This window comes from Somniosus microcephalus, chromosome 17, assembly GCF_052327205.1.
Source record: "Somniosus microcephalus isolate GS21.2 chromosome 17, FLI_Smic_1.0, whole genome shotgun sequence".
Classification (NCBI taxonomy): domain Eukaryota; kingdom Metazoa; phylum Chordata; class Chondrichthyes; order Squaliformes; family Somniosidae; genus Somniosus; species Somniosus microcephalus.
In genome coordinates this window covers 3,575,776-3,638,847 of record NC_141003.1, presented here as the reverse complement: position 1 = coordinate 3,638,847, position 63,072 = coordinate 3,575,776, and the positions used below count along the sequence as shown (strand labels likewise).

The window sequence follows — 63,072 nt, the reverse complement described above, 5'->3', positions numbered from 1 at the left end:
TCCCCCCCGTCTCTCTCTTCCCCCCGTCTCTCTCTTCCCCCTCGTCTCTCTCTTCCCCCACGTCTCTCTCTTCCCCCTCGTCTCTCTCTTCCCCCACGTCTCTCTCTCTCCCCCACGTCTCTCTTCCCCCACGTCTCTCCCTTCCCCCACGGCTCTCTCTCTCTCTTCCCCCACGGCTTTCTCTCTCTCTTCCCCCCGTCTCTCTCTCTCTCTTCCCCCCGTCTCTCTCTCTCTCTTCCCCCCGTCTCTCTCTCTCTCTTCCCCCCGTCTCTCTCTCTCTCTTCCCCCCGTCTCTCTCTCTCTCTTCCCCCCATCTCTCTCTCTTTCTTCCCCCCGTCTCTCTCTCTCTCTCTTCCCCGTCTCTCTCTCTCTCTTCCCCCTGTCTCTCTCTCTCTCTTCCCCGTCTCTCTCTCTCTCTTCCCCCGTCTCTCTCTCTCTCTTCCCCCATCTCTCTCTCTCTCTTCCCCGTCTCTCTCTCTCTCTTCCCCGTCTCTCTCTCTCTCTTCCGCCGTCTCTCTCTCTCTCTTCCCCCCGTCTCTCTCTCTCTCTTCCCCCCGTCTCTCTCTCCCTCTTCCCCCCGTCTCTCTCTCTCTCTTCCCCCGTCTCTCTCTCTCTCTTCCCCCCGTCTCTCTCTCTCTCTTCCCCCGTCTCTCTCTCTCTCTTCCCCCGTCTCTCTCTCTTCCTCTCCCGTCTCTCTCTCCCCCCACGTCTCTCTCTTCCCCCACGTCCCTCTCTTCCCCCACGTCCCTCTCTTCCCCCACGTCTCTCTCTTCCCCCACGTCTCTCTCTTCCCCACGTCTCTCTCTCTCTTCCCCCTAGTCGCTCTCTCTTCCCCCAGTCGCTCTCTCTCTTCCCCCCAGTCGCTCTCTCTCTTCCCCCCAGTTGCTCTCTCTCTTCCCCCCAGACGCTCTCTCTCTTCCCCCCAGTCGCTCTCTCTCTTCCCCCCACTCGCTCTCTCTCTTCCCCCCCAGTCGCTCTCTCTCTTCCCCCAACTCTCTCTCTCTCTTCCCCCAACTCGCTCTCTCTCTTCCCCCAACTCGCTCTCTCTCTTCCCCCAACTCGCTCTCTCTCTTCCCCCAACTCGCTCTCTCTCTTCCCCCAACTCGCTCTCTCGCTTCCCCAACTCGCTCTCTCTCTTCCCCCAACTCGCTCTCTCTTCCCCCAACTCGCTCTCTCTCTTCCCCCAACTCGCTCTCTCTCTTCCCCCAACTCGCTCTCTCTCTTTCCCCCAACTCGCTCTCTCTCTTCCCCCCACTCGCTCTCTCTCTTCCCCCCACTCGCTCTCTCTCTTCCCCCAACTCGCTCTCTCTTCCCCAACTCGCTCTCTCTCTTCCCCCCCACTCGCTCTCTCCCTTCCCCCAACTCGCTCTCTCTCTTCCCCCAACTCGCTCTCTCTCTTCCCACAACTCGCTCTCTCTCTTCCCCCAACTCGCTCTCTCTCTTCCCCCAACTCGCTCTCTCTCTTCCCCCAACTCGCTCTCTCTCTTCCCCCCAACTCGCTCTCTCTCTTCCCCCCAACTCGCTCTCTCTCTTCCCCCCAACTCGCTCTCTCTCTTCCCCCCAACTCGCTCTCTCTCTTCCCCCCAACTCGCTCTCTCTCTTCCCCCAACTCGCTCTCTCTCTTCCCCCCAACTCGCTCTCTCTCTTCCCCCCCAACTCGCTCTCTCTCTTCCCCCCAACTCGCTCTCTCTCTCTTCCCCCCAACTCGCTCTCTCTCTTCCCCCCAACTCGCTCTCTCTCTTCCCCCCAACTCGCTCTCTCTCTTCCCCCAACTCGCTCTCTCTCTTCCCCCCAACTCGCTCTCTCTCTTCCCCCCAACTCGCTCTCTCTCTTCCCCCCAACTCGCTCTCTCTCTTCCCCCCAACTCGCTCTCTCTCTTCCCCCCAACTCGCTCTCTCTCTTCCCCCCAATTCGCTCTCTCTCTTCCCCCCAACTCGCTCTCTCTCTTCCCCCAACTCGCTCTCTCTCTTCCCCCAACTCGCTCTCTCTCTTCCCCCAACTCGCTCTCTCTCTTCCCCCAACTCGCTCTCTCTCTTCCCCCAACTCGCTCTCTCTCTTCCCCCAACTCGCTCTCTCTCTTCCCCCAACTCGCTCTCTCTCTTCCCCCAACTCGCTCTCTCTCTTCCCCCAACTCGCTCTCTCTCTGCCCCCCAACTCGCTCTCTCTCTTCCCCAACTCGCTCTCTCTCTTCCCCCCAACCCCCACCTCGCTCTCTCTCTTCCCCCCAACTCGCTCTCTCTCTTCCCCCCAACTCGCTCTCTCTCTTCCCCCCCAACTCGCTCTCTCTCTTCCCCCAACTCACTCTCTCTCTTCCCCCAACTCGCTCTCTTCCCCCCAACTCGCTCTCTCTCTTCCCCCCAACTCACTCCCTTCCCTCCAACTCACTCACTCTCTTCCCCCCAACTCACTCTCTCTCTTCCCCCCAACTCACTCTCTCTCTCTTCCAACAACAACATGCCCTCAAAAAAGCCTCGGCACCGCCGGGCACCCCCAGCTAGTTATATATATATCCAGTCCTGCCGTGTCACTTAATACGTGGCACTGGCTGCACTTGGTCACTGATCTGCAGGAAAACTGACCTAACCAGATTGTGTCTGAGACCCAGTCCAATTGTTTGGAGGCCAGAAGAGATGCCCCTCTCCACCCTGGCCCCCTAAGCCTGTAGGCAGCAGTCTAAGTAGCCATGAGAATGCAGCGACTGCCCTTAGAACCTTTCTCACAGGGTCTCTGCTGCAGCTGTCCCTGAGCTGCCACCCACTCCATGGGTTGCCCAGGAGCAGAGTGCACGTGACTTTTAATCGAAGGAGTGACTTGAGGGTTTTGTGATCTAGTTTGCTGACTGTTAATGTGGAGTAGAATAGAATGAAAAAGAAGAGAAGCAGAATGTCATGACGAACCAAGCTGTCACCGGCCCAGAACTTGGACTACCTTTCACCTCCCTCCCTCGGAGTCTGTGAAGCTCCTTCCTTATACGGGTGACTGGTCTCTGCTTTGGGGGCCAATCAGCTGTTGCCAATCATTCCCGGCTGTTAGGGCTGTGCTCGTTAAATAGAAGGCAGTAAGTGAGACTTACATTTGGGTACTGAGAAGCGGTAGTGGGCAGGGAGTGATAGTTCCACGCTCCAGACTATTAGATTGTGCTGAGGCTGTGAGTGAGGGAACACTCAGGTGAAGGCTGGGGGTGTAAATGGCAGCAGTTGGGCAGTGATGGTGCACAACTCGAGCACTTTAACACAAGTGAGGGGTGGTCACTTCAAGCATTCTTGGAAATTGCAGCTGACTCCTTTTACCTTCTCTGCCCTGGTACCATAGAATCTTGCAGCTCAGAAGGAGGCCATTCGGCCCGTCGTGCCTGTGCTGCCTCTTTGAAAGAGCAGTCGTGCTCAGTCCCACCCCCTGCTTTTTGTCTGTAAACCTGTGAGTTCCTCATCCTCAAATCCCTGTCCAACTCCCTTTTAAAATTATTGATGGAATCAGCTTCCACCACCTCTTCAGGCCGAGTGTTCCAGATCCTCACAACTCTGAGTGAAAAAATTCTCCTCATCTCCCCTCGAGATCTTTTACCAATGATTTTAAATCTGTGACCTCTGGTTTTTCACCCACTTGCCAAAGGTAAAAGATTTTCTTTGTCTACTCTAGCCAAACCTCTCATCATCTTGTAAACCTCTATTAGGTCAACTCTTAACCTTCTCCGCTCCAAGGAGAACAGTCTGAACTTCACCATCTCGTCTCGTTTTGAATACCTCTTAATGTCTCTTCTCTTTTGTTCTCTCCCAGCCCGGCCACTTAATCCATTTCGTTTCCTGTGCTTCTTTAGTCTTGACAAAGGGGTTTTCACCTGAAACGTTGACTCTATTTTCTCTCCACGGATGTTGCCTGGCCTGCTGAGTTTTTCCAGTATTTTCTGCTGTTATTTCTGAACTTTTCCAACCTCTCCTCATAACTGAAGCCCCTCATCCCTGGTAACATCCTGGTAAACCTCCTCTGTACCCTGTCTAAGGCCTTTACATCTTTGTGAAGTGTGGGGCCCAGAATTATCCACAATACTCCAGCTGAGCCCTAACCAGTGATTTATAAAGTTCTAGAATGATCTCTTTGTTTTTATATTCTATTCCTCTATATATAAACCCAAGTAATCCAGATGCTTTATTAACCACTGTATCGACTTGCCCCGCCACCTTTAAGGGTTTGTGCATATGGACACCAAGGTCTCTCTGCTCATCGACACTTTTCAAAATCGTGCCGTTTATAGTAAACTCTCTTTCCATGTTAGTCCTCCCGAAGTGCATCACTCCAGACTTCTCCTCATTGAACTCCATCTGGCATGCTTCTGCCCATTTCCCCATCCTGAAGCCTATAACTATCCTCATCACTATCTACTACTTTGCCAAGTTTCATATCATCTGCAAACTTTACATTGCTGCTCCCTACACCCGAGTCTAGGTCGTTTATAAAAATTGAAAAGCGTAACGGACCCAAAACTGACCGTTGGGGAACACAACTGAAAACCACCGCCCAGTCTGGAAAACATCCATCCATCACCACCCTTTGCTTCCTGTCACTGAGCCAATTTTGTATCCCCTTAATTCCATGGGCTTCCATTTTCTTGATAAGCCTCCTGTGTGGCACTTTGTTGAATGCCTTCTGAAAGTCCATATATACAACATCTACTGCAATACCTTGAACAACCTTCTCTGTTACCTCATCAAATAATTCAATCAAGTTAGTCAGACATGATTTACCTTTAACAAGTCCATGCTGGCTCTCCTTGATTAACCCATGCCTTTCCAAATGAAAGTTTATTTTGTCCCTGATTATGGTTTCCAATAACTTCCCCACCACCGATGTTAGGCTGACTGACTTGTAGTTTCCTGGTTTGCCCCTCTCCCCTTTCTTGAATTGTGGTATAACATTAGCAGCCCTCCAGTCCTTTAGCACTACTCCTGTATCCAATGAGGATTGAAAGATTGTGACCAATGCCTCTGCTATTTCTACCTCTGCTTCTCTCAGCAACCTAGGGGGCATTCCATGCGAACCAGGTGACTTACCCACTTTCAGTGATGCGAATCTTTTTAGTACCTCTTCTCTATCTATTACTATCCTGCCCATAACTTCCCTCTCCTTAAACATTTTCTGGCACTGAACTGCCATGCGTGGGGTGTTAGTGTTGGCACTATCCTGGCCACCTCATGCCACTACTCGATATGGCTCTCCTTGGGGTCATAAGCAGTGCCTCCTTCCTCTGCCTAACCTCATGCAGAAGCCCTTCTATAGCTTCATCCCTGAATGTTGGGGCTCTCTGCCCTCCTGTAGCCTTTCCATACCTCACTGACATTCTTAAGTACAAATGTTTTCAGGCTGCTGCGGGGCCTGAAATGCTGCAGCAGCGAACTCCCAATTGGAGGTGCTCACAATGCCGGCAGTGCACCATAAGTATTGACATTAGGCAAACCCCAGAAAGTACAGTGGGTCAATCGCTCCACCATACTTCCATTCAGGATATGTCCCAAGCTGAAAAAAAGCTGGATTTTATCTTGGCTTTTACATGGACCTGAACTTGCCAATCCTACATTGCCCTCGTCGTATAATTGTGGTAGATGCAAGGTCAGTATTGCTATCCATCTGAGATGTAGCATATTGTTCACTTTCTGTAAAAAGTTCCCTGCTGTCAGAAACTCACGGCACTTTGTTTTTTGCCCCTCCGTGTGTTTTGTTATTGCAATGGATAGGCCAGAAGAATCGACATCTGAAGACGAGAAAAGGAGGTACTGTACTACACTTGTTTTTCACTTTTAACCTAATGCGACATAAGTTATCTGACAGGAGTAATTGCTACACGATTAATATCACAAAAATTTAGTATAATTTTCAAAGTGATGGGCGCACACTGGAGTCAGCCATTAGTGATTCTTCATACATTCAGTTCTCACATACCAATAGAAACTACCATTGTTCTCTTGAGTGGAACTCGCCACCCGTTAGGAAATACGCATCATTGCATTGCCATCTTTAGATTCCCCCCCCCCCCCCGCCTTTAGTTGAATATAAGGCCCTGTTCTGAACTGCACAAGTAGTCTCTTTCTACCTCTTTGGCAGCATGCTTGACTGTTGTCTACACACACCTCCATGTACTTTAGATCAGGAGATGGCCAATACCCTAAGTGTCAAGAGACAAAACGTTCTCTGTGAATTGTGACTGCAAGTTCTATCCTCATCTCTCGACCCAGTCACTGGGAAGCTCACCTGAAGGAGCACTGAACTGAGGGCATGTATTGCTCCTGCCTGGTAAAGAGACCTGAACTTTCCATGTGAAAGTGATCATTTTATAGTGAATTATTTTAATAAAATATTGTTTAGCATATCAAAATTTGCCAATGTCAGGTACTGACTGAGGAAATGTTACTGATGTCTGATTGTGAGCTGCAGAAAACACAAGAGGAAGGCATTACTTTAGGGTGCCTTCACACTGCAGCGTCTTGGTGCAGAGTGTAAATGGAGTCTGAGTCCAGAGCGAAGAGGCAAGAGATTCCTGAGAGGAGGCAGTCTTGCTTTGAAGTGTCTTGGGACATTTTTCTGGATTAAACATGCTATATAAATGCAAGTTGTTGATTTGCTTTGCTTCGCTTCAGTCAGTTTAGGCTTTGATGCATAATTTAGAATCCCAAGTTCAGCATCTGTGCAAAGCCCAAACTGCTTCACACTGAAACCAAACTTGCAGGCTCGACCCACTTGATGTACTTGATGGAGCCTGGATGACCGAGAAGGTTCTATCACCATAGTGACAGCATTAGAAAAGATAGCAACAGCTGTGATGTTGAGGCAAATAAGTTCAGTTATAGTATTTTGACTGTGATAACCATACAGATCAATGCAGGAATGGCTTTGGTTTAACCAACTTCAAGGAGGTAGGGGTGTTGATTGAAGTAGGCAGAGCAGTAGATGATTTCTCATTTACTTCAGCACATTCAAAACTCTGCCCATGTACTATCATACAAGGCACACTCGCCTATCATTCCTGTCTCAATTGACCCACATTAGCTCCCAGTCCCCCAATGCCTTAATTTTAGAATTGTCATCCTTGTTTTCAAATCCCTTCATGGCCTCACCCATCCCTATATCTGTAACTTCTTTCAGCCCTATAGCCTCGCCCAATCTCTCCATTCTCCATCCTCTGGCCTCTTGCACATCCCCTCTTCCTGTGCTGTACCATTGGTAGCCGTACCTTCAGCCGCCTAGGACTGACTCACTGCAACACTCTCCCTAAGCCCCTGTGCCTCACCACCTCTCTCTGCTCCTTTCAGACCCTTAAAACACAACTCTTCAAGCAAGCCTTTGTCACCCTTCCTAATATCTTCTCATTTGGTTCAGTATCAGTTTTTCTGAAGGCTGAAATGCCTTGGGTTCTATTACTATGTTGGTGTCAGATCCCATGGCACTATTCAAAAAAGAGCAAGGGAGATCTCCCCAGTGTCCTGGCCAATGTCTAGCCCTCATCCAACATTACTAAAACAGGTTAAGTGGTCATTGCTGTGCGCAGATTGACCGCCATGTTTCCCTTCATTATAATAGTGACAACACTTCAAAGATACTTAATTGGCTGGAAAGGACTTTGGGATGGTCTGAGGTCGTGAAAGGCGCTGTAGAAATGCAAGTTGTTGGGGCTCTTCACTGTTGATTCTACAGTGTTCAGCTCCATTTACAACTTCTCTGATCATGCTGCCACCCATGCCAGTCTAGAACAGGACTTGGACAACATCCAGACAAGTTGCAAGTAACATTTATGTTCATATGACCATCTCTAGTAAGAAAAGGCCCAACCACCTTCCCCTGACCTTCAAAGTCAACATCATCGCTGAGTTCCCTACCATCAATCTCCTGGGTACTTTGCGATATGTGGATCACTTCCTGACTCCTCTAAACCACTCCATCATCTACAAGGCTTAAGTCAGGAGTGCAATGGAATGATCACCACTCACCTGGATGGGTGCAGTTGCAACAATACTTGACACAGTCATCTTGATTGGAGCCCTGCCACTGACCTACATCCATTCCACCACTGATACACTGTGGCTGCAGTATGTACAATTAACAGGATGTATTGCAGAACTCGCAACCGTTACTTCGACAGCACCTCCCAGCCCTGTGACGTCTACCACAAAAGGACGAGCAATAAGCTCATGGGAGCACCACCTCCAAATCTCACATCATCCTGACTTACACATATATTGCCATTCCTTCATTGTTGCTATGCCAAAATCATGGAGTTCTCTACCTAACACCAACGTGGGAGCACCATCACCTCAAAGTATAAGGAAAAGGGCATCAGCATTGTTATGTTCATTAATAACTAGACGTTTGCATTATGAACAGCTAGCTTTTGCTAGACATTTATTCAGTACATGTTCTTCACTATACAGCATCCATCTTGACTACTGCCTTGTGGGTAGCCTAGTGCATCGTGGGTAGTATAGTCTTAAACACATACAACTAAACACACAGCAATATACAGCTCTACAGCTCTATAGCTCCACCTAGTGTACTGTTCTAGAATGACATGTTATTGATCATTGCATCCCCCTTTCTTTGAGGTTAAACAAAATCAATATCAATCAACTTTCAAGAAACACGATAAAGAAGATATCAGTAACACTTTTGCTAGTGCTCTATAAACATAAACATTTTCACAACAGTCAACACATTTTCAAAGTAGTTTTCTTTGTACTCAAAGATTAAGTCTATCAGGCTTTTTTACTTCACGTGTGGATCTTCTCAACACAGGTAAGTCTGATGTGTTTTCATGAAATTGTTCTGGTGGTGAGTGACAAGATTCAGTTACGGCATTGTCATCAATTTGTTCTTGGATAGTTTCTTGTGTTTTTAGGAGGGAATGGCGGTTCCTCCTGAGAATCTGTCCTTCCTCAGTTCTAACAGTGTATGACCTTGGTCGTACTTCCTCAAGAACTGTAGCTTTCCTGTTCCATGCATCTGGATCCTCAATCCTGACAACATCATCCCTTGTCAATGGTTTTAGAGTTTTGGATGACTTGTCATAGTATGATTTCTGTTTCAGCTTTAACAGTTGAAGTCTCTGTCTCAGTTCCTTACTCTGCTTTTCTTTTGCACAGCAGGGTAGCGTGGTGCGCAACTTGCAACCCATTAGTAGTTCAGCAGGTGAAGAACCACAGTCTAAAGGTGAGGCTCGGTAACTCAGCAGGGCGAGATAAGGATCAGACTTGCTTTCTGTTGCTTTCTTCAGTAGCTGCTTGAGAACTTGAACACCTTTCTCTGCCTTACCATTTGACTGAGCATACAGAGGACTGGATGTGATGTGCTGAAAGTCATACTGTGCTGCAAACTGTTGCCACTCCTTACAGTTGGAGCACGGACCATTGTCGCTAACGGCAATCCTGGGAATTCCATGTCTGGCGAAGATGGATTTCACATGCATTATGACACTGCTTGCTGATGTGCTTGAGAGCAGCGCCATCTCAGGATAGTTAGAATAGTAGTCAATCACTATTAGATATTCTTTACCATTTAACTGAAAAAGGTCCATACCAACCTTTTGCCAAGGTGTTGTTGGTATGTCAGCTACTATCATTGGTTCCTTTGCTTGTTTGTTTTGGTGTTTCTGACATGTCTCACATTTGCCTATCATGTTCTCAATGTCCTTATTTATGCCAGGCCAATAAACAGTGTCTCTTGCTCTCCTTTTGCATTTTTCAATTCTGAGGTGTCCCTCATGAATCCTTTTGAGCATGTCTTGACGTAGAGCCTGTGGAATGACTATTCTGTTCTGTTTTAGTAATAGTCCACTTGCGACACTCAATTCTGACCTTATGTGAAAATATTTTGGACAGGAACCTTTTGGCCAACCATGATGAATGTTCTCTATTACTGTTTGTAACACTGTAAGGGAGAAATTGGGTGAGAAGCGCCACCTGTTAGCGCCTAAAGAGGCAGTCAGTGGCTGTAGCACCACTGGCTGCATCTCCCACAATATTCAGCAGGGGCGCTAATGGTGGCGTTAGGCATTTGCGCTGCGCCGCCACCGATGACGTCATCGGTGTGCGCAGCGCCCCATTCGTGCCCCGTTTGCGATATTTGGTAGCGAACGCTGCAGTTGCGCCGCTCGCTACCCGCGCCCGGTTCACGGGGCCTTACTGTGCCGGCAGTGGCGCAAGTTAAGGTGGAGGTGTGGGGCGGCCACCTTTTTGGCGGCCGCCTGCCAGCACCTCCGTCCCCGACCTCCTAACCCCCCCCCCCGCGGCATTGCCAGCTGTTTCCTGAGAGCCCGGCACTTCTCCTTGGTGCCGGGCTCATTTGCTGGCACTCGCGAGCGGGGATCGCGCTGTTGCAGGCACCTCCCCCTTAACAGTGGGAGGAAGGCCTGCAGTACCGCAGCGTGCCGTGCCGCAGCATATGGCGCTGCAGCACGTTGCGCTGCGATATTCAGTTTCAGCGCCCTAAGAGGGATGCAGAGCGCCTCGAGCCTCGCCCCGTGTCCCTCGAGGAGCAATGAAACTGAATATCTGACGATCGCTAAAGCCTCGAACGCTGCGCTAAATCCTGCGCTCAGGCGACTTTTGCGCCACTTTGGCGCCCCAACCCAATTTCTAGGCCATTTTAATGTTTCTTCTGCTATTTGCTTTGATTTTGTGTCTGACACGGGCAGCGCAGCAGTGACCATACTCACATGAACATCCATGTCTTCCTCAATAGAGCTCACATGACTCATTGTGGGTGCTCGGGATAGTGCATCTGCTAACACTATGTGTTTGCCTGGTGTGTAGATCAGTTCAAAGTCATATCTTTGCAGCTTCATCATGAGTCGTTGAATCCTTGGAGGCATCACATTCAGGTTCATTTTTATGATGGCAACCAGTGGGCAGTGGTCTGTCTCAACTGTGAAGGTGGGAAGTCCATATATGTAGCCATGAAACTTTTCTAGCCCAACTACCAAGCCTAGACATTCCTTTTCAATCTGGGCGTATCGACACTCAGAATCAGTCATAGACCTGGAGGCATAGGCAACAGGCTTCCAATCTTCACCCTCTGCTTGTAGCAAGACCGTGCCTAGGCCATCTTTTGATGCATCCGTTGACACTTTGATTCTCTTTGTTGGGTCAAAGAAGGTGAGTACAGGTGTGGTTGTCAGCACTGTTTTGAGATCCATCCACTCTTGTTCATGTCTTTCTGTCCATGCAAACTCATTTGTTTTATGTAGCAGGTCTCGCAGACAGGCTGTCTTGGCTGACAAGTTAGAAATGAACTTTCCAATGAAGTTTATCATCCCCATGATGCGTAGCACTCCTTTTTTGTCAGTGGGTCGGGGCATGTTGAGTATGGCATTTACTTTTTCCATATCTGGCTCTATTCCTTTACCAGATAGATTATCTCCTAGGAAAGTGACTTCCTGGACGTCAAACTGACACTTGGCTTTGTTGAGCTTCAGTCCATTCCAGCGTATGCTCTGTAGCACTTTAGTCAGCCTCTCATTGTGTTCTTTCAGTTTGGAGCCCTAGATGATGATGTCATCAACATAGACCCGAACTCCTTCCAGACCTTCAATTATGTGTTCCATCGCTCTATGAAAGATTTCAGATGCAGATATTATCCCGAAAGGCATTCTGAGGAAACAATACCTGCTAAATGGTGTGTTGAAGGTACAGTATTTGGTGCTCTCTTCATCCAGTTTTAGTTGCCAAAATCCTTGTGAGGCATCGAACTTTGTAAAGTATCTGGCACCTGACATTTCACTGGTGATTTCTTCTCGCTTGGGAATCTGGTAGTGTTCACGTTTTATGTTTGCATTTAAGTCCTTTGGATCCATGCATATTCTTAGATCATTGTTCTTTTTCTTTACACATACCATGGAGTTAACCCAGTCTGTTGGCTCTTCGACTTTCCTGATGACTCCTAGTGTGGTCATTCTGTCCAGTTCTTTCTTGAGCCGGTCACGCAGGGATGCTGGAACTCTCCGTGGAGCATGTACCACTGGCTGAGCATCCTCCTTTAGCTGGATCTTGTAAGTGAATGGTAGAACTCCAAATCCTTTGAACACATCCTGGAAATTACTTACAACAGAATCCACCGAGTCACCTGGTCTGTTTATGGCACAGTTTATACGGTAGACTCTCTTGACCAGTTCTAAGTCCTCACAAGCTTTGTCACCTAGTAGTGAATCAAGTCCTTCAGCCACAACAGAAAACATGAGATATGCACTTTGTCTTTGACTGTCACTTTAAGTCTGCATACACCTAAGCTATCTATTTTCTGTCCATTATAGTTCTTCAGTAGTACTGACTTTTTCTGTATTTTGGGCTTTTCTTTCATATTTTTAATGTCACTCATACTGATTAAGTTTGCTTTTGCTCCAGTGTCTAGTTTCAATGTAACTAATGCTCCATTTACCTGCAGTGGGATCATCCATTTGTCCTCTTTTACTGCATTAACTTTATGTTCAGCATTGTCCTCAATTACATTGACTTGGACTTGTTGCCCTTTCTTTGTTTTTACTTTTGAAAAGCATTGTTTGGCAAAGTGATTCTTTCCATGACATTTTGGACACATTTTTCCAAACGCTGGGCATTGTTTTAACTGGTGTTTGTAACCACAGCGTTTACAATTAAAAATTCTTTCCTCCGATTGCTTTTCATTTCTGTTCTGCCCACGTTTCTTTCCCTTGTAGGGCACAGCACCGACAGCAGCACTTACTACAATTGCATCATTATTGATTTCACTGAAAGTCTTCGCATGCTTTTGAGCTAGCTCGCTGGCTTGGCATATTGTCACAGCATTTTCCCATGTTAGTTCGGTTTCTCTCAACAGACGTTCCCTGACCTTTTTATCATGAATACCAAACACAATTTGGTCACGAATCATGGATGCTTTCAGCTCAGAGAAATTACATGTCTGTGCTTTCAGTTTCAGATCAGTCACAAAGCTATCAAAAGTCTCATTTTGCTGCTGTGTCCTCGAACAGAACACGTACCTCTCATATGTTTTGTTGATTTTGGGAGAACAATGTGTATCAAATTTCTTTAGCACATCGTCTAATTTGTTTCTGTTCTCCTCTGGATTAAATACAAATGTATTAAATACCTCTATCACCTGTGGGCCTGCAACCGTGAGCAGCAATGCTATTTTTCTTGCATCTGGCTTCCTACCGAATCCGATGGCAGTAATGTAGAGTTCGAATCGTTGTTTGAAAGTCCGCCAATTGTAGTCGACATTCCCCGTGAGATTCAAAAACTCCGGTGGCTTCAAATTCTCCATGTCGCTTTTCACAATGTGCAGCAGATCTTCACCAATCCTGGTACCATGTTATGTTCATTAATAACTAGACGTTTGCATTATGAACAGCTAGCTTTTGCTAGACATTTATTCAGTACATGTTCTTCACTATACAGCATCCATCTTGACTACTGCCTTGTGGGTAGCCTAGTGCATCGTGGGTAGTGTAGTCTTAAACACATACAACTAAACACACAGCAATATACAGCTCTACAGCTCTACAGCTCCACCTAGTGTACCATTCTAGAATGACATGTTATTGATCATTGCAAGCATCACCTCAGGTCAGCTGGGGATGGGCATTACATGTGGCCACACCAGCATCCCAAAAACAAGTAATAATAAATAAATAAATACTGCAAGTGGAGTATAGGTTTTATAGACTGTTTGGACCATGTATAATTAGCCATTCTTGAAATATGGACTGAAAATAAGTTAAGGACAGAAATGCTGGGGGAAATTTTAATTTTCTCTAACTAAATATTGGGAAGACTGAAGCCATTGTCTTCAGTCCCTGCCACAAACTCCTTTCCCTCGTCACCGACTTCAACCCTCTCCCTGGCAACTGTCTGAGGCTAAACCAGACTATTCGTGATCTTGGTGTCATATTTGACCTCGAGATGAGCTTCCGACCACTAAGACCGCCTACTTGCACCTCTGTAACATCACCTGACTCCGCCCCTGCCTCAGGTTATCTGCTGCCGAAACCCTCATCCATGCCTTTGTTACCTCTAGACTTGACAATTCCAACACCTCCCACATTCTATACTCTGTAAACTTAAGGTCATCCAGTACTCTGCTGCCCGTGTCCTAACTCGCACCAAGTCCAGTTCACCCATCACCCCTGTGCTCGCTGACCTACATTGGCTTCCAGTTAAGCAATGCCTCGATTTTAAAATTCTCATCCTTGTTTTCAAATGCCACCATAGCCTCGGCCCTCCCTATCTCTGTAATCTCCTCCAGCCCCACAACTCCCCCGAGATATCTGCGCTCCTCCAATTCTGGCCTCTTGAGCGTCCCCGATTTTAATCGCTCCACCATTGGCGGATGTGCCTTCAGCTGGCAAGTGCCCTAAGCTCTGGAATTCCTTCCCTAAACCTCTCTGCCTCTCTATCTCTCTTTCCTCCTTTAAGTCGATCCTTAAAACCTACCTCTTTGACCAAGCTTTTGGTCACCTGCCCTAATAATCTTATGAGGCTCGGTGTCAAATTTTTGTTTGACAACAATTCCATAATATCCTCGCCACTGCTGAAAATTGAGTATGAAGGGTAGGGCTGCAGGACGTTACAGGGATAGGGAGGGGCTCTTAAAGGAGGAGGGAGAGCAGCCGAGTGTGCAGCCACAATGTTTGAAATCTTTGCTGCCAAAGTGGAGTAGAGGGAAGAGGAATTGATAAATTAAGTGGCTGCAATTTTCTCGATATGCTGTAGCAGCTGGGAGGCTCCCTGTTGGCAGTGTGCATTTGTAAGGTTTACCCTTGGGGGTTAGATCTCCATGTGTGTGTAAAGTTAAGGATAAAAGTTGTCCTGAACTGTGAATATAAACTTACTGGTGACTTAGTAAAATAATTGTTCTGCAGCTTTTTATAAGGAGGATAATATGCCTGTAAAGAGATTAAATGTTTAATACTAATCATGTTTTCTTTTTGTTTCAACAATTAAGGAATTATGGAGGTGTCTACGTTGGTTTGCCAGCAGATACTGCCACCAAGGTTCCCAGTCAAACTGCAGCAACTGGCAAAGGTATCGGCGCCCATATATATTTCATTTTATGTGTACTTGAATTAGATAAAACATTTTAAATTTAATTTGCTTGAATTTGCGTGCACTAACTGTTAGTCAGGCAAAGTCACTTCTCTGTGCCCCCAGTGTCACTGAGTGTTCACTATCAGCATACAAGAGGCAAAGGAATTATTGTGTTCACACACAAAATTCCAGTTCTCAAGTTTATACATCAATCCATTGGAACTGTACCTGTAGGTGACACTGTCAGTGTGACGTTACGTTCCCTAACACTGAATGACAGCCCTACCATGCTCAGGAGACATCCATTAACTCGAAAATTGAAAGACCAAAACTGAAGCAGAAATCCAAAGAACCCTAGAGAGGATCTGACAAATAAAAGCCTGCTCGTGGAAAAGAACAGCGAGTGTGACCCATAAAAAAAAAAAAATTCTAATGCAAAAGCAAAATACTGTGGATGCTGGAAATCTGAAATAAAAACAGAAAATGCTGGAAAAACTCAGCCGAGTTAACCTTTCAGGTCAGAACTTCTGACGAAAGGTCATCGACTTGAAACGTTAACCCTGTTTCTCTCTCCCCAGACACTGCCTGACCCACTGAGTATTTCCAGAATTTTCTGTTTCTATTCCATAAAAAAATTCATTAACTCCAAAGATGTGCGGGTTAGGTTGATTGGCTATGATAAATTGACCCTTAGTGTTAGGGGGATTACATACGTGGGGTTATGGGGATCGGGTGGGATATGTGTCGGTGCAGGCTCGATGGGCCGAAATGGCCTCTATCTGCACTGTGGGGTTTCTGTGATTCTGTGATTCTGTGAACTCCCCCGCCACCTCCCATAGGCAGGATTCCATCTGTGGTCCCACCACCACTAAGCAGGATTTCGACCCACACTGACCAAGATTTCAGCCCCGTGTCAGCCGTGGCTCAGTGGGCAGTACTCTCCCCTCTGAGTCATAAGATTGTGGGTTCAAGTCCCACTCTAGAGACTTGAGCACAGAAATCTAGGCTGACACGCCAGTGCAGTATTGAGATAGTGCTGCACTGTTGAAGGTGCCATCTTCTGAATGAGATGTTAAACCAAGGCCCTGTCTGCTTTCTCAGGTGAACGTAAAAGATCCAATGGCACTATTTCGAAGAAGAGCAGGAGAGGTCTCTCCGGTGTCCTGGGGCCAATATTTATCCCACAATCAACATCACTAAAACAGATTATCTGGTCTTTATCACATTGCTGTCTGTGGGAGCTTGCTGTGTGCAAATTGGCTGCTGCGTTTTCTACATTACAACAGTGACTACACTTCAAAAAGTACTTCATTGGCTGTAAAGCGTTTTGGGATGTCCTGAGGGCATGAAAGGCGCTATATAAATGCAAGTCTTTTTTCTGTCAATAACTGCACCCCAATGTCTGCGCACACAGTAACAGCGTGCCCAGTGTTCACTCAGGCAGTGACCGTGCACACAATAACCGAGTGTGCTTCATCATTCTATTTTTCTTTCCTTGGAAAGACTAGATGCTGACTCGAGCGCAGAGGAATCTAACAATTAGAAGGTATATTTTTACTTAATTTATAGTTCAGAAAAATATGTATGGATTGTGTATCTATCACTGAGGTAAAAATTATGATTTTACTTTGCATATATTTGTACAAGCATTAAAGTGGGCAGAAAAAAAAATTCTGTAACTTCCCAGGATGGAAGTTGCGTATCCCAAATGCAGGGGGTGGATAGGTGGCGTGGGAGGGAGTCCATGTGGGAACATTCAGACCTGGGCTGCACTTCAATGGCCCCTCTTGCTGTGGATTTTAACTTTAGAGTCATAGAGTCATAGAGTTTTACAGCACAGAAAGAGGCCCTTCGGCCCATCGTGTCTGCGCCGCCCATCCATCCCTGTCCAGTCTAATCCCATTTTCCAGCATTTGGTCCATAGCCTTGTATGCAATGGCATTTCAAGTGCTCATCCAAATGCTTCTTGAATGTTGTGAGGGTTCCTGCCTCTACCACCCTTTCAGGCATTGAGTTCCACATTCCAACCACCCTCTGGGTGAAAAAGTTCCTCCTCAAATCCCCTCTAAATCTCCTGCCCCTTACCCTGAATCTATGCCCCCTTGTTATTGACCCCCCTACTAAGGGGAAAAGTTCCTCTTTGTCTACCCTATCTATGCCCCTCATCATTTTGTACACCTCAATCAGGTCCCCCCTCAGCCTTCTTTGCTCCAAGGAAAACAACCCCAGCCTGTCCAGCCTCTCTTCATAGCTGAGGCGCTCCATCCCAGGTAACATCCTGGTGAATCTTCTCTGCACCCTCTCCAAAGCAATCACATCCTTCCTATAGTGAGGCGACCAGAACTGCACACAGTACTCCAGCTGTGGCCTCACCAGCGTTTTGTACAGTTCCATCATAACCTCCCTGCTCTTATATTCTATGCCTCGGCTAATGAAGGCAAGTATCCCATATGCCTTTTTAACCACCTTATCTACCTGTTCCGCTGCCTTCAGGGATCTATGTACATGTACACCAAGGTCCCTCTGACCCTCTGTACTTCCTAGGGTCCTACCACTCATTGTGTATTCCCTTGCCTTATTTGTCCGTCCAAAATGCATCACCTCGCACTTTTCAGGGTTAAATTCCATTTGCCACTTTTCCGCCCATCTGACCAACCCGTTTATATCGTCCTGTAGCCTGAGGCTTTCCTCCTCACAATTTACCACCCCACCAATTTTCGTGTCATCTGCGAACTTACTGATCATACCTTTTACATTCTCATCCAAATCATTTATGTAGATCACAAACAACAAGGGACCCAGCACCGATCCCTGAGGTACCCCACTGGACACAGGCTTCCAGTCACAAAAGCAACCTTCGACCATCACCCTCTGCCTCCTGCCACTCAGCCAGTTTAGGATCCAACGCGCCAAGGCACCCTGGATCCCATGGGCTCTTACCTTCTTGACCAGTCTCCTATGCGGGACTTTGTCAAAAGCTTTACTGAAGTCCATGTAAACCACATCCACAGCATTTCCCTCATCCACCCCCCTAGTCACCCCCTCGAAAAATTCAATCAGATTTGTCAGACATGATTTACCCTTGACAAAGCCATGCTGACTATCCCCGATTAATCCTTGCCTCTCCAAGTGGAGACTAATTTTGTCCCTCAGAATTTTTTCCAATAATTTCCCTACCACAGATGTTAGGCTCACTGGCCTGTAATTCCCTGGTTTATCCCTGCTACCCTTCTTGAATAATGGTACTACGTTAGCTGTTCTCCAGTCCTCTGGTACATCCCCTGTGGCCAGAGAGGTTCTGAAAATTTGTGTCAGAGCCCCTGCAATCTCCTCCTTTGCCTCCCACAGCAGCCTGGGATACATCTCGTCTGGGCCTGGGGATTTATCCACTTTTTGGCCTGCTAAAACTGCTAGCACCTCCTCCCTCTCGATGCTAATATGTTCAAGTATGTCACAGCCCCCTTGCCCGATTTCTATGTCTGCATCGTCTTTCTCCATAGTGAACACAGATGCAAAAAATTCATTTAAAACCCCGCCTACATCATCTGGCTCTACACACAGATTGCCACTTTGGTCCCTAATGGGCCCTACCCTTTCCCTGGTTATCCTCTTGCCCTTAATATACTTATAAAACATCTTAGGATTTTCCTTTATTTTGCTCGCCAGTGTTATTTCATGGCCCCTCCTCGCCCTCCTAATTTCTTTTTTAAGTATGCCCCTGCATTTTTTATACTCCTCTAGGGCTTCTTCCGTCTTTAGTCTTTTGTAACTGCCAAAAGCCCCCCTTTTATTTCTAATGCATTTTTGTATATCCCTTGTCATCCAAGGTTCCCTTTGCTTGTTGGTCCCACCCTTGACCTTTACAGGAACATATTGGCGTTGTACTCTCTCTATTTCCCTTCTGAAAGTCTCCCACTGTTTTGATGCGGATTTTCCTATAAGTAGCTGCTCCCAGTCCAATTTGGCCAGATCCTGCCTTATCATATTAAAATCGGCCTTCCCCCAATTTAGAACCCTTATTTCCGGGCCGTCTTTGTCTTTTTCCATGACCACCTTAAATCTCACCGAATTGTGGTCACTGTCGCCAAAATGCTCTCCTACTGACACTTCCACCACTTGCCCGGCTACATTCCCCAGAATTAGGTCCAGTACCGCCCCCTCTCTTGTAGGACTTTCTACATGTTGGCTCAAAAAGCTCTCCTGGATGCTTTGGGCGATGATGTCTTCTGTCTTCACCAAGGAAGATGATGCTGCCATAGACATAGTGAAGGAGGAAGTAGAGGAGATACTGGATGGGTTTAAAATTGATAGAGTAGGTACTAGAAAGGCTGTCTGTACTTAAAGTAGATAAATCACCAGAACCAGATGGGATGCATCCTAGGATGCTGAGGGAAATGAAGGAAGAAATCGCGGAGGTACTGGCCATAATCTTCGAAACGGGGGTGATGCCAGAGGACTGGAGAGTGGCAAATGTTACACCCTTGTTCAAAAAACTACAGGCCAGTCAGTTTAACCTCAGTAGTGGGGAAGCTTTTAGAAACAATAATCAGGGACAAAATTAACAGTCACTTGGACAAGTGTGGATTGATTAAGGAAAACCAGCAGGGATTTGTTAAAGGCAAATCGTGTTTAACCAACTTGATTGAGTTTTTTCATGAGGTAACAGAGAGGGTTGATGAGGGTAATGCGGTTGATGTGGTGTATATGGATTTCCAAAAGGCGTTTGACAAAGTGGCACATAATAGGCTGCCAGCAAAGTTGAAGCCCATGGAATAAAAAAGGACAGTGGCAGCATGGATACGAAATTGGCTAAGTGACAGGAAGAGAGAGTAGTGGTGAATGGTTGTTTTTCGGACTGGAGGAAGGTGTTCCCCAGGAGTCGGTTCTAGGACCACTGCATATATTAATGACTTGGATGTGGGTGTACAGGGCACAATTTCAAAATTTGCAGATGACACAAAACTTGGAAGTATAGTGAACAGTGAGGAGGATAGTGATAGACTTCAAGAGGATGCAGACAGGCTGGTGGAATGGGTGGACACCTGGCAGATGAAATTTAATGTAGAAAAGAGAGAAGTGATACATTTTGGTAGGAAGGATGAGGAGAGGAAATATAAACTAAAGGGTACAATCCTGAAGGGGGTGCATGAACAGAGAGACCTGGGGGTATGTGTACAAATCGTTGAAGGTGGCAGGGCAGGTTGAGAAAAAAAGTTAAAAAAGCATACGGGATCCTGGGCTTCATAAATAGAAGCATAGAGTACAAAAGCAAGGAAGTTACGATGAACCTTTATAAAACACTGGTTCGGCCTCAACTGGAGTATTGTGTCCAATTCTGGGCACCGCACTTTAGGAAGGATGTGAAGGCCTTAGAGAGGGTGCAGAAAAGATTTACAAGAATGATTCCAGGGATGAGGGACTTCAGTTACGTTGATAGACTGGAGAAGCTGGGGTTGTTCTCCTTGGAGCAGGGAAGGTTGAGAGGAGATTTGATGGAGGTGTTCAAAATCATGAGGGGTCTAGACAGTCGATAGAGAGAAACTGTTCCCATTGGCGGAAGGGTTGAGAACCAGAGGACACAGATTTAAGGTGATTGACAAAAGAACCAAAGGCGACATAAGAAGAAACTTTTTTATGCAGCGAGTGATTAGGATCTGGAATGCACTGCCTGAAGGGGTGGTGGAGGCAGATTCAATCACAGCTTTCAAAAGGGAATTGGATAAGTACCTGAAGGAAAAAAATTGCAGGGTTACGGGGAAAGGGCGGGGGAGTGGGACTAGCTGAAGTGCTCTTGCAGAGAGCCGGCACGGGCTCGACAGGCCGAATAGCCTCCTTTGTACTGTAACCATTCTATGATTCTAAGACGTGTACCTCATTAGTTGAGTAAGAGATCGCCATCACTGCCATTGCTCTTGGCTTTGTAAAACAAACTTTCCCTCAACTCTAAAAATGTGAATTCATATTCTTTTAAATTAGTCTTTTAAGAATATTATTGCAGTAGCCAATTGTAATTTGTGTTAGTAGATCAGTCAGTGCGTAGATGTAATTTGCTTCTATACTGTGCAGTCTAGTAAAACATTGATTTCTTTTTATTGCAGTGTTCGCAAGCTGAAGCCTCACCCAGGGCAGTGTTTGCCTGTCTTTATACGGGAGTTTTGGCTGAGCAGCATTCATTTTGAATGCTTAAATTATTTTTTTATTTAGGTGCAATCAGGTGACTTTCGAGAATGGAGCTGCCTTGATTGCTAATGGTTGCCAAATGTTTCCTGTCACTTGTGACAAATTGGAGCTGCTAGAGGTGGAGATCCTTGGTCTGTGGGAGAACAAGCTGTAAGGACTGTCGTATTATGCATCCTCAGGATATATCTGACTGGAGCTCCAGCAGCACTCGTGATTCCCTCCAATGAGTAAGGCTCTTGGAAGCTTCTTTCTCACTCTGGATATCTCGAGTCGCCGGTGCCTGTTATCATCATGATGTGATTGGAGGAATAGAATAGGAAGTCGTTTGAGTGATGATAGCTAAGGCTAGTGATTGGTGATGAGTGTAGCATGATTTCAACTTTGCACTTTTGAATTGTTTTCCAAAAGTCTACGGCCTAGAAATTCAGTTGCGTTTGCGCCCAATTAGGGGCGAAAGAGTGGGTTGCGCCGGAAGTTGCGTCGCGCCCGAAATTAGGTGGGCCCTAACATCGGCGTTAGCCGGTAGCGCTGCGCCGGCACCGATGACGTCATCGGTGTGCACAGTGCCCCGGTACCGCCCGAAACCACGCCGATCCCCATCTTCAGTAGCGGCCGCCTCTTCCGTGGCGGGCGCTAACAACATCGGGAGACCGGGTCCTTACTGCAAGTTAAGGTGGAGGTGCGGGGCGGCCGCCTGCCCGCACCTCCTTCCCCGGCCTCCTCCACCTCCCCCCCGCGGCATTGCCGGCTGGTTTCCGTGGAGCCCGGCACTTCTCCGTTGTGCCGGGCTCTTTTGCCGGCACTTGCAATCGGGGCTCCGGCCGTTGCAGGCACCTCCCCCTTAAGAGAAGGGGGAGGCCTGCAGTACAGCAGCCTGCCGCACCGCATCGGGTGGCGTAGCGGGACCGGGAGCGCTGAAATTCACTTTCAGCGCCCCAAGCGGGGCGGACACACCCTGTACCAGCGCCCGGTTCCGCTTTGGGGCGCTGAAAGTGAATATGGGGCGGGCACAACTGGCTCCACGGCGGGCGCAAAATTTTCGGCGCAAACGTGCTGGCGGGGCTATACCCAATTTCTAGGCCTACTGCTTTCAACAAAGTTATTTAAATTATGTATTTTAAGAAGAAAGAACTGTATTAAACATCATTTCATCACCGGGCCATCTGAAAGCACTTCACAACCAAGGGATTACCTTTTGAAGTGGTAGTTATGTAGTAGGCAAATACAGCAGCCACCTTTTACACAGCAATGTCCATCAGACATTAAAAATGAATGAGCGGTTAAAATGTTTTGATAATTCAGGGAGATGTCCCTGCTCCTCTTCAAATAGTGCTTGTACAGGTGGATCTTAAACATCCACCTGTACAAGCAGAGCCAGGCCTCAGTTTAACGCCTCTTCTGAAAGACAACTAAGAATGCAGGAAGCCTTCGGTACTGCAGTCTGTAACAAGGGTTGACCCCCCAATCTTCTGTCTCAGAGGTGAGAGTACTAGCAACTGAGCCAAAAGCTGAATGTGAGCACGGGGTGAGTTGCAGTGTTCACGTGTGTCTGATGTAGTTACTTACAGTATGGCTGCGACCAACACTCCAGCTAATTCTGCTTTTAAGGTTTAAGGGCACATATACCAGGGAAACTTATTGATGCAAGATTTTCTTCAATCCTGTTAACATATGCAGCTTTCTGTTGCTGAAAGACATTTCAGCAACAATGTTCATGACTTTTCATCATTCTACCTGCAAGTGACGTGTATTTTGGGTACATTTCTGATTCCAAATCACTAGTCGTAATAATGATAACTAAACAAGAGTTGCGAATGATCACTTGGAGATCCCTTGTGCTGTTTTACTTCACAACCATTATTTATTATGGCTATTTATTTCAACTTTGCTACATTTCTTCGATCAATTCTTGTTTTCAGTTTTGGTGGAGAAATGGTTTAAATGATATTATTGCTGTGTGTTTTATAAGCAGAATGGCAGATGTAAACTGGCAAATACTCGAGCCCATTTTTGTGGCAAATGCCAGAGGAGGCCCACGTTTTATTCATAATTATTCTTGGGTTTTAATTGGTGTATTTAGTACTTCAGCTCCAGAATTGGGGAATCACTGCCTATTGAAATGATTGCAATGCGGTCTTATGTCTTCCACTTAAAATGCTGTTGAAATCATTCTCAAGTTTATTATACTAGAACCAAAATTGGAATGTAGATTATTACCTTGCCAGCAACGCGTGTTAATACGTGTGTTACCTGGTCCATACCTGGTTTAAATGTATTTGTGTAAGAATTTTCTAAATCGTTGTGATTTTACAGTAAATTAATTAGCTTTGAACTGACAGATTTTTTAACATAAAAACACTCAGCAGGTCAGGCAGTGTCTGGCAAGAGAAAGGGAAGGTTAACGTTTCAGGTCGAATCGGTTCTACGAAAGGTCATCGACCTGAAACGTTAACTCTGTTTCTCTCTCTATAGATGCTGCCTGACCTGCTGAGTATTTCCAGCATTTTCTGTTTTTATCTCATTTCCAGCATCCGCAGCATTTTGCTTTTTACATTTTCAACTTATTTACCTAGTTTTAAAAGGTGTTCAACACTATTAACACTGCTTTTATATGAATCTTTTCAGAAGCTGATGAATGAGGAATTCTGTTTCAATGTTGCAGGGTCCGTGATTGAATAATTTTATTGTTTTTTCTTCATCAGACAGAAGAGTGCTTACTCTGAAGGTGTTGTATGCACTGTAGATGAAGCATCAAATTACAAAGAGATATTAATAAATTGTGAATGGGCAAAACTCTGGCAAATGGATTTCAATATAGGCAAGTGTGACCTAAAAAGGGTACATCAGAGTACTTTCTAAATGGTGAAAACCTAGAAGCAGTGGAGGTCAATGTTCCCTTTAAGCTGTGTGGCCACACATTTCCCGTGCAGCCAGCTCACTGGCTTTTAAATAGGAAAAACCGCATGCGCAGTATTTTGAACGTACTGCGCAGCCAAAAAGAAAATTACAGGGAACATTGGTGGAGGTCCAAAGAGACTCGGGTCCAGGTACATCGATCATTAAAATGTAATGAACAGGTACAGAAAATAATTAAAAAGGCTAATGGGATGCTGGCCTCTATATCTAGAGAACTAGAATACAAGGGGGTAGAAGTTATGCTGCAGCTATACAAAACCCTGGTTAGACCACACCTGGAGCACTGGGAGCAGTTCTGGGCACCACACCTTAGGAAGGATATATTGGCCTTGGAGGGAGTGCAGCGTAGGTTTACCAGAATGATACCTGGACTCCAGGGGTTAAATTATGAGGAGAGATTATACAAACTAGGGTTGTATTCCCTGGAATTTAGAAGGTTAAGGGATGATCTGATCGAAGTTTCCAAGATATTAATCAGGAAATAGCTGAGGCTTGTAATAAGGGAACAGCTATAATTATGGGGGATTTTAATTATCATATTAACTGGACAAATCAAATTGGGCAGAACAGCCTTGAGGATGAGTTCATTGAGTGTATTAGGGATGGGTTTCTTGAGCAGTATGTAACTGAACCAACCAGGGGGCAAGCAACCTTAGATTTGGTCCTGTGTAATGAGACAGGATTAATTAAAAATGTCCTAGTAAAGGATCCCCTTGGAATGAGTGACCATAACATGGTTGAATTCCACATTCAATTAGAGGGTGAGAAGGTTGGATCTCAAACAAGCGTGCTGAGCTTGAATAAAGGAGACTATGAAGGTATGAGAGCGGAATTGATTAGAGTGGACTGGGAAAATAGATTAAAGGGTAAGACGGTACATGATCAGTGGTGTACATTTAAGGAGTTATTTTACAACTTCCAAAAAAAAATATTCCACTGAGGAAAAAAGGGTGTAAAAGAAAAGATAGCCATCCGTGGCTAAGTAAAGTAATTAAGGATAGTATCCAACTAAAAACAAGGGCATATAAGGTAGCCAAATCTAGTGGGAGGATAGAAGATTGGGAAGTCTTTAAAAGACAGCAAAAAATAACTAAAAGATTGATTAAGAAAGGGAAGATAGATTATGAAAGTAAATTAGCAAAAAATATAAAAACAGACAGCAAAAGTTTCTATAGTTATATAAAAAGAAAAAGGGTGGCTAAAGTAAATGTTGGTCCCTTAGAGGATGAGACCGGGAAATTAATGGTGGGAAACATGGAGATGACAAAAACGCTGAACAATTATTTTGTATCAGTCTTTACGGTAGAGGACACTAAGAATATACCAACACTGGACAAACAGGGGGCCCTAGGGGGGGAGGAGCTAAATACGATTAAAATCACTAAGGATGTGGTACTTGGTAAAATAATGGGACTCAAGGCGGATAAATCCCCTGGACCTGATGGCTTGCATCCTAAGGTCTTGAGGGAAGTGGCGGTAGGGATTGTGGATGCATTGGTAATAATTTTCCAAAACTCCCTGGACTCAGCAAAGGTCCCGGCAGATTGGAAAACTGCAAATGTAAACACCCTTATTTAAAAAGGGTAGTGGGCAGAAGGCTGGAAACTATAGACCTGTTAGCCTAACATCTGTGGATGGTAAAATGTTAGAGTCCATTATTAAGGAGACAGTAACGGGACATTTGGATAAACATAATTTAATAGGACAAACTCAGCATGGTTTCATGAAGGGGAAGTCATGTTTGACAAATTTGCTTGAGTTTTTTGAGGAAGTAACATACAGGGTGGATAAAGGGGAACCAGTGGACGTAGTGTATTTAGACTTCCAAAAGGCATTTGACAAGGTGCCACACAAAAGATTATTGCTCAAGATAAAAAATCACGGGATTGGGGGTAATATTCTGGCGTGGGTGGAGGATTGGCTCTCTAACAGAAAGCAGAGAGTTGGGATAAATGGTTCGTTCTCAGACTGGCAACCAGTAACTAGTGGTGTTCTGCAGGGGTCAGTGCTGGGTCCCCAACTCTTTACAATCTATATTAACGATTTGGAGGAGGGGACCGAGTGTAACATATCAAAGTTTGCAGATGATACAAAGATGGGACGGAAAGTAGTGAGTGAGGAGGACATAAAAAACCTGCAAAGGGACATAGACAGGCTAAGTAAGTGGGCAGAGATTTGGCAGATGGAATACAATACTGGAAAGTGTGAGGTTATGCACTTTGGCAGGAAAAATCATAGAGCAAGTTATTATCTTAATGGCAAGAAACTGGAAAGTACTGTAGTACAAAGGGATCTGGGGGTCCTGGTGCACGAAACTCAAAAAGTTAGTATGCAGGTGCAGCAAGTGATCAAGAAGGCCAATGGAATGTTGGCTTTTATTGCTAGGGGGATAGAATATAAAAACAGGGAGGTATTGCTGCAGTTGTACAAGGTATTGGTGAGACCGCACCTGGAATACTGCATACAGTTTTGGTGTCCATACTTAAGAAAAGACATATTTGCTCTCGAGTCAGTACAAAGAAGGTTCACTCGATTAATCCCGGGGATGAGGGGGTGGTCATATGAGGGGAGGTTGAGTAGATTGGGACTCTACTCATTGGAGTTCAGAAGAATGAGAGGCGATCTTATTGAAACATATAAGATTGTGAAGGGGCTTGATCGGGTGGATGCAGTGAGGATGTTCCCAATGATGGGTGAAACTAGAACTAGGGGGCATAATCTTAGAATAAGGGGCTGCTCTTTCAAAACTGAGATGAGGAGAAACTTCTTCACTCAGAGGGTGGTAGGTTTGTGGAATTTGCTGTCCCAGAAAGCTGTGGAAGCTACATAATTAAATAAATTTAAAACAGAAATAGATAGTTTCCTAGAAGTAAAGGGAATTAAGGGTTACGGGGAGCGGGCAGGAAATTGGACATGAGTCTAGGTTCGGAATGGTCATGGCCCTGTGGGTAGTGGAGTGGGCCCAGGGGCCATGTAGCCTGGTTCTGCTCCTACTGTGTTCTAATTCTGTGTTAGATTTCAGGAGATGGTTTTATTCCTGTTCCTGGCTGGGGTGGAGATCGCCTTTACAGAAGGTAAGTACTGTAGAAAATATAGGGACAGAGTGATCTCCTGGACGAGTTTCGATCGTCTAGATGGGTCGGAGAGGAATTCCCAGATTTTTTTCTCCCAAATTGGCCATTGGGTCTTTTATCTGGTTTTTCGCCTCTCCCGGGAGATCACATGGGCTCGGGTGGATGGAGAGTGATAGAAGATTTGAGGTTAGGATCAGATCAGCCATGATCTTATTGAATGGTGGAGCAGGCTCGAGGGGCCGATTGGCCTACTCCTGCTCCTATTTCTTATGTTCTTATGTTCTTAAGGGGAACAGGTAGGGTAGATAGAGAGAAACTATTTCCGCTGGTTGGGGAGTCTAGGACTAGGGGACATAGTCTAAAAATTAGAGCCAGACCTTTCAGGGGTGAAATGAGGAAACACTTCGACACACACAGGGTGGTCGAAGTTTGGAACTCTCTTCCGCAAATGGCAGTTGATGCTAGATCAACTGTTAATTTTAAATCTGGTATTGATGGAGTTCTGTTAACCAAAGGAATTAAGGGATATGGGGCAAAGACGAGTATATGGAGTTAGGTCACAGATCACTCATGATCTCATTGAATGGCGGAACAGGCTCGAGGGGCTAAATGGCCTCCTGCTGTTCCTATGTTCCTATGCTGTATGAATCACATCATTATATATTGCATCAATATATAGTGTTGCAGAGTACACTTTGGAATGGGCATATCCCAATTGTGAAACAGTGTATAGCACAGTTGCAAGAGAGACTTTCTCCTGCTTAAGTAAAAGATTATAACTAAGTGTGCTGTGTCACTCTGCTCGCAGTGTTGCATTTAGAGTTAGTCAGTAAGCAAATAGGTTAAACGCAGGGAAAGCTGTATTAAGCAATCAGTGCTTTACAGTGAGACAAATCTTGAAATGGTAACACAATATTCTGATTATTGCTGCTTTGCAATGTTGCATAGTGAGGCACAGAGACTGCTTCAGGCATTAGTGTTCAGTAGTTGGTGTTAGCTGAGGCAGTGAATGTTAGTCACAGACAGAATCATTGCAGCTTCCAAAGGTCATTTGAGGGTAATTAGATGAGAAATTTGCTCTGAAATCACTTACTTCTGCCCATGGTATTTTCTAAAGTTCTTATCACTAGAGTCGGCCCCTGAAATTACACCATGGGATATCAGTATATGGATGCTTAATACATTTGAAATCCTACCTCTGCTATTTTAATAGAGATATTAACCTGCTAAAATAATGGAGAGGAATTTCAGATGAACACACTGGTATCCTGTAGTGTAATTTCCAGGTCCCAGTCTTGGTATATGAACAGAAAGTTTCCTTTCTTGTTTTTAGTTTTGTCAAGATAAATATAGAATTGGAAACATACGAAACATTGCAACCTGCAGTTCGAAAACCCACAGAATTTACAGAAATTCGGTGAGATCTTTCCCATTTTGATTTTAGAATCCTGCTCTGTGTAGGGACAAAAGGTGCAATGTGTTGTTCGTCAATTTGGGGAAATGCCTTTTTATCTCCACATGGTTTCGTTTTATATTTAACTTAGTGGGTTCTTTTCCCTAAAGAAACTTCAGGCTTAAACTATGGCTTTGTAAAGAACACAATCATTTATTATACACTAGAAAATAGGCATTAGGATTAAACAACATCTTCAGTTCATGCACAATTTTAAATTGCTTTAACAATAAAAGAAACACCTGTAGCAGTTCGTGTAGATCGCCACTAAATAAGAGAGTTTGACTTCGACGAACTATTAACAAGTTGTTTATTTACAGGAACAGACTAATTACATCAGGTAAGATGGCAGGTAAGATGGCTGACTGTAGGAGCATCGTGGTGTAGGTCTTGTCCCAGCGGGGACTCCACGAGGACTGAGTTCGCAGTCCTGTGGGGAGCGTGATGACGTCATCGCGTTTGTGTTGTGACATCATCACGTTGTTCGGGTTTCCCACGCTTAGGGCGTCACGTGATGCGTGTCGTTGCGTCGCTGGCCGTTGAGGCCGAGGTCGCGAGGCCGGGCTGTGCCGGTGCTTGCCGCGGGAGCGGAAGATCGCGTCACTCCCGTCGGCTGGCCGATGCGGCCGAAGATGCTAGGCCGGGCTGTGCCAGCGGCCGTCCTGGAAGGCTGAGTCGGGCCGGCAGCCGGTGCACGCACATCACGTCGTACGTGACGTCAGCGCGCTAGGGCGCGTCTTAAAGGGGCAATGGCCCCAACAGGTAAGTTAAAAGGGCAACGGCCCCAAAAGGTAAGTTAAACGGAATTATGTGTCTTTATGTAAGGTACAACCGGTGGTACCGCCACATGGGCCCCCCCCAGAATTCGCTTTAACGAAAGTCCAAGGCTGAGATGGTCTGACGAGCTGGTGGTCACGGTGGTCGTGCTGTCTCGACTTGGTAGGCGAGATCTGAAGATGCTGCTCGTGAGCGGATCCTTACGCGCATCGTGGCGAATAAAACGTATCCGTCAGGCGAAGGACCGTGGAGACGTGCGAAACAGCAGGACTTGTCAGAGTGACGGGCAGGACGGGCGGACGCGGGTGATGACTCTGTTGATGTTGGAACAAGTCCTTGTTCTGACGAAATCTGCAGGAACGCCGACAGGCGATCCAGAAGGACTTGACAGGCGAGGTCGGTGAACTCGCCGACAGGTGAGCGAAACCTTCGGGAGGCTGGAACGCACGGAACGGTGCGTGCCATAGTGCTACGACGATAACACAACGGAGGGTGAAGAGTTGCTGCGTTGATCAGTGATCGGTGAGGCCAGCAACTTTCACGTGGCTGATCGCGGCCGCAGGATGCCCGTTGGACCCGTCCTTGATGTGTGCAGCGTCAGTAGACGTTTGCGTTTGTTAAAGGGAAAACTGGAGAAAGGGCGGCAACGGTCCAGGTTGTTGTTGCTTTCAGGAGGGGTTAACTCTGCCTGGAGGGCGGCAACACTTGTAACAGTTGTAGATTTAGGAGAAAACAGCTGGGAGGGCGGCACGCCTTTTGTTCACGCCGAATCGTGTAGTAGGTAACACAACCAGCAGGCTGAAGGGCTGGTGCGTCGTCGGCGGGGAAGGAGTCGTCGGTGTTCACGAGGAATGGGTTCTCGTGTTTCGCGAGGGATGGGTCCTCATGCGCGAGGAGTGCGTCCTCGTGTTTCGCGGGGGTGAGTCCTCGTGGTATCCCCGCGGGGCGCGCTCCGATCTTGTGGGCCCGAACATGCTGTACCCCGCGCTTGGAGAGATGTATACTTGCTGTTGCTTTGGACGTAGAGGCGGACGATCCGTGTGGCGGTAGAAGAGTCGAATATGGAGACCGTGAGCACGTGCGTGGTCTGTGCCGCATCGATGTTCTCGGCAAACAGGGCTTCTACCTTCATAAAGCACGAGGGAGACCGTGGCTCCCTGGATTGCGGTAGCGACAGCAGAACGGCTGATGCTTCCATAGCGTGCTTCGTTTGTGAAAGACGTTCACAAACCCACCAATTGTAGCGCTGGTGGACAACAGTTGCCGTTGGCCGTGCTCTACCTCTGTGAAATCGTCCGTGAAAAACGGGCTCACCTCCAAGCTGCGCTTCCGTTGCGAATACGTACGCAAAGACGGGGTCGCTTTTGGTGGAATCGATGTTAGGCGGTTGCTGTTCCGTGGTTGTTCGTCGGTTGTGCGTTGGTCGTCTTGTGGGAAGACGAGGGTCAGGCTGTGCGTTGCTACCGTGAAAATCGTTCACGGATACGGGTTCACCAATTGTAGTGTTGGAATTGATGAGCTCCCGTACTCACGTCGTTGGGTCACCAATGTAGCGGTTCGTGTAGATCGCCACTAAATAAGAGAGTTTGACTTCGACGAACTATTAACAAGTTGTTTATTTACAGGAACAGACTAATTACATCAGGTAAGATGGCTGACTGTAGGAGCACCGTGGTATAGGTCTTGTCCCAGCGGGGACTCCACGAGGACTGAGTTCGCAGTCCTGTGGGGAGCGTGATGACATCATCGCGTTTGTGTTGTGACATCATCACGTTGTTCGGGTTTCCCGCGCTTAGGGCGTCACGTGATGCGCGTCATTGCGTCGCTGGCCGTTGAGGCCGAGGCCGGGCTGTGCCGGTGCTTGCCGCGGGAGCGGAAGATCGCGTCACTCCCGTCGGCTGGCCGATGCGGCCGAAGACGCTAGGCCGGGCTGTGCCAGCGGCCGTCCTGGAAGGCTGAGTTGGGCCGGCAGCCGGTGCACGCACATCACGTCGTACATGACGTGACGTCAGCGCGCTAGGGCGCTTCTTAAAGAGGCAATGGCCCCAACAGGTAAGTTAAAAGGGCAACGGCCCCAGAAGGTAAGTTAAACATACAGTAAGGTAAGTTAAAGGGAATTATGTGTCTTTATGTAAGGTACAACCGGTGGTACCGCCACACACCTCCCGACTCTCCAAGGTGCACAACCCTGTTGGAAAACAAAACTCTATCTTGAGCACAGTTCCCTGGTGGTCAGGTCAGGTCAGCTGTTCCAGAAGCAATCTGTAAGAAACAGCGAGGTGGAAAGCCATGAGCTAGCGACTAGCGAGCCCTTCCTCCACACCATTGTTTTTTTTGTAGTCCTTATAATTTTGAACCACACCTCTGGGGCAACAATAAGCTTCTTCAGACAGGACTCAAGTTGATTGACACTCCATTTTGTTCACTATCAGTGTCTTTAATATAGCCAGTTAGTTGGCAGGTCTTCAGCCGGTCTGGAGACAGGTTCTGCAAGTTGCTTTGGTGATCAATATTTCTCTGTGTGGTCTTAAACAAGGTGTAACTCAGCAGACTTCTTTGTTTCCACCTTCCTGGAGCACATTTTCCCCTTTAAGATAACTTTTGGTCATCCTATTTATTTTTACGACCTCTGTCCACTCCAAGTTTTTTTTTCCTAGTGAAACACATTTGTGTTCCTTCCCTTCGTTCGTGTATCAGATTTATCACCGACCCGATGCAGTCTTTGCCCCCCTTCCCTAATGGCTGCTGTGTTTGAGCACTTATTGCACTCATTTAACTGCCCAGGGTGCTTGGGCATCACAATACCCAACTCATAGTCAAACCTCACCCAGTGCCCAACTCATAGTCAAACCTCGCCCAGTGCCCAACTCATAGTCAAACCTCACCCAGTGCCCAACTCATAGTCAAACCTCGCCCAGTGCCCAACTCATAGTCAAACCTCACCCAGTGCCCAACTCATAGTCAAACCTCACCCAGTGCCCAACTCATAGTCAAACCTCGCCCAGTGCCCAACTCATAATCAAACCTCACCCAGTGCCCAACTCATAATCGAACCTCACCCAGTGCCCAACTCATAGTCAAACCTCGCCCAGTGCCCAACTCATAGTCAAACCTCACCCAGTGCCCAACTCATAGTCAAACCTCACCCAGTGCCCAACTCATAGTCAAACCTCGCCCAGTGCCCAACTCATAATCGAACCTCACCCAGTGCCCAACTCATAGTCAAACCTCACCCAGTGCCCAACTCATAGTCAAACCTCACCCAGTGCCCAACTCATAGTCAAACCTCACCCAGTGCCCAACTCATAGTCAAACCTCGCCCAGTGCCCAACTCATAATCGAACCTCACCCAGTGCCCAACCCATAGTCAAACCTCGCCCAGTGCCCAACTCATAATCAAACCTCACCCAGTGCCCAACTCATAGTCAAACCTCACCCAGTGCCCAACTCATAGTCAAACCTCGCCCAGTGCCCAACTCATAGTCAAACCTCGCCCAGTGCCCAACTCATAATCTAACCTCACCCAGTGCCCAACTCATAATCGAACCTCACCCAGTGCCCAACTCATAGTCAAACCTCGCCCAGTGCCCAACTCATAGTCAAACCTCGCCCAGTGCCCAACTCATAATCGAACCTCACCCAGTGCCCAACTCATAGTCAAACCTCACCCAGTGCCCAACTCATAATCAAACCTCACCCAGTGCCCAACTCATAGTCAAACCTCGCCCAGTGCCCAACTCATAGTCAAACCTCGCCCAGTGCCCAACTCATAGTCAAACCTCGCCCAGTGCCCAACTCATAGTCAAACCTCACCCAGTGCCCAACTCATAGTCAAACCTCGCCCAGTGCCCAACTCATAGTCAAACCTCACCCAGTGCCCAACTCATAGTCAAACCTCGCCCAGTGCCCAACTCATAATCGAACCTCACCCAGTGCCCAACTCATAGTCAAACCTCGCCCAGTGCCCAACTCATAATCGAACCTCACCCAGTGCCCAACTCATAGTCAAACCTCGCCCAGTGCCCAACTCATAGTCAAACCTCGCCCAGTGCCCAACTCATAGTCAAACCTCGCCCAGTGCCCAACTCATAATCGAACCTCACCCAGTGCCCAACTCATAGTCAAACCTCGCCCAGTGCCCAACTCATAGTCAAACCTCGCCCAGTGCCCAACTCATAGTCAAACCTCACCCAGTGCCCAACTCATAGTCAAACCTCGCCCAGTGCCCAACTCATAATTGAACCTCACCCAGTGCCCAACTCATAATCGAACCTCGCCCAGTGCCCAACTCATAATCAAACCTCGCCCAGTGCCCAACTCATAATCGAACCTCGCCCAGTGCCCAACTCATAATCGAACCTCGCCCAGTGCCCAACTCATAATCGAACCTCGCCCAGTGCCCAACTCATAATCGAACCTCGCCCAGTGCCCAACTCATAAACGAACCTCACCCAGTGCCCAACTCATAATCGAACCTCACCCAGTGCCCAACTCATAATCGAACCTCACCCAGTGCCCAACTCATAGTCAAACCTCGCCCAGTGCCCAACTCATAGTCAAACCTCGCCCAGTGCCCAACTCATAGTCAAACCTCGCCCAGTGCCCAACTCATAATCGAACCTCACCCAGTGCTCAACTCATAGTCAAACCTCGCCCAGTGCCCAACTCATAGTCAAACCTCGCCCAGTGCCCAACTCATAATCGAACCTCGCCCAGTGCCCAACTCATAAACGAACCTCACCCAGTGCCCAACTCATAAACGAACCTCACCCAGTGCCCAACTCATAATCGAACCTCACCCAGTGCCCAACTCATAGTCAAACCTCGCCCAGTGCCCAACTCATAGTCAAACCTCGCCCAGTGCCCAACTCATAGTCAAACCTCGCCCAGTGCCCAACTCATAATCGAACCTCACCCAGTGCCCAACTCATAGTCAAACCTCGCCCAGTGCCCAACTCATAGTCAAACCTCACCCAGTGCCCAACTCATAGTCAAACCTCGCCCAGTGCCCAACTCATAATTGAACCTCACCCAGTGCCCAACTCATAATCGAACCTCGCCCAGTGCCCAACTCATAATCTAACCTCGCCCAGTGCCCGGTTAACGATGCCTCCCTTCCGGAGGAGCTTAACAACTTCTACGCTTGCTTCGACAGGGACAACAGGGAGCCGGCTACCAAAGCCTTGCCACCCCCGGAAGACGAGGTACTCACTCTGTCGACCTCCAACGTAAGGGGTGTTCTACGAGGAGTGAACACACGAAAGGCTGCTGGACCGGATAGCATCCCTGGACGGGTACTCAAGGAATGTGCTGATCAGCTGGCTGATGTCTTCACCGCCATCTTCAATCTGTCATTGGCCCAGGCAGTAGTCCCTACATGCTTCAAGACTGCTACCATTATTCCTGTGCCAAAACAAACGGCTGTGACGTGCCTGAACGACTATCGACCTGTCGCACTCACACCCATCATAATGAAGTGTTTCGAGAGACTGGTCCTGGCTCACATCAAAGCCAGTGTTCCCGCCTCCCTTGACCAACACCAGTTTGCCTATCGTGCAAACAGATCAATGGAGGATGCAATCACAACTGCTCTACACTCTGCACTGAATCACTTAGACGGTAAAGAGACCTACATCAGAATGCTGTTCATAGACTACAGCTCAGCATTCAACGCTATCGTCCCCAACAAGCTGGCCACCAAACTCCACACTCTTGGCCTGAACACTTCCCTCTGCAACTGGACCCTGGACTTCCTAACAAACAGACCCCAGTCTGTCAAATTAGGGAACCACACCTCCCCCCGCCCCCCCCCCGACCCTGAACACGGGGGCCCCACAAGGATGTGTGCTGAGCCCCCTCCTCTACTCCCTCTTCACCCACGACTGTGTGGCTGTTCATGGTTCCAGCACCATCATCAAGTTTGCGGATGATACCACGGTAGTAGGCCAGATCACCAACAATGATGAGTCAGCCTACAGGGAGGAGGTCCAGCATCTCGTGAAGTGGTGCGCCGATAACAGCCTGGCCCTTAACATCAAGAAAACCAAAGAAATCATTGTGGACTTCAGGAAGTCTAAAGGCGGAAGTCACACCCCCATCCACATCCATGGGGCTGTGGTGGAAAGGGTGGACAGCTTTAAGTTCCTCAGAGTCTACATCACGGAAGACCTCTCCTGGTCCCTCAATACCTCCTCTCTGGTGAAGAAGGCCCAGCAGCGCCTATATTTCCTAAGGAGGCTGAAGGGATGTAACCTGTCACCCCTGATCCTCTCTAACTTTTACCGCTGCACAATAGAGAGCATCCTGACAAACTGTATCACAGTGTGGTATGGCAGCTGTAGCTACTATGACCGGAAAGCCCTGCAGCGGGTAGTCAAAACTGCCCAATGCATTACCGGCACCCGGCTACCGACCATAGAGCACATATACCAGAAACGCTGTTTACGGAGGTCACGGTCCATCATCAAAGACCCTACCCACCCCAGCCACAGTCTGTTCACCCTCCTGCCATCTGGGAGACGCTACAGATGCATTCGCACCCGTACGACCAGATTTAGGAACAGCTTCTTTCCCAGGGCTGTTATCCTACTGAACTCCACAAATAAACTCTAAAGCCTGCACATCTGCCAATGAACTTTATTATGTTTATGTTAATGTTAATGTATTACAAGCCAAATGTATGTTGAATGTTTAAATGTCTTAATCTAAATGTACACTCTCGGGAGCCGCAAGCCTACATTTCGTTGTACTGCACTTGTGCACTAACAATGACAATAAAGTTGATTATTATTATTATTATTATTATTATTATTAATAATAAATCATAATCGAACCTCGCCCAGTGCCCAACACCCAGTCAAACCAGCTACCAGTGGTCCTGTCTCGGGAAAATTAGCCTGGTGTTAGGCTGTCTGCTCCCTGTACTCTCAGTATTAAGTGCTCTGGTTAATGAATAACGACACTTGGGTCCTACCCTTCCTCCCCCCGGCCCGTTCCTCCCCCCCGGCCCGTTCCTCCCCCCCCACCCCCAGGCCTGTTCCCCCCTCCCCGGCCCGTTCCTCCCCCCCCCCCCAGGCCTGTTCCCCCCTCCCCCCGGCCCGTTCCTCCCCCCCCCCCGGCCCGTTCCCCCCTCCCTGGCCCGTTCCTCCCCCCGCCCCCCCCAAGGCCTGTTCCGCCCCCCCCCCCCGGCCCGTTCCACCCCCCCCCCCCCAGGCCTGTTCCCCCCCCCCGCCGGCCCGTTCCTCCCTCCCCAGCCCGTTCCTCCCTCCCCGGCCCGTTCCTCCCCCCCCCCCAGGCCTGTTCCCCCCCCCCCCTCCCGGCCCGTTCCTCCCCCCCCCCCCCCCAGGCCTGTTCCTCCCTCCTCCCCCCCGGCCCGTTCCTCCCCCCCCCCCCAGGCCTGTACCCCCCCCCCCGGCCCGTTCCTCCCCCCCCCCCCAGGCCTGTTCCTCCCTCCCCCCGGCCCATTACCCCCCCCCCAGGCCTGTTCCCCCCCCCCGGCCCGTTCCTCCCCCCCCCCCCCGGCCCGTTCCTCCCCCCCCCCAGGCCTGTTCCTCCCTCCCCCCGGCCCATTCCCCCCCCCCCCAGGCCTGTTCCTCCCTCCCCCCGGCCCATTCCCGCCCCCCCCCCCCAGGCCTGTTCCTCCCCCTCCCCCCGGCCCGTTCCTCCCCCCCCCCCGGCCCATTCCCCCCCCCCGGCCCATTCCTCCCTCCCCCCGGCCATTTCCTCCCCCCCCCGGCCCATTCCCCCCGGCCCGTTCCTCCCCCCCCCGGCCTGTTCCTCCCCCCCCCCAGGCCTGTTCCCCCCCCCCCGGCCCGTTCCTCCCCCCCCCCAGCCCGTTCCTCCCCGGCCCGTTCCTCCCCCTCCCCCCGGCCCGTTCCTCCCCCTCCCCCCGGCCCGTTCCTCCCCCTCCCCCCCAGGCTTGTTTCTCTCCCCCCGGCCCGTTCCTCCCCCTCCCCCCCGGCCCATTCCTCCCCCTCCCCCCCAGACTTGTTTCTCTCCCCCCCCGCCCGTTCCCCCCTCCCCGCTCGTTCCTCTCCCTCTCCGGCCCCAGGGTAATCCACCTCCCTGTATACCCAGACTTCACTCCGCTCTCCCTGTACTCCTCGATGCTGAGATTTGGAACTTGCTGGAGGAAACTGTAAGCAACATTGAGCCAGTCTAAGCAGTGTATGGGAGAGCCAACGTACAGTCCATGAGAGGTACCTACATACTGGGCACTGACTCTGCTACCCTTTCACTACTGGTTAGAGGCAGAACATAGAAGCCTGAGCCAAGTTGCACTATATTAATGCAGATCGTTTATTTTAAAATAGCTTCTCATTCCTTTAATGTCTGTTGAGGAAAAACAAACAATATGTCATGAGAGTTGTAATTTTTCTTCAATATTCTAAATATTTTTGTTCCAAACTAAATGTGTGCTGCCACCTAAGCTGGTTAGTGTTGTGCAGACCATAATTGATCTGAAGAGATGCTGATCGTACCTGTCAACTTCCACAGTAGGCCCAGCTTATCAGGACAAACTGCACATTCCACTAGAAGTGCACATACACTGGAAGAGAAGTGAACAGACAACACTTTGGGCCAGAAATTCGGGTCGGAGGCTTCCTGCGGGTGCAAGCCCCCGACCTGCACTTACCTAGTGCGCCTGCCGTTGAGCTGTGGGCCCCCGTGGGATTCCAATTCTCGGCCTCCTCCAGCTGCCGGCGCGCAGTGCTTGCGTATCCCAGCGGCGAAGGTAGTTCGCAGCATCCCATGGGATCACGTGGGCCATGGAGAGCCAATCGGAGCAGGGAATCTCCATTCATAGATTTGACAGGAAGACCTGTCAAATCTATGAATAGAGATCGGCCCCAAAACCTAACTAAAACTTCAAATAAATTTAAAACAAAACATCACATTTTAAAAATAACTATAAATGACATAAAATAACTATTTTAAACAATAATTTAAATTTTTGAAAAAATTAATTACAGTTTTTAACGGGGCTAAAAATAATCTTACCTTTCTTTAAAGTATTTAAAAATAATAAACCTGTGGAAAAAATGTTTTATTTTTACTTAATTCACCACTTACCTTGTTAAAAGCAGGCCTTGCGACTGCTTTTTAAAAGCACAGCTGCTGGAGACTTACCCTCCCGGGGAAACCTGCAAAAAAAACAGAAGTTCCAGGCGTACGCGCTGCCTCTCCAGCGCACGCGTTTGACCTGTGAACTCCTTCCTTCAAGGGAATGGAAGTTCCGGTTTCCAACGCATGCGCAGTACATGCATGAAACCGGCACTTTTGTTGGCCCTACGCATGAGTACCCAGCGCGTACTCACCCGTGGGGACCCGCATTTCTGGCCCTATGTGAGTGTGTGTTAGTGCCCTTTACATTACGTGTGTATTACATAGAATGTACAGCACAGAAACCGGCCATTCAGCCCAACTGGTCCGTGCCGGTGTTTATGCTCCACACCAGCCCCTCCCACTCTACTTCATCTAACCCTATCAGCATATCCTTCTAATTCTTTCTCCCTCATGTACTTATCTAGCTTCCCTTTAAATCGATGTTGTTCGCCTCAACTACTCCCTGTGGCAGCGAGTTTCACATTCTACCCACTCTCTGGGTAAAGAAATTTCTCCTGAATTCCCTGTTGGATTTATTAGTGACCATCTTATATTTATGGCCCCTAGTTCTGGGCTCACCCACAAGCGGAAACATTTCTACATCTGCCCTATCAAACCCTTTCATAATCTTAATGACCTCTATCAGGTCAATCCTCAGCCTTCTCTTTTCTTCTTAAAGTGTGTTAAGGTGTGTTTGTGTTAAAGTGCCCTTTAAATGAATCGGAGCACTGGTCTCCAGTTCAGTTACATTTTTGAAACCTCAGGAGCTGGAAGTATGTTATGGGGCAGGTTGGGTTCACATTATAAATGAGGCACTGTGGAATTGATGGAGTACGTTGCTGAATTTCAGAGCAGGGATGTGCAGTACACACTTACTGTCCTGTCAAGGAAGGGGATTACAAAATCAATAACTCCTCTATCGTCCTATCATTTTCGTGTAGATCGCCACTAAATAAGAGAGTTTGACTTCGACGAACTATTAACAAGTTGTTTATTTACAGGAACAGACTAATTACATCAGGTAAGATGGCTGACTGTAGGAGCACCGTGGTATAGGTCTTGTCCCAGCGGGGACTCCACGAGGACTGAGTTCGCAGTCCTGTGGGGAGCGTGATGACATCATCGCGTTTGTGTTGTGACATCATCACGTTGTTCGGGTTTCCCGCGCTTAGGGCGTCACGTGATGCGCGTCATTGCGTCGCTGGCCGTTGAGGCTGAGGTCGGGCTGTGCCGGTGCTTGCCGCGGGAGCGGAAGATCGCGTCACTCCCGTCGGCTGGCCGATGCGGCCGAAGACGCTAGGCCGGGCTGTGCCAGCGGCCGTCCTGGAAGGCTGAGTTGGGCCGGCAGCCGGTGCACGCACATCACGTCGTACATGACGTGACGTCAGCGCGCTAGGGCGCTTCTTAAAGAGGCAATGGCCCCAACAGGTAAGTTAAAAGGGCAACGGCCCCAGAAGGTAAGTTAAACATACAGTAAGGTAAGTTAAAGGGAATTATGTGTCTTTATGTAAGGTACAACCGGTGGTACCGCCACACACCTCCCGACTCTCCAAGGTGCACAACCCTGTTGGAAAACAAAACTCTATCTTGAGCACTGTTCCCTGGTGGTCAGGTCAGGTCAGCTGTTCCAGAAGCAATCTGTAAGAAACAGCGAGGTGGAAAGCCATGAGCTAGCGACTAGCGAGCCCTTCCTCCACACCATTGTTTTTTTTGTAGTCCTTATAATTTTGAACCACACCTCTGGGGCAACAATAAGCTTCTTCAGACAGGACTCAAGTTGATTGACACTCCATTTTGTTCACTATCAGTGTCTTTAATATAGCCAGTTAGTTGGCAGGTCTTCAGCCGGTCTGGAGCCAGGTTCTGCAAGTTGCATTGGTGATCAATATTTCTCTGTGTGGTCTTAAACAAGGTGTAACTCAGCAGACTTCTTTGTTTCCACCTTCCTGGAGCACATTTTCCCCTTTAAGATAACTTTTGGTCATCCTATTTATTTTTACGACCTCTGTCCACTCCAAGTTTTTTTTTCCTAGTGAAACACATTTGTGTTCCTTCCCTTCGTTCGTGTATCAGATTTATCACCGACCCGATGCAGTCTTTGCCCCCCTTCCCTAATGGCTGCTGTGTTTGAGCACTTATTGCACTCATTTAACTGCCCAGGGTGCTTGGGCATCACAATACCCAACTCATAGTCAAACCTCACCCAGTGCCCAACTCATAGTCAAACCTCGCCCAGTGCCCAACTCATAGTCAAACCTCACCCAGTGCCCAACTCATAGTCAAACCTCGCCCAGTGCCCAACTCATAGTCAAACCTCACCCAGTGCCCAACTCATAGTCAAACCTCACCCAGTGCCCAACTCATAGTCAAACCTCGCCCAGTGCCCAACTCATAATCAAACCTCACCCAGTGCCCAACTCATAATCGAACCTCACCCAGTGCCCAACTCATAGTCAAACCTCACCCAGTGCCCAACTCATAGTCAAACCTCGCCCAGTGCCCAACTCATAGTCAAACCTCACCCAGTGCCCAACTCATAGTCAAACCTCGCCCAGTGCCCAACTCATAATCGAACCTCACCCAGTGCCCAACTCATAGTCAAACCTCGCCCAGTGCCCAACTCATAGTCAAACCTCACCCAGTGCCCAACTCATAGTCAAACCTCGCCCAGTGCCCAACTCATAGTCAAACCTCACCCAGTGCCCAACTCATAGTCAAACCTCGCCCAGTGCCCAACTCATAGTCAAACCTCGCCCAGTGCCCAACTCATAGTCAAACCTCACCCAGTGCCCAACTCATAGTCAAACCTCACCCAGTGCCCAACTCATAGTCAAACCTCGCCCAGTGCCCAACTCATAATCGAACCTCACCCAGTGCCCAACTCATAGTCAAACCTCACCCAGTGCCCAACTCATAATCAAACCTCACCCAGTGCCCAACTCATAGTCAAACCTCGCCCAGTGCCCAACTCATAGTCAAACCTCGCCCAGTGCCCAACTCATAGTCAAACCTCGCCCAGTGCCCAACTCATAGTCAAACCTCGCCCAGTGCCCAACTCATAGTCAAACCTCACCCAGTGCCCAACTCATAGTCAAACCTCGCCCAGTGCCCAACTCATAATCGAACCTCACCCAGTGCCCAACTCATAGTCAAACCTCACCCAGTGCCCAACTCATAGTCAAACCTCGCCCAGTGCCCAACTCATAGTCAAACCTCGCCCAGTGCCCAACTCATAGTCAAACCTCACCCAGTGCCCAACTCATAGTCAAACCTCGCCCAGTGCCCAACTCATAGTCAAACCTCGCCCAGTGCCCAACTCATAGTCAAACCTCGCCCAGTGCCCAACTCATAGTCAAACCTCGCCCAGTGCCCAACTCATAGTCAAACCTCGCCCAGTGCCCAACTCATAATCGAACCTCACCCAGTGCCCAACTCATAGTCAAACCTCACCCAGTGCCCAACTCATAGTCAAACCTCACCCAGTGCCCAACTCATAGTCAAACCTCGCCCAGTGCCCAACTCATAGTCAAACCTCACCCAGTGCCCAACTCATAGTCAAACCTCGCCCAGTGCCCAACTCATAATCGAACCTCGCCCAGTGCCCAACTCATAATCGAACCTCACCCAGTGCCCAACTCATAGTCAAACCTCACCCAGTGCCCAACTCATAGTCAAACCTCACCCAGTGCCCAACTCATAATCAAACCTCACCCAGTGCCCAACTCATAGTCAAACCTCGCCCAGTGCCCAACTCATAGTCAAACCTCGCCCAGTGCCCAACTCATAGTCAAACCTCGCCCAGTGCCCAACTCATAATCGAACCTCACCCAGTGCCCAACTCATAGTCAAACCTCGCCCAGTGCCCAACTCATAGTCAAACCTCACCCAGTGCCCAACTCATAGTCAAACCTCGCCCAGTGCCCAACTCATAATTGAACCTCACCCAGTGCCCAACTCATAATCGAACCTCGCCCAGTGCCCAACTCATAATCAAACCTCGCCCAGTGCCCAACTCATAATCGAACCTCGCCCAGTGCCCAACTCATAATCGAACCTCGCCCAGTGCCCAACTCATAATCGAACCTCGCCCAGTGCCCAACTCATAATCGAACCTCGCCCAGTGCCCAACTCATAAACGAACCTCACCCAGTGCCCAACTCATAATCGAACCTCACCCAGTGCCCAACTCATAGTCAAACCTCGCCCAGTGCCCAACTCATAGTCAAACCTCGCCCAGTGCCCAACTCATAGTCAAACCTCGCCCAGTGCCCAACTCATAATCGAACCTCACCCAGTGCCCAACTCATAGTCAAACCTCGCCCAGTGCCCAACTCATAGTCAAACCTCACCCAGTGCCCAACCCATAGTCAAACCTCGCCCAGTGCCCAACTCATAATTGAACCTCACCCAGTGCCCAACTCATAATCGAACCTCGCCCAGTGCCCAACTCATAATCTAACCTCGCCCAGTGCCCGGTTAACGATGCCTCCCTTCCGGAGGAGCTTAACAACTTCTACGCTTGCTTCGACAGGGACAACAGGGAGCCGGCTACCAAAGCCTTGCCACCCCCGGAAGACGAGGTACTCACTCTGTCGACCTCCAACGTAAGGGGTGTTCTACGAGGAGTGAACACACGAAAGGCTGCTGGACCGGATAGCATCCCTGGACGGGTACTCAAGGAATGTGCTGATCAGCTGGCTGATGTCTTCACCGCCATCTTCAATCTGTCATTGGCCCAGGCAGTAGTCCCTACATGCTTCAAGACTGCTACCATTATTCCTGTGCCAAAACAAACGGCTGTGACGTGCCTGAACGACTATCGACCTGTCGCACTCACACCCATCATAATGAAGTGTTTCGAGAGACTGGTCCTGGCTCACATCAAAGCCAGTGTTCCCGCCTCCCTTGACCAACACCAGTTTGCCTATCGTGCAAACAGATCAATGGAGGATGCAATCACAACTGCTCTACACTCTGCACTGAATCACTTAGACGGTAAAGAGACCTACATCAGAATGCTGTTCATAGACTACAGCTCAGCATTCAACGCTATCGTCCCCAACAAGCTGGCCACCAAACTCCACACTCTTGGCCTGAACACTTCCCTCTGCAACTGGACCCTGGACTTCCTAACAAACAGACCCCAGTCTGTCAAATTAGGGAACCACACCTCCCCCCGCCCCCCCCCCGACCCTGAACACGGGGGCCCCACAAGGATGTGTGCTGAGCCCCCTCCTCTACTCCCTCTTCACCCACGACTGTGTGGCTGTTCATGGTTCCAGCACCATCATCAAGTTTGCGGATGATACCACGGTAGTAGGCCAGATCACCAACAATGATGAGTCAGCCTACAGGGAGGAGGTCCAGCATCTCGTGAAGTGGTGCGCCGATAACAGCCTGGCCCTTAACATCAAGAAAACCAAAGAAATCATTGTGGACTTCAGGAAGTCTAAAGGCGGAAGTCACACCCCCATCCACATCCATGGGGCTGTGGTGGAAAGGGTGGACAGCTTTAAGTTCCTCAGAGTCTACATCACGGAAGACCTCTCCTGGTCCCTCAATACCTCCTCTCTGGTGAAGAAGGCCCAGCAGCGCCTATATTTCCTAAGGAGGCTGAAGGGATGTAACCTGTCACCCCTGATCCTCTCTAACTTTTACCGCTGCACAATAGAGAGCATCCTGACAAACTGTATCACAGTGTGGTATGGCAGCTGTAGCTACTATGACCGGAAAGCCCTGCAGCGGGTAGTCAAAACTGCCCAATGCATTACCGGCACCCGGCTACCGACCATAGAGCACATATACCAGAAACGCTGTTTACGGAGGTCACGGTCCATCATCAAAGACCCTACCCACCCCAGCCACAGTCTGTTCACCCTCCTGCCATCTGGGAGACGCTACAGATGCATTCGCACCCGTACGACCAGATTTAGGAACAGCTTCTTTCCCAGGGCTGTTATCCTACTGAACTCCACAAATAAACTCTAAAGCCTGCACATCTGCCAATGAACTTTATTATGTTTATGTTAATGTTAATGTATTACAAGCCAAATGTATGTTGAATGTTTAAATGTCTTAATCTAAATGTACACTCTCGGGAGCCGCAAGCCTACATTTCGTTGTACTGCACTTGTGCACTAACAATGACAATAAAGTTGATTATTATTATTATTATTATTATTATTATTAATAAATCATAATCGAACCTCGCCAGTGCCCAACACCCAGTCAAACCAGCTACCAGTGGTCCTGTCTCGGGAAAATTAGCCTGGTGTTAGGCTGTCTGCTCCCTGTACTCTCAGTATTAAGTGCTCTGGTTAATGAATAACGACACTTGGGTCCTACCCTTCCTCCCCCCGGCCCGTTCCTCCCCCCCGGCCCGTTCCTCCCCCCCCACCCCCAGGCCTGTTCCCCCCTCCCCGGCCCGTTCCTCCCCCCCCCCCCCCCAGGCCTGTTCCCCCCTCCCCCCGGCCCGTTCCTCCCCCCCCCCCGGCCCGTTCCTCCCCCCGCCCCCCCCAAGGCCTGTTCCGCCCCCCCCCCCGGCCCGTTCCACCCCCCCCCCAGGCCTGTTCCCCCCCCCCCGCCGGCCCGTTCCTCCCTCCCCAGCCCGTTCCTCCCTCCCCAGCCCGTTCCTCCCTCCCCGGCCCGTTCCTCCCCCCCCCCCCCAGGCCTGTTCCCCCCCCCCCCCCGGCCCGTTCCTCCCCCCCCCCCAGGCCTGTTCCTCCCTCCTCCCCCCCGGCCCGTTCCTCCCCCCCCCCCCCAGGCCTGTACCCCCCCCCCCCCGGCCCGTTCCTCCCCCCCCCCCAGGCCTGTTCCTCCCTCCCCCCGGCCCATTCCCCCCCCCCCAGGCCTGTTCCCCCCCCCGGCCCGTTCCTCCCCCCCCCCCAGGCCTGTCCCCCCCCCCCCCCGGCCCGTTCCTCCCCCCCCCCAGGCCTGTTCCTCCCTCCCCCCGGCCCATTCCCCCCCCCCCCCAGGCCTGTTCCTCCCTCCCCCCGGCCCATTCCCGCCCCCCCCCCAGGCCTGTTCCTCCCCCTCCCCCCGGCCCGTTCCTCCCCCCCCCGGCCCATTCCCCCCCCCCGGCCCATTCCTCCCTCCCCCCGGCCATTTCCTCCCCCCCCCGGCCCATTCCCCCCCCCCCCCCGGCCCATTCCCCCCGGCCCGTTCCTCCCCCCCCCGGCCTGTTCCTCCCCCCCCCCAGGCCTGTTCCCCCCCCCCCCGGCCCGTTCCTCCCCCCCCCCAGCCCGTTCCTCCCCGGCCCGTTCCTCCCCCTCCCCCCCGGCCCGTTCCTCCCCCTCCCCCCGGCCCGTTCCTCCCCCTCCCCCCCAGGCTTGTTTCTCTCCCCCCGGCCCGTTCCTCCCCCTCCCCCCCCGGCCCATTCCTCCCCCTCCCCCCCAGACTTGTTTCTCTCCCCCCCCGCCCGTTCCCCCCTCCCCGCTCGTTCCTCTCCCTCTCCGGCCCCAGGGTAATCCACCTCCCTGTATACCCAGACTTCACTCCGCTCTCCCTGTACTCCTCGATGCTGAGATTTGGAACTTGCTGGAGGAAACTGTAAGCAACATTGAGCCAGTCTAAGCAGTGTATGGGAGAGCCAACGTACAGTCCATGAGAGGTACCTACATACTGGGCACTGACTCTGCTACCCTTTCACTACTGGTTAGAGGCAGAACATAGAAGCCTGAGCCAAGTTGCACTATATTAATGCAGATCGTTTATTTTAAAATAGCTTCTCATTCCTTTAATGTCTGTTGAGGAAAAACAAACAATATGTCATGAGAGTTGTAATTTTTCTTCAATATTCTAAATATTTTTGTTCCAAACTAAATGTGTGCTGCCACCTAAGCTGGTTAGTGTTGTGCAGACCATAATTGATCTGAAGAGATGCTGATCGTACCTGTCAACTTCCACAGTAGGCCCAGCTTATCAGGACAAACTGCACATTCCACTAGAAGTGCACATACACTGGAAGAGAAGTGAACAGACAACACTTTGGGCCAGAAATTCGGGTCGGAGGCTTCCCGCGGGTGCAAGCCCCCGACCTGCACTTACCTAGTGCGCCTGCCGTTGAGCTGTGGGCCCGCGTGGGATTCCGATCCTGGGCCTCCTCCAGCTGCCGGCGCGCAGTGCTTGCGTATCCCAGGGGCGAAGGTAGTTCGCAGCATCCCATGGGATCACGTGGGCCATGGGGAGCCAATCGGAGCAGGGAATCTCCATTCATAGATTTGACAGGAAGACCTGTCAAATCTATGAATAGAGATCGGCCCCAAAACCTAACTAAAACTTCAAATAAATTTAAAACAAAACATCACATTTTAAAAATAACTATAAATGACATAAAATAACTATTTTAAACAATAATTTAAATTTTTGAAAAAATTAATTACAGTTTTTAACGGGGCTAAAAATAATCTTACCTTTCTTTAAAGTATTTAAAAATAATAAACCTGTGGAAAAAATGTTTTATTTTTACTTAATTCACCACTTACCTTGTTAAAAGCAGGCCTTGCGACTGCTTTTTAAAAGCACAGCTGCTGGAGACTTACCCTCCCGGGGAAACCTGCAAAAAAAACAGAAGTTCCAGGCGTACGCGCTGCCTCTCCAGCGCACGCGTTTGACCTGTGAACTCCTTCCTTCAAGGGAATGGAAGTTCCGGTTTCCAACGCATGCGCAGTACATGCATGAAACCGGCACTTTTGTTGGCCCTACGCATGAGTACCCAGCGCGTACTCACCCGTGGGGACCCGCATTTCTGGCCCTATGTGAGTGTGTGTTAGTGCCCTTTACATTACGTGTGTATTACATAGAATGTACAGCACAGAAACCGGCCATTCAGCCCAACTGGTCCGTGCCGGTGTTTATGCTCCACACCAGCCCCTCCCACTCTACTTCATCTAACCCTATCAGCATATCCTTCTAATTCTTTCTCCCTCATGTACTTATCTAGCTTCCCTTTAAATCGATGTTGTTCGCCTCAACTACTCCCTGTGGCAGCGAGTTTCACATTCTACCCACTCTCTGGGTAAAGAAATTTCTCCTGAATTCCCTGTTGGATTTATTAGTGACCATCTTATATTTATGGCCCCTAGTTCTGGGCTCACCCACAAGCGGAAACATTTCTACATCTGCCCTATCAAACCCTTTCATAATCTTAATGACCTCTATCAGGTCAATCCTCAGCCTTCTCTTTTCTTCTTAAAGTGTGTTAAGGTGTGTTTGTGTTAAAGTGCCCTTTAAATGAATCGGAGCACTGGTCTCCAGTTCAGTTACATTTTTGAAACCTCAGGAGCTGGAAGTATGTTATGGGGCAGGTTGGGTTCACATTATAAATGAGGCACTGTGGAATTGATGGAGTACGTTGCTGAATTTCAGAGCAGGGATGTGCAGTACACACTTACTGTCCTGTCAAGGAAGGGGATTACAAAATCAATAACTCCTCTATCGTCCTATCATTTTCTTGAACAACTTTTTTTCTTCTCCTTTCCTGAAGATGTTAAATTTTTGCTCGGATTCCACATTTCCAGTCTCCCTAGCACTTCAGCCAAGTAACCATTATATGTGTTTTTTTATCTGATCTCAGGATGTGGGCGTTGCTGGCAAGGCTGGCATTTTTTGACCCTCTCTAGTTGCCCTGAGCAGGTGGTGGTGAGCCGCCTTCGTGAACCATTCACTGCAGTCCGTGTGGTAAAGGTACTCCCACAGTGCTGTTAGGGAAGGTGTTCCAGGATATTGACCCAGCGACGATGAAAGAATGCAAATATATGCCCAAGTCAGGATGGTGTGTATTGAATTATTTTTCTTCCCTAACCCAGGGGTGCTGAGACTGCAATGCTGATTTGGCTGAGATATTTAACTCGGCACAGATCAGAAATTTGACTTGCGACCTTTGAGTTATAAGAACATAAGAAATAAGAACAGGAGTCGGCCACACAGTCCCTCGAGCCTGCTTCGCCATTCAATAAGGTCACGGCTGATCTTCAACCTCAACTCCACTTTCCTGCCCGATCCCCATAGCCCTTGATTCCCTTAGTGCTCAAAAATCTAGCAATCTGAGTCTTGGATATACTTGGACTGAGCATCCACAGCCCTCTGGGGTAGAGAATTCCAAAGATTCACAACCCTCTGAGTGAAGAAATTTCAGTCCTTAAAGGTTGACCTCTTATCCTGAGACTGACCCCTGGTTCTAGACTCTCTAGCCAGGGGAAACATCCTCTCCGCATCTACCCTGTCGAGCTTTATATCATTTTATACATTCTTGAAACACATCTTGCTTTACATTATTGTATGGAGCACATACAAGTAGAACCATGGGTAGGTTTTTATACCGTTTTTAATCAAGTTATAGTCCTTTAGCTACTAGCGGTTGTTGTGAGGAAAGCGAAGGACAGCAGGCTTCTCAATCGACCATGTAACATCGGCTGAAATGCTGTTTTATCAGACCATTCAAACTGTAGTGATACTGAATTTTATTTTGCTGCATGTTACATGCACACAGCATTACCCTGTCTATTTACAGTTCATACGTAACAGCAGACTTAAGGAAACTTTTAAGGTAACTATCTTACAAATAATTCAAGGAGTGACTTTGATACGCATGAGCAAATCTTATGAACTGCTGTGTACATGATTACAAATGTAATTGCTTGAAACTTGTCTTTGTGCACAAGAGTGGTAAAGTTCTATAAAGTTGGCTCATACTGTTGTATATAAAGTTGATACGAATTTAAAATGAAAGTAGATATCTTTGGTGTGGTAACTGCTGTTAAATATTAAACATAGAAACATAGAAGATAGGAGCAGGAGTAGGCCATTCGGCCCCTCGAGCCCGCTCTGCCATTTAATGATCATGGCTGATCATCCAAGTTCAGTACCCGGTCCCTGCCTTCTCCCCATATCCCTTGATCCCTTTAGCCTTAGGAAATATATCCAACTCTTTCTTGAATATGTGTGGTAGAGAATTCCACAGGTTCACCACTCTCTGGGTGAAGAAATTCCTCCTCATCTCAGTCCTAAATGGCTTACCCCTTATCCTTAGACTGTGACCCCTGGATCTGGACTCCCCCGCCATCGGGAACATCCTTCCTGCACCTAGTCTGTCTAGTCCTGTTAGAATGTTATAAGTTTCAATGAGATCCCCTCTCATTCTTCTAAACTCTAGCGAATATAAGCCTAATCGACCCAATCTTATGCAGGACCTTATCGAAAGCCTTCTGAAAGTCCAAATACACCACATCCACTGGTTCTCCCTTATCTATTCTACCAGTTACATCCTCAAAAAATTCCAGTAGATTAGTCAAGCACGATTTACCTTTTGTAAATCCATGTTGACTTTGTCCGATCCTGTCACTGTTTTCCAAGTGCTCTGTTATTACATTTTTTATAATGGACTCTAGCTTTCCCCCACTACCGATGTCAGGTTTACCGGTCTTTAATTCCCCGTTTTCTGTCTACCACCTTTTTTAAATAGTGGGGTTACATTAGCTATCCTCCAATCCATGGGATCTGTTCCAGAGTCTACAGAATTTTGGAAGATGACCAGCAATGCATCTACTATTTCTAGGGCCACTTCCTTAAGTACCCTAGGATGTAGATTATCAGGCCCTGGGGATTTATCGGCCTTCAATCCCGTCAATTTCCCCAACACCATTTCCCTACAAATACTGATTTCATTCAATTCCTCCCTCTCATTAGACCCTATGTTCCCCGACATCTCTGGGAGGTTATTTGTGTCCTCCTTTGTGAAGACAGTACCAAAGTATGTATTTAGTTGGTCTTTCATTTCTTTGTTCCTCAGTATAAATTCCCCGGATTCTGACTGCAAGGGACCTACGCTTGACTTCACCAATCTTTTTCTCTTCACATATCTATAGAAGTTTTTACAGTCAGTTTTTATGTTCCCTGCAAGCTTACTCTCATAATTTATTTCCCCCCTCTTAATTAATCCCCTTGTCCTCCTTTGCTGAATCCTAAACTGCTCCCAATCCTCAGGTTTGCTACTTTTTCTGGCCAAATTATATGTCCTCTCCTTGGAACTTCTGCTATCCCTAATTTCACTTGTTAGCCACGGTTGAGTCACCTTTTTTGTTTTATTTTTATGCCAAACAGGGTTGAACAAATTCTGTAGTTCATCCATTAAGATTAATATGAACTGAAATTGGCTTTAGCATTATACCAGAATTTGAAATGTTTGTAGGAAACGTGGGCAGCAAGGTTAGCAGCTGGCGCTGAGAGCTGAACAGGAGCATGTATGATGTTTTAACGGACTGAAATTGTACATGCCTATTTCATCCTTTTTTGGTCAATAATTGTATATTCCAAATCTCAGTTTTATTAATATTTGTGTATCAATGAGCTAACCAGAGACCGGGCCAATCTTTTTCAGAAATTCAGTAACGTGGTTACCTTCAGATGCTGTTATCAATAAACTTTGAGCCCCAAAATTGGAGCCTATGCTACTGCCTGATGGGAGCGAGGGTCAGTGATGGAGGAGCGAGGGTCAGTGATGGAGGAGCGAGGGTCAGTGATGGGGGAGCGAGGGTCCATGATGGGGGAGCGAGGGTCAGTGATGGAGGAGCGAGGGTCAGTAATGGAGGAGCGAGGGTCAGTGATGGTGTCAGTGATGGGAGGGTCAGTGATGGGAGGGTCAGTGATGGGGCGAGGGTCAGTGATGGAGGAGCGAGGGTCAGTGATGGAGGAGCGAGGGTCAGTGATGGGGGAGCGAGGGTCAGTGACGGAGGAGTGAGGGTCAGTGATGGAGGAGCGAGGGTCAGTGATGGAGGAGCGAGGGTCAGTGATGGAGGAGCGAGGGTCAGTGATGGAGGAGCGAGGGTCAGTGATGTAGGAGCGAGGGTCAGTGATGGAGGAGTGAGGGTCAGTAATGGTGTCAGTGATGGGAGGGTCAGTGATGGGGTCAGTGATGGGAGGGTCAGTGATGGGGCGAGGGTCAGTGATGGAGGAGCGAGGGTCAGTGATGGAAGAGTGAGGGTCCGTGATTGGGGAGCGAGGGTCAGTGATGGAGGAGCGAGGGTCAGTGATGGCGGAGCGAGGGTCAGTGATGGAGGAGCGAGGGTCAGTGATGGGGTCAGTGATGGGAGGGTCAGTGATGGGAGGGTCAGTGATGGGGGGAGGGTCAGTGATGGGGGGAGGGTCAGTGATGGGGGGAGGGTCAGTGATGGGAGGGTCAGTGATGGGAGGAGGGTCAGTGATGGGGGAGGGTCAGTGATGGGGAGCGAGGGTCGGTGATGGGGGTAGGGTCAGTGATGGGGAGGGTCAGTGATGGGGAGCGAGGGTCAGTGATGGGGGGAGGGTCAGTGATGGGGGAGGGTCAGTGATGGGGAGCGAGGGTCGGTGATGTGGTGAGAGGTTGGTGATGGGGAGGGTCAGTGATGGGGGGTCAGTGATGGGGGAGTGAGGGCCAGTGATGGGAGGGTCAGTGATGGGGAGCGAGGGTCGGTGATGGGGTGAGAGGTCAGTGATGGGGGGGAGGGTCAGTGATGGGGTGAGAGGTCAGTGATGGGGGAGGGTCAGTGATAGGGTGAGAGGTCGGTGATGGGGTGAGAGGTCAGTGATGGGGGAGCGAGGGTCGGTGATGGGGTGAGAGGTCGGTGATGGGGGGAAGGATCTGTGTGTCCGCTGGGGTGAGAGGTCAGCAATGGGGTGAGAGGTCACTGTGGTCCCATTTGTTCAATTTTTCAGCCAGCTCATTACTTTGGGGCTTAAAGCTGAAACTATCAGTTTTAGTGTGACGATAGTGGCAGATGTCTGTGCTTTAACACTTTATATTAATGGTCTCGTCTAAAAGTTCCCTTTCACTGAGTTGAGGGAAGTTACAGTTCGACTAAAGGTGAATTGTTTTATCAGCTGACAATAGTTTCAATATAAGTGACGTTGAACCCGATGAATTTTTGCTCTCAATGGCTCTGACGTATATCCTTGTTTCAGAAGTTAAGAAGCTTACACTCTTGCGTTGACTTAAATATTGTGTTAACAAGCAATGCTTTGTAGTATGAGAAATTGTTAAAGATTTTTTCCCTGAAATGCTTGAGTGCCAGATCGTTGAGTGCTGGTCTTCAAAATTCACCCATGCTTTCTTTCACATGACTGTATGTAAATTGATTCTATGTAAATGTGTAACACTGACTGTTATTAGGTATAATTACAGGTGTGTATAGAACCAAAGAATATTGCTTCATTCTTGATAATCACTGAATAAGTTTTGTAAAAATATGGATGCAGGATTATTACTGCAATCATCCAAATTAAAATCCTCACCCTTACACCAATTTCCAGCTTTGTTTGAATCATTAGTTTTGAAATTTGTTTCACTTTCAATATCTGCCTGTGGGAAGGTTTTTAATTGATTGTCATAGATATGCTGCAAAAAAGAGGAATAATTTCCATTTGTCAGACTCCTCCACACCTTGTATAACATACCTGAAAGATGCTCTCTCAGCCTCTCCAAACAGTTACAGGAAACTCTCGTTTAAACGGCACCTAAATATCCGGAATTCTCTATTAACCGGCAAAATTCTCACTCCGAAAATAACACCTCAATAACCGGCAATGTTGCCGAGTCCGAGTCCGAGTCTCCCGCGGTGACCGAGTTAGTCAGTGGGGGTAGTTCTCCAAACTGCCACTACTCGGCTTCTTGGCTCTGTCGGAAGTCGGAACACCCCAATCCCCCTGTAACAGGAGTCTGACTCTCCCGCGCTGCCGGTAGTCTCTTCTGATCCGCCATTTTACAGGGGTACTGTGTGTCTCCCACGCTGCTGGCAGTCATTGCATTGCATTACCCTCAACTGGTAGTACTGTACTTAATCAAGCATCTTCCACCATCCATTTAACACAACATTCTGTAGGTGAGTACCCAATTACTGTATACTGCACATTTCTTGATTTTTTAAAATTTTTCTTTGTTAAAAATAGCCTCGGTAGATAACCCTCTCCGTCATCCGGAATTTTTGATCAATCGGCAACACGCCGGTCCCGTCGGTGCTGGATACCAAAGAGTTTCCTGTATATAACAAGAAAGACAAGGAGAAATGGTTTAACAAAGTAACACATCACCAAGAGATGTCGGGAAGCATATACTGGTAAATCAGGTGTCTAAAATTAGCAAAATTGAAGCCCATGGCATTAATGGGGCAGTGGCAGTGTTGATACAAAATTGGTTAAGGGACATGGAGTCGTGATGAATGGCTGTTTTTCAGACTGGAGGGAAGTATACAGCGGTGTTCCCCAGGGGTCGGTATTAGGACCACTGCTCTTTGATATATATTAATGACCTGGACTTGGGTATACAGGGCATAATTTCAAAGATTGCAGATGGCACAAAAATGAAATGAAGCGAACATTGAGGAGGATAGTAACAGGCTTCATGAGGACAGAGACAGACTGGTGAAATGGGCAGACAAGTGGCAGATGTCATTTAATGCAGAGAAATGTGATGTGATGCATTTTGGTAGGAAGAATGAGGAGAGGCAATATAAACTAAATTGTATAATTTTAAAGGGAGTGCAGGAACAGCGAGTATACGTACACAAATCAATGAAGGTGGCAGGACAAGTTGAGAAGGTTGTTAAAAAGGCATGCAGGATCCTTAGCTTCATAAACAGAGGCATCGAGTACAAAAGCAAGGAAGTTATGCTAAACCTTTATAAATCACGGGGTGGGCCTCAGCTGGAGTATTGTGTCCAATTCTGGGCACCACACTTCAGGAAGGATCCCAAGGCCTTGGAGAGGGTGCAGAGGAGATTTACTGGAATGGTTCCAGGGATGAGGGACTTCAGTTACGTGAAAAGACTGGAGAAGCTGGGGTTGTTCTCCTTAGAGTAGAGAAGGTTAAGAGCAGATTTAATAAAGAGGTGTTCAAAATCATGAAGGGTTTTGATAGAGTAAATAAGGAGAAACTGTTTCCACTGGCCAGAGGGTCAGTAACCAGAGGACACAGATTGAAGGTGATTGGCAAATGAACATAAGAAGTAGGAGCAGGAGTAGGCCATTCGGCCCTTCGAGCCGCCTCCACCATTCAATGAGATCATGGCTGATCTTCTGCCTCAACTCCATTCACCGGCCCTATCGCCATATCCCTTGATGCCTTTACTAGTCAGAAATCTATCGACTTCTGTTTTGAATATATCCAATGACCGAGCCTCCACAGCACTCTGGGGTAGAGAATTCCAAAGATTCACCACCCTCTGTGTGAAGAAATTTCTTCTCATCCCAGTCCTGAATGGCCTACCCTTTATCCTGAGGCTGTGGCCCCTGGTTCTAGACTCCCCAGCCAAGGGAAACATTCTCCCAGCATCCACCCTATCAAGCCCTGTAATAATCTTGTATGCTTCAATGAGATCCCCTCTCATTCTTCTGAATTCAAGAGAATACAGGCCTAGTTTACTCAATCTCTTATACAACAGTCCCGCCATCCCAGGAATCAGTCTCGTGAAACTTCGTTGCACTCCCTCTATGGCAAATATATCCTTCCTTAGGTAAGGAGACCAAAACAGTACTCCAGGTGTGGTCTCACCAAGGCCCTATATAATTGGAGTAAGATTTCTTTACTCCTGTACTCAAATCTTCTTGTAATGAAGGCCAGCATAACATTTCCCTTCCTAATGGCTTGCTGCACCTGCACATTCACTTTCAGTGACTCATGTACAAGGATACCCAGGTCCCTTTGAGCATCTGCATTCCCCAATCTTTCACCATTTAGGAAATACTCTGCCTTTCTGTTTTTTCTACTAAAGTGGATAACTTCACATTTATCCACATTATATTCCATCTGCCATGTTCTCGCCCACTCACTGAGCCTGTCGAGATCCCCTTGAAGCCTCTTCACATCCTCTTCACAACTGACACTGCCACCTAGCTTTGTATCGTCAGCAAATTTGGAAATGTTGCATTTAGTCCCCTCATCCAAATCATTGATATAGATTGTGACTAGCTGGGGCCCAAGCACCGATCCTTGCAGTACCCCACTAGTCACAGCCTGCCATCCTGAAAAAGACCCGTTTATCCCTACTCTTTGTTTTCTGTCTATTAACCAATTCTCAATACTTGCTAGTATATTACCCCCAATTCCATGTGCTCTAATTTTGTTCACCAACCTCTTGTGTGGAACCTTATCGAAGGCCTTCTGAAAATCCAGATACACCACATCTACTGGTTCCCCATTGTCTACTCCACCAGTTACATCCTAAAAGAACTCCAATAGGTTTGTTAAACAGGATTTCCAATCTTACTATTAGTTTCTAAGTGCCCAGTTATTGTATCCTTTATAATAGATTCCAGCATTTTTCCAACTACTGATGTGAGGCTAACAGGTCTGTAGTTTCCCGTTTTCTCTCCCTCCTTTCTTAAATAGCGGGGTTACATTTGCTATCCTCCAATCAGCAGGAACTGTTCCAGAATATATAGAATTTTGGAAGATGACAACCAATGCGTCCACTATCCCAATGGCCACCTCTTTCAAAACCCTAGGATATAGGTCACCTGGTCCTTGGAATTTATCGACTTTTAGTCCCATTAATTTTGCAAGTACTGTTTTTTCACATGATTTCTTTAAGTTCCTCATTCTCGCCACACCCTTGGTTTTCTTGTATTTCTGGGAGGTTTTTTGTGTCTTCCTCCATGAAGACTGAAACAAAGTATTTATTTAGTTTCTCTGCCATTTCCTCATTCCCCATTATAAATTCTCCCGTCTCTGACTGTAAAGGACCTACATTCACCAGAGACAAGATGAGAAATGTTTTTACACGACGAGTTGTTGTGATCTGGAATGCACTGCCTGAAAGGGTGGTGGAAGCAGATTCAATAATAACTTTCAAAAGGAATTCAATAAATAGTTGCAGCGAAAACATTTGCAGGGCTATAGGGAAAGGGCAGGGATAGCTCTTTCAAAGAGCTGGCAAAGGCACGCTGGGCTGAATGGACTCTCTCAGTGCTTCTGTGCAGTATCATCCTATGATTCTATGAAAAGATAGGAGAATTCATCCCGCATTTCCTACATTACAACTGTGACTAAACTTCAAAAGTACTTCATTGGCTGTAAAGCGCTTAAGGATGTCCTGAGTATGTGAAAGGCGTTATAGAAATGCAGGTTAGTTCTTTTTGGTTAAAGATTACTCACATTCATATCTGTACAATAAATAGCCCAGAACAAACATGGGATATAAGAACATAACATAAGAAGTAGGAGCAGGAGTAGGTCATACGACCCCTTGGGCCTGCTCCGCCATTCAATAGGATCATGGCTGATCCGAACTTAGACTCACGTCCACTTCCCTGCCCGCTCCCCATAACCTCTAATTCCCTTATCAGCAAGGAAACTGTCTATCTCCGTTTTAAATTTATTTAATGCCGCAGCTTCCACAGCTCTCTGAGGTAGCAAATTCCATAGATTCACTACCCTCTGAGTGAAGAAATTTCTCCTCATCTCAGTTTTGAAAGGACAGCCCCTTATTCTAAGATTATGCCCCCTAGTTCTAGTCTCACCCATCAGTGGAGACATCCTCACCGCATCCACCCGATCAAGCCCCCTCACAATCTTATATGTTTCGATAAGATCGCCTCTCGTTCTTCTGAATTCCAATGAGTAGAGGCCCAACCTACTCAACCTTTCCTCATAAGTCAACCCCCTCATCTCCGGAATCAACCGAGTGAACCTTCTCTGAACTGCCTCGAGAGCAAATATATCTTTTCTTAAATATGGAAACCAAAACTGCACGCAGTATTCCAGGTGTGGCCTCACCAATACCCTGTATAACTGAAGCAAGACTTACCTGTTTTTATACTCCATCCCCCTTGCAATAAAAGCCAAGATTCCATTGGCCTTCCCGATCACCTGCTGTACCTGCATACTAACCTTCTGTGTTTCATGCACCAGGACCCCCAGATCCCTTTGTACTGTAGCACTTTGCAGTTTCTCTCCATTTAGATAAAAACTTGCTCTTTGATTTTTTCTGCCAAAGTGCATAACCTCACACTTTCCAACATTATATTCCATCTGCCAAATTTCTGCCCACTCACTTAGCCTGTCTATGTCCTTTTGCAGGTTTTTTATGTTCTCCTCACTCACTTCTTTCCCTCCCATCTTTGCATCGTCGGCAAACTTGGATATGTTACACTCAGTCCCTTCCTCCAAATCGTTAATATAGATTGTAAAGAGTTGGGGTCCCAGCACTGACCCCTGCGGAACACCACTAGTTACTGATTGCCAACCCGAGAATGAACCATTTATCCCAACTCTCTATTTTCTGTTAGATAGCCAATCTTCCACCCATGCCAGAATATTACCCCCAATCCCGTGATTTTTTATCTTGTGCAGTAATCTTTTGTGTGGAACCTTGTCAAATGCCTTTTGGAAGTCCAAATACACCACATCCACTGGTTCCCCTTTATCCACCCTGTATGTTACATCCTCAAAGAATTCGAGCAAATTTGTCAAACATGACTTCCCCTTCATAAAACCATGCTGACTCTGTGCGATTAAATTATGCTTATCCAAATGTCCTGTTACTGTGTCCTTAATAATGGACTTCAACATTTTGCCAACCACAGATGTTAGGCTAACTGGTCTATAGTTTCCAGCTTTTTGTCTACTTCCCTTTTTAAATAAGGGCGTTACATTAGCAGTTTTCCAATCTGCTGGGACCTTTCCTGAATCCAGGGAGTTTTGGAAAATTACCACCAAGGCATCCACAATCCCTACCGCCACTTCTCTCAAGACCCTAGGATGTAGGCCATCAGGTCCAGGGGATTTATCCGCCTTAAGTCCCATTATCTTACCGAGTACCATCCCCTTAGTGATTTTAATCGTGTTTAGCTCCTCCCCCCATTGCCCCCTGTTTGTCCAGTGTTGGGATATTTTTAGTGTCCTCTACTGTAAAGACTGATACAAAATATTTGTTCAGCGTTTTTGCCATCTCAATGTTCCCCACCACTAATTTCCCGGTCTCATCCTCTAAGGGACCAATATTCACTTTAGCCACCCTTTTTCTTTTTATATGAATTTATTCCACATATATGAGGCACGGACCTGACCACAACTACTTCCTGGTGAGCCATTGTGTTTCCTCTCTTTCCCACTTCCCAAAAAAGAAATAGTTTCAAACACCTCTAGCAAATTATCGTGTAATCTCTTGTTCTAATGAAAACAGTCACTGTTTTATAACTATTTCTTTGTATTTTATTTCACCCTCTGTATTGCCTCAACATCCTTTCCACAGTGTGGGGCCCAAAACTACACCCAGTGCTCTCACTGTAACAGTGCTCTAACTGCACCCAGTGCTCCCACTGCAACAGTGCTCTAACTGCACCCAGTGCTCCCACTGTAACAGTGCTCTAACTGCATCCAGTGCTCCCACTGTAACAGTGCTCTAACTGCACCCAGTGCTCTCACTGTACCCTGTGCTCCCACTGTAACAGTGCTCTAACTATACCCAGTGCTCCCACTGTAACAGTGCTCTAACTGTACCCAGTGCTCCCACTGTAACAGTGCTCTCACTACACCCAGTGCTCCCACTGTAACAGTGCTCCAACTGTACCCAGTGCTACCACTGCAACAGTGCTCTAACTGCACCCAGTGCTCCCACTGTAACAGTGCTCTAACTATACCCAGTGCTCCCACTGTAACAGTGCTCTAACTGTACCCAGTGCTCCCACTGTAACAGTGCTCTCACTACACCCAGTGCTCCCACTGTAACAGTGCTCCAACTGTACCCAGTGCTACCACTGCAACAGTGCTCTAACTGCACCCAGTGCTCCCACTGTAACAGTGCTCTAACTGCACCCAGTGCTCTCACTGTAACAGTGCTCTGACTGTACCCAGTGCTCCCACTGCAACAGTGCTCTAACTGCACCCAGTGCTCCCACTGCAACAGTGCTCTAACTGCACCCACTGCTCCCACTGTAACAGTGCTCTAACTGCACCCTGTGCTCCCACTGCAACAGTGCTCTAACTGCACCCAGTGCTCCCACTGCAACAGTGCTCTAACTGCACCCAGTGCTCCCACTGTAACAGTGCTCTAACTGTACCCAGTGCTCCCACTGTAACAGTGCCCTAACTGCACCCAGTGCTCCCACTGTAACAGTGCTCTAACTGCACCCAGTGCTCCCACTGTAACAGTGCCCTAACTGCACCCAGTGCTCCCAATGTAACAGTGCTCTAACTGCACCCATTGCTCCCACTGCAACAGTGCTCTAACTGCACCCAGTGCACCCACTGCAACAGTGCTCTAACTGCACCCTGTGCTCCCACTGCAACAGTGCTCTAACTGCACCCAGTGCTCCCACTGTAACAGTGCTCTAACTGTACCCAGTGCTCCCACTGTAACAGTGCTCTAACTGCACCCATTGCTCCCACTGCAACAGTGCTCTAACTGCACCCAGTGCTCCCACTGCAACAGTGCTCTAACTGTACCCAGTGCTCCCACTGTAACAGTGCTCTAACTGCACCCATTGCTCCCACTGTAACAGTGCTCTAACTGCACCCAGTGCTCCCACTGCAACAGTGCTCTAACTGTACACAGTGCTCCCACTGTAACAGTGCCCTAACTGCACCCAGTGCTCCCACTGTAACAGTGCTCTAACTGCACCCATTGCTCCCACTGCAACAGTGCTCTAACTGCACCCAGTGCTCCCACTGCAACAGTGCCCTAACTGCACCCAGTGCTCCCACTGTAACAGTGCTCTAACTGCACCCTGTGCTCCCACTGTAACAGTGCTCTAACTGCACCCAGTGCTCCCACCGTAACAGTGCTCTAACTGCACCCTGTGCTCCCACTGTAACAGTGCTCTAACTGCACCCAGTGCTCCCACTGTAACAGTGTTCTACCTATACCCAGTGCTCCCACTGTAACAGTGCTCTAACTGCACCCAGTGCTCTCACTGTAACAGTGCTCTACCTATACCCAGTGCTCCCACTGTAACAGTGCTCTAACTATACCCAGTGCTCCCACTGTAACAGTGCTCTAACTGCACCCAGTGCTCTCACTGTAACAGTGCTCTAACTGCACCCAGTGCTCTCACTGTAACAGTGCTCTAACTGCATCCGGTGCTCCCACTGTAACAGTGCTCTAACTGCACCCAGTGCTCCCACTGTAACAGTGCTCTAACTGCACCCTGTGCTCCCACTGTAACAGTGCTCTAACTACACCCAGTGCTCTCACTGTAACAGTGCTCTAACTACACCCAGTGCTCCCACTGTAACAGTGCTCTAACTGCACCCAGTGCTCTCACTGTAACAGTGCTCTAACTGCACCCAGTGCTCCCACTGTAACAGTGCTCTAACTACACCCAGTGCTCCCACTGTAACAGTGCTCTAACTACACCCAGTGCTCCCACTGTAACAGTGCTCTAACTACACCCAGTGCTCCCACTGTAACAGTGCTCTAACTGCACCCAGTGCTCCCACTGTAACAGTGCTCTAACTGCACCAAGTGCTCCCACTGTAACAGTGCTCTAACTGCACCCTGTGCTCCCACTGTAACAGTGCTCCAACGACACCCAGTGCTCCCACTGTAACAGTGCTCTAACTGCACTCAGTGCTCTCACTGTAACAGTGCTCTAACTACACCCAGTGCTCTCACTGTAACGGTCCTCTAACTGCCCCCTGTGCTCCCACTGTAACAGTGCTCTAACTGTACCCAGTGCTCCCACTGTAACAGTGCTCTAACTGCACCCAGGGCTCCCACTGTAACAATGCTCTAACTGTACCCAGTGCTCCCACTGTAATAGTGCTCTTACTGCGCCCAGTGCTCCCACTGTAACAGTGCTCTCACTGCACCCAGTGCTCCCACTGTAACAGTGCTCTAACTGCACCCAGTGCTCCCACTGTAACAGTGATCTAACTGCACCCAGTGCTCCCACTGTAACAGTGCTCTAACTGCACCCAGTGCTCCCACTGTAACAGTGCTCTAACTGCACCCAGTGCTCCCACTGTAACAGTGCTCTAACTGCACCCAGTGCTCCCACTGTAACAGTGCTCTAACTACACCATGTGCTCCCACTGTAACAGTGCTCTAACTACACCCAGTGCTCCCACTGTAACAGTGCTCTAACTGTACCCAGTGCTCCCAATGTAACAGTGCTCTAACTGCACCCAGTGCTCCCACTGTAACAGTGCTCTAACTGCACCCAGTGCTCCCACTGTAACAGTGCTCTAACTGCACCCAGTGCTCCCACTGTAACAGTGCTCTAACTGCACCCAGGGCTCCCACTGTAACAATGCTCTAACTGTACCCAGTGCTCCCACTGTAATAGTGCTCTTACTGCGCCCAGTGCTCCCACTGTAACAGTGCTCTCACTGCACCCAGTGCTCCCACTGTAACAGTGCTCTAACTGCACCCAGTGCTCCCACTGTAACAGTGATCTAACTGCACCCAGTGCTCCCACTGTAACAGTGCTCTAACTGCACCCAGTGCTCCCACTGTAACAGTGCTCTAACTGCACCCAGTGCTCCCACTGTAACAGTGCTCTAACTGCACCCAGTGCTCCCACTGTAACAGTGCTCTAACTGCACCCATTGCTCCCACTGCAACAGTGCTCTAACTGTACCCAGTGCTCCCACTGTAACAGTGCTCTAACTGAGCCCAGTGCTCCCACTGTAACAGTGCTCTAACTGTACCCAGTGCTCCCACTGTAACACTGCTCTAACTGTACTCAGTGCTCCCACTGTAACAGTGCTCTAACTGCACCCAGTGCTCCCACTGTAACAGTGATCTAACTGCACCCAGTGCTCCCACTGTAACAGTGCTCTAACTGCACCCAGTGCTCTCACTGTAACAGTGCTCCAACTGCACCCAGTGCTCCCACTGTAACAGTGCTCTAACTGCACCCAGTGCTCCCACTGTAACAGTGCTCTAACTGAGCCCAGTGCTCCCACTGTAACAGTGCTCTAACTGCACCCTGTGCTCCCACTGTAACAGTGCTCTAACTGCCCCCAGTGCTCCCACTGTAACAGTGCTCTAACTGTACCCTGTGCTCCCACTGTAACAGTGCTCTAACTGTACCCAGTGCTCCCACTGTAACTGTGCTCTAACTGCAGCCAGTGCTCCCACTGTGACAGTGCTCTAACTGCACCCAGTGCTCCCACTGTAACAGTGCTCTAACTGTACCCAGTGCTCCCACTGTAACAGTGCTCTAACTGCACCCTGTGCTCCCACTGTAACAGTGCTCTAACTACACCCAGTGCTCCCACTGTAACAGTGATCTAACTGCACCCAGTGCTCCCAGTGTAACAGTGCTCTAACTGCACCCTGTGCTCCCACTGTAACAGTGCTCTAACTACACCCAGTGCTCCCACTGTAACAGTGATCTAACTGCACCCAGTGCTCCCACTGTAACAGTGCTCTAACTACACCCAGTGCTCCCACTGTAACAGTGCTCTAACTACACCCAGTGCTCCCACTGTAACAGTGCTCTAACTGTACCCTGTGCTCCCACTGTAACAGTGCTCTAACTACACCCAGTGCTCCCACTGTAACAGTGATCTAACTGCACCCAGTGCTCCCAGTGTAACAGTGCTCTAACTGCA

At 48.4% G+C, this 63,072-nt stretch overlaps 1 long non-coding RNA gene across 2 annotated transcripts; it reads left to right on the top strand.

The window, feature by feature from the left end:
- The first annotated feature begins 2,382 nt into the window (after nt 1–2,382).
- Nucleotides 2,383–36,210, top strand: LOC147105451 (uncharacterized). Of its 2 annotated transcripts, XR_015081498.1 has the most exons (6): nt 2,383–5,604; nt 5,730–5,765; nt 14,959–15,038; nt 16,143–16,587; nt 21,140–21,448; nt 34,597–36,210. It is a non-coding gene; the product is annotated as an uncharacterized LOC147105451 (long non-coding RNA). The 2 variants fall into 2 exon arrangements; XR_015081496.1 differs by lacking the exons at nt 16,143–16,587; nt 21,140–21,448.
- Nucleotides 36,211–63,072: the final 26,862 nt, after the last annotated feature.